General features: G+C 40.5%; 6 protein-coding genes across 7 annotated transcripts; 4 read left to right on the plus strand and 2 right to left on the minus strand.

The window, feature by feature from the left end:
* The first annotated feature begins 6,304 nt into the window (after positions 1 to 6,304).
* On the plus strand, positions 6,305 to 16,831 carry myo1ha (myosin IHa). Its single transcript, XM_004544538.4, has 31 exons — positions 6,305 to 6,848; positions 6,929 to 7,044; positions 7,521 to 7,719; positions 7,823 to 7,903; positions 8,248 to 8,427; positions 8,532 to 8,630; positions 8,704 to 8,817; positions 8,899 to 8,970; positions 9,069 to 9,188; positions 9,267 to 9,334; positions 9,471 to 9,576; positions 9,697 to 9,777; positions 9,860 to 9,951; positions 10,495 to 10,589; positions 10,694 to 10,740; positions 11,915 to 11,995; positions 12,106 to 12,211; positions 12,300 to 12,417; positions 12,530 to 12,643; positions 12,729 to 12,805; positions 12,886 to 12,954; positions 13,041 to 13,125; positions 13,220 to 13,382; positions 14,579 to 14,662; positions 14,741 to 14,834; positions 14,915 to 14,970; positions 15,044 to 15,179; positions 15,275 to 15,345; positions 15,591 to 15,688; positions 15,781 to 15,880; positions 16,438 to 16,831. The coding sequence occupies exons 1-31, from the start codon at positions 6,657 to 6,659 to the stop codon at positions 16,462 to 16,464; spliced, it is 3,141 nt and encodes a 1,046-aa protein (XP_004544595.2). The 5' UTR covers positions 6,305 to 6,656; the 3' UTR covers positions 16,465 to 16,831.
* On the minus strand, positions 16,830 to 22,006 carry kctd10 (potassium channel tetramerization domain containing 10). The gene is made up of 7 exons (XM_004544536.5): positions 21,908 to 22,006; positions 20,198 to 20,411; positions 19,936 to 20,105; positions 18,635 to 18,721; positions 18,482 to 18,534; positions 18,158 to 18,353; positions 16,830 to 18,054 (listed from the first exon to the last, which is right to left on the minus strand). The coding sequence occupies exons 1-7, from the start codon at positions 21,908 to 21,910 to the stop codon at positions 17,836 to 17,838; spliced, it is 942 nt and encodes a 313-aa protein (XP_004544593.1). The 5' UTR covers positions 21,911 to 22,006; the 3' UTR covers positions 16,830 to 17,835.
* A 278-nt stretch (positions 22,007 to 22,284) lies between these two features.
* Positions 22,285 to 38,270, plus strand: ube3b (ubiquitin protein ligase E3B). Its single transcript, XM_004544539.2, has 27 exons — positions 22,285 to 22,809; positions 22,963 to 23,131; positions 23,277 to 23,394; positions 23,603 to 23,662; positions 23,754 to 23,858; positions 23,957 to 24,053; positions 24,140 to 24,225; positions 24,339 to 24,421; positions 24,555 to 24,660; positions 24,755 to 24,875; positions 24,989 to 25,166; positions 31,931 to 32,097; positions 32,214 to 32,381; positions 32,471 to 32,642; positions 32,734 to 32,852; positions 32,936 to 33,050; positions 33,163 to 33,262; positions 33,339 to 33,458; positions 33,545 to 33,721; positions 33,830 to 33,940; positions 34,048 to 34,185; positions 34,293 to 34,358; positions 34,443 to 34,501; positions 34,639 to 34,821; positions 34,933 to 35,044; positions 35,144 to 35,236; positions 35,991 to 38,270. Exons 2-27 carry the CDS (start codon positions 22,971 to 22,973, stop codon positions 36,180 to 36,182), a joined length of 3,207 nt encoding a protein of 1,068 aa, XP_004544596.1. The 5' UTR covers positions 22,285 to 22,809; positions 22,963 to 22,970; the 3' UTR covers positions 36,183 to 38,270.
* A 256-nt stretch (positions 38,271 to 38,526) lies between these two features.
* aldh3b4 (aldehyde dehydrogenase 3 family, member B4) lies at positions 38,527 to 42,401 on the plus strand. 2 transcript variants are annotated; one of them, XM_004544541.5, is made up of 10 exons: positions 38,527 to 38,859; positions 39,328 to 39,523; positions 39,640 to 39,750; positions 40,008 to 40,128; positions 40,214 to 40,299; positions 40,789 to 40,870; positions 40,961 to 41,350; positions 41,443 to 41,609; positions 41,707 to 41,806; positions 41,904 to 42,401. In XM_004544541.5, exons 1-10 carry the CDS (start codon positions 38,807 to 38,809, stop codon positions 42,101 to 42,103), a joined length of 1,506 nt encoding a protein of 501 aa, XP_004544598.1. In that variant the 5' UTR covers positions 38,527 to 38,806; the 3' UTR covers positions 42,104 to 42,401. The 2 variants fall into 2 exon arrangements, with proteins under 2 accessions (XP_004544598.1, XP_076746948.1); XM_076890833.1 differs by lacking the exon at positions 38,527 to 38,859 and adding an exon at positions 39,057 to 39,221.
* On the minus strand, positions 42,287 to 44,388 carry mmab (metabolism of cobalamin associated B). The gene is made up of 9 exons (XM_004544540.2): positions 44,212 to 44,388; positions 43,563 to 43,621; positions 43,378 to 43,471; positions 43,230 to 43,287; positions 43,060 to 43,132; positions 42,886 to 42,983; positions 42,741 to 42,805; positions 42,604 to 42,663; positions 42,287 to 42,523 (listed from the first exon to the last, which is right to left on the minus strand). The coding sequence occupies exons 1-9, from the start codon at positions 44,322 to 44,324 to the stop codon at positions 42,439 to 42,441; spliced, it is 705 nt and encodes a 234-aa protein (XP_004544597.2). The 5' UTR covers positions 44,325 to 44,388; the 3' UTR covers positions 42,287 to 42,438.
* A 142-nt stretch (positions 44,389 to 44,530) lies between these two features.
* On the plus strand, positions 44,531 to 56,957 carry mvk (mevalonate kinase). Its single transcript, XM_004544542.3, has 10 exons — positions 44,531 to 44,919; positions 45,174 to 45,315; positions 45,816 to 45,960; positions 47,582 to 47,737; positions 48,168 to 48,271; positions 48,416 to 48,461; positions 48,595 to 48,685; positions 49,093 to 49,212; positions 51,053 to 51,206; positions 52,116 to 56,957. The coding sequence occupies exons 1-10, from the start codon at positions 44,842 to 44,844 to the stop codon at positions 52,265 to 52,267; spliced, it is 1,188 nt and encodes a 395-aa protein (XP_004544599.1). The 5' UTR covers positions 44,531 to 44,841; the 3' UTR covers positions 52,268 to 56,957.
* Positions 56,958 to 68,904: the final 11,947 nt, after the last annotated feature.

Here is a 68,904-nt window from a genome sequence, read left to right on the forward strand (position 1 = left end):
ACAATATATATGAAAGTATTAAAATTATGACCTATGAAAACATTGAAGTAAAAGTGACTAAACACTTTTTCGGCTTTGTGGACACTTTTTCTGATGTTTTTTTTTTTTAAAATACTCACTAATGATAGTTTAGTGAGTGAAGTATTTTCAATGCGAGATACTATGAGTTTTTGGTTAGACTCTATAATACGGCTTGTGGCTAAGGCTGTAATTCCACTATAATGAAATGGAGTTCAATGTATTTTATTTGAAATTATGACGTAATTATATTTACTTTCAAATAGTTAAAGGTAGGTACACTAAAATAAGGGGGTAACAAGTCAGGTTACAGGAAACAAAGACATAATTTTACTGTAAGTAAATTTAAATAGTGCGTAATTTCTCTGTTATTTAACACTAGAACACTATAGGCCATGTTATAGAGTGGCTTAACCTTGACCATCTTCTAGGTGTTTTACAGGAAAGGAGACACTAATTAAACTGTAATTTTAAGTACAATGTAACAAAAAAAGACAATTGAATAACAGAAAATTCATAATGAATATTAAATAAAAATGTTTTAAAATAAATGCTCTTCATAATAAAGCTTTTCTGCTATATTTTCAGGAAATTACACAGATTTAAAATTACTGACAGTATAATTTGTGTCTCCTTTCCTGTGAAATACCTGCAAGTTAGGCAAGGTTAAGCCACTTTATGACATGCACCCCCAAAATATAGCATACCAGCACCAAATTACAGAGAAATTCTGCAGTAGTTAAAATGACTTACAGTGTCAGTCTAAACCTGACTTGTTACCTGCCTGTAATAGTTTACTTGCCTGTAAGTACTTGTATATAAACATATTTCTGTTGTAATTTCTAATAAAATATAATCAAATTCCATTTAATTACAGGGGTTTAACATCCTCATATTATAAAGTGTTACCAAGTTTTTAATATCAACCATCTGTTTCTTTTGGCGTGAACAGAGGAAAGGTAAAGTTGCAGTGGTTTGACAGAGTAATGGTGAATACTGGTCAATCACAGATTCCCCTGCAGCTGAGATCACACCATCTTCTTCTCTTCTACTCAGCAGGTGACCTCTCTGGACAGACTGCTGAATCCCCCGCCCGAGTCCCGCTGTCCTCGAGGATCACCTTTTTTTATTGACCTCTAGTGACCTGTGTCACCCCCAAAGCCTCTGGTCTGAGTTGAGGTCAAGCCTTTTTCATTTCCTAAAGGGCTAAAGATTGAGCAAAAGCCCTCTTGTTTTTCATAGCTGATTGAGTGCAAAAGAGCTTCATTTCCAAAAGAGCTTTTATTTAGTTTTTATGTTGCACAGCCAGTACATGATGTAACCACTGTGGATAACAGTTAGACACCCATAAGTCAAGTTTTATGAATTGCAATCAGCCCTTGTGGTGACCTTTCTAAGTGGAAACATGTAATGTGTCAAGTGTAATGCAATTAGATATCTACAGGTGCATAAAAAACGAGGAAAGAATAAGAAGTCACAATTATAATAGATAGATAATAGAGAGTTATAATGATGCTATCTATTCTGCTTGGTTTTTAAGAGAGACAAAAAACAGTAATTTGAGAAAATGCAATGCAGGGTATGAAATAACCTCACTGACCCAGAATTTTGGGACTAAAGTAATGACGGGGCCCAGTGTTCGTTACGGTGCTCTGAAAAATTAGAATAATGGACTATGGAAGAATGAGGAATCCAAAGAAAAGGATGGGGGAAGAAAGAAGGTATTTGGGGAAAGAGGAATAGGAAGACAGAGAGAGAAAGAAAAAAGAGAGGAGAACAGTGAAATGGACAGAAAATAAGAAGAAGAAGAGGAGAGAGAGAGGGGGGCAGCAGTGGTGTTATCATCAGCTCTCATTCTCAGCATGGAATCTATAATGGGAAAATCAACCTCTCTGACTCCTGTGTAATTGGATTTGCCACATCTCGTGCTGAATCAGAGCCCAGTGGGTAGCACAAAGCTTGTTAAGATTGGACAAGCATTGCTGGGCTGAGGAAAGGTGGGGCGACGGCAGAGGTAACCTTGACAACTTTTCTGTGGTGGAGAGTGAATAATTCAATATGCTGAACACTCAACTGGTCACACATTACAGCCGACTGACTGAAAGCTTTCCAAACATTAATCAGTTCATAAATGTGGTGAAACCTGAGCTTTTATCACATTTAGGTCGTCGCAGCAGAGAAAATGGACACCTGTGTTTCCTTGGAAGGGGCATGTTTTTCTAACACTGGTTACTAGGTTACAGAGATAAACCCGGTATAATTCACACCTGCTCTGGCCACATATGCAACCACTACTTTAAGGCATGACAATTCTATTTCATTTACTTAGTATTCACAGTGAATTAGAATTTCCTTTAAGTGTGGCTATCCATTACTTTCTCCCTATCCACTGTCACCAGGTGATAATTGAAAAACTTAATCCAGTTTCTTTTGTACAATTGTGCCATTTATATTTATAGTCAGGTGAGTAGCTGCAGTGTTCTTGAGATAGCAAATGTGGTCAGATGCAGAGTTAGTCTAGTTTTGTAATATATAATTTGCCCTTATAGCCTTCATTTTATTTCATTTCAACTTTTTGCTTTCAATTCATTTTAGTTTCAATACAATAAACATTACAATAAAAACAGATATTTTTGAAAGCAGACATTCAAGTGTCAATAAATATGTCTATCAAAGCCATATAAAATAAATTTAGATAAAAGATTTTTTTTTTTTTTCCAAACTGACGTACACTACAACTAAGGATATTTCCTCCATGTTTTAAATGTGTTAATAATTAGTTTTTTAAGTTTAAACAATCATTTCAGTTCAAAGGTCTTTTCTTTTCTTTTTTATTGATTTTATTTAACCAAAGTGTTTTTCCACATCTAGTTTAAGTTTAGATTTGATTTTAGTTAACCGTAATAACCTTGGTTGGATGGTAATATTTTATTACAGACAAGTAATGTTGTGTTTTGGTAGTCTCCAAAACAACTGGATGAAGTGTAATTTGACTTTTATGCCACCCGGTGACCTTTGGGTTTAAACAAATGACTACCAATTGAAGTTCTCACAGGTCAGCTCATTGTTGCCCTACCGTTGTTTGTGTTGTCACTCATTTCCTGTCAGTTCAAGTCTTTCAGCTCTCCAACACAGGCAAAACAATGCAGTCATTTGAATTCTATCGTCTTTAATTAAAGGTGCTGATAATTGTTTTCACTGAGGCATAAAGTGTGTTAATTGCATTTGGGCACCAGCCTAGTAGAATTTTACAAAAGCACAATTAACACCAGCAGCTCAGGCGGTAGCTCAGTAGCAGTGGTGCTCCCCTGAGTAACATTGTTATAATGAACACTAAAGAAGTGGTGATTAGTCTGTAAACGTTCCCACCTAATCAAAGATCAGTAACCAGACCTGGAATGTGCCAGTTAGAAGAATGGGGCCTTTTTTACTGTTGGTGGTGATGTAATGGAGTTTAGATGGAGTAGTTTGGATCTTGGATCTTGTTTCTGTATTGTTATGTTACACTCAGTAGAGCAGTAGATACCCAGGTAAACGCTGAATAAGATCTCTCTGTCCCTCCACCTACCACAACATGAATGATTAACTACTCGGCCCACAGAGCCCTTTGCCTGAGCCTGGTTCAGCATGATGTGGAGAAACATATATGTGCACATACAGCATCACCAGCATAGTACTACCACAGCATGCTGCACCAGTGAGCAACTAGCTAAGGGTGTTTTTTCCTATTTACATTATAGAGTCCTGACCTTTGGTAACTAACTTTCAAGAAGCCAGTCTTTCGCTGATTACTTCAATGCAAGCAGACACAGGAGGATACACTATTTTTGTCTCACTTCAGTAGGAGGGGGGGCCTTGTTTGACTTTGGATCCTCACTGAGTTTCTGCACCTGGCTGCAGCAATAATACAGCTTCAGAATGCAGGTTTGGCTTTTCTCTTATGCTGTAACCATTGCTGTGTGTTCTCTTCATCACAAGGAGTTTTAAAGTAACCCTGTGTGTTGTGAGTGGTGTTGAGGCCTGGCCTTTATTTCTCACAGTCACCTAAAAGCTAAGATAATCAATTCAGTGAGTTTGGAGGTAACAAGATATATTCTTCTTAGCAAAAAGGTGTAAAATATCAGTTTTCATTTCTTTTCATGAGCAAAGGGATTCATGTTAAGAGGGGTTGGTAGACAGATTTGGTAGCTTGATATTCAGCATGCAGGTCTAAAAGCGGTCTTACTCATCTCATCTAAGTCTTGCTAAATGATGGTTTGGGAGAAAAAGAGCCATTGTGAGATAAAACTGTGCTAAGCTAACAGGACGTATTATTGTGATTTAGTGGAGCTATTCTTTACTGGATGTGAAAGTTTCAACTGCAACCCTCTTTAAAGGGGAGATAACTTTTCCCTGTAAGTTCATAAATTGTCCTAGCAGCTGCTCCCTTCCTCATCTCACCGATGAGGTCACTGTCTCAGGCACCACTGACACTCTAGACCAAGATGAGGAACCATCTCTTAATTAAAATACAATTGGTTGCGCTCTGAGGTAGCAAAGCAATTCACCTGATCTGACAGCGAGTTTAGGGATTCATTACATAATCCTTCTTTCCACTGTGCGTCAGATTGTGCCATCTATTGTTTAATTACAAGTATCTAGTTCTGTTTCTAAACTGTTCCCCCCCCCCTCTCTCTCCATATATATGTGGAAAAACAGAGTTACAAATAACACAAGGATGAGGGGAATGCTTTCAATAATTAGGCGCTTCTTTCAGCTCAGACTCTAAGGATTTAGCCTTTCTTGCATAGTGTCATTAGGAACGCTCCCGCTTGCTGCAGACAGCTTTCTTAAAAAGAAATACCTGCAGAACACCAAAGGAAGCCTGAATGGAAACCAGCAGACCTTTAGATTTAGTCCAAAAATCTAAAACATTAGCATTATTATCATGGCTGAATGCAATAATCCTTCTCTTGACAGGAGCTTATCTGTTCATGTTATTACTTGTAATACTGTATGGCAGATCTCTAAGTCACGCTGTCCCAGCACATTGTCTGCTTGTGCTGCCCTGAGAGAAGTTTGTTCCCATGAAAGAAGGGGGTGTCAAAGATACCCCACAGCAGCACCACTACCATCACAGTGCCAGATTGATTCTGACGTCCAAAAAAGAGTTCCTTCAATGATATTGTTCACCTGTCTCATTGGCTTAAAGTGGGTGGGTGGGAGGTGGGTGAGGGGGGCCGGGTGAGGGTTATTGGTGGGGACACGGGGTGAGGGGTATTGTTGCCGAGAGGGGTGAGAGCACTGGGGGTCGGGGGCTGACAGGTGGGAAAAAAAAACAACAACAAAAAAACCTCCACTCTCATCTGACTAGCCTCCTCTATCCTTCTTTGAGGCCCCATATGAGCAAAGTAATGAAGTCCAAATTACAGCACAAGATTGCTAAGAACAAGCCTCTATTGTTTGGCCTCGGGGCACACTAAAGCACACTAAATGAGTGTCACAGCAAGCAGCGGGGCACAGACCGTTAGTGCACTATTTAGTCTGTCCCGTTGTCTCAAGACAGCCCCGTTTCAGAGGTTCTCAGATCAGACAAATACTGCTCCCCTCCTCCCACACTCCTTTCGCCTTCGCCCTTCCTCTGTACAGCGAACCCCTCCCCAACTCCTCACCCCAAAGTAGGCCAAATCTCCTCTATTGTGTTTCGACTGCCTAGTGTGAAATTCACTGTGACGTTAAATGTTTTCTAATGAATAATTACTGAATGGTTATGCAGGGGGAATATGTGTAATGGATTGTAGACTGCATTTTAAAGACGTCTTTTTTGTCTCTGCTCCGTGGTATTTACAGGACAAAAACACTTGGCCTTTCTCAGAAGAAACGAGGGCCATAGGCGGAGGATAGAGGCAGGGGAGGAGAGTGGGTTGGTGGGGAAGAGAAGGAGGACTTTGTGTCAATTAGATCCAATGGATTATCTTTTTTAATGTTTTACAGAGAGAGCTGAGAATCAAAGGACTTCTGCTTCCAAAGGAGAGAGAGAGACAGAGAAAAAAAAACACAAAACCAACAAAAGCTGTGAAAACCTTTGGTCCGAGTGTTGGTGCTGCGAATGCAAAACAGATTGGTGGAATTTTTTTCCCACTACGCTTCTTAAATGTGCCGCTGTTTCGGGCTCCCCAAGTCCATTTGCACAGTGTGTTGTGTTTAGTTGGTGCGTCAGCTCAAGTGAACCATGGGCTGCCAGCCAAGGTCCCTGTGCGCCGTGTAGCGATCATTATCTTCTGTCTGTTCATCTGCACAATCACAGACCTTAGCTTCAAAGACACACAGGACCTCTGGACCTCTTGCTTCAATAGAACTAAAGGACACCATGTTTGTTCTTTTTATGGCACTTTTTTTTGTGTTGTCCTCCCGCTTGGAGCCATTAATCCAAACATTCAAACATCCAGCTGCAGTTGTCAAAACACATGACTGAAAATTCTGATATAATGTTGTATATGCACAACATGAAAATGTTACTTTTGCTCTAAACTTTGCTCATCTCATTAATATGGGGGAAAATAATAAATAAAGTAAAACTGTCCCTGTGAAGCACAGAATATGCGGCTGTGTTGCAAATTTGTTTTAGACATATACATTTTTGGAAGTAAACACTAGAAATGTCACTTTTCTTAGTGCATTCAGCTGCTATGTTGTTGCTACAACTTGTTGCACAGGGTCAGCTAGACATGGAGGGTGCCCTGACTGCCAGGGACCGTGTGGGAATCCAGGATTTTGTACTGCTGGATGAAACCACGGAAGCTGCCTTTCTGAGCAACCTCAAGAAACGCTTCAGCAAGGATCTCATCTATGTGAGTACAATTTAAACCTTACGTTCACACGTGGCATTTTCTTTGCAAAAAATTTGATGATTTTTAACTCATTCTTTTAGACTTACATTGGAACGTTGTTAGTCTCTGTCAATCCATATAAAGAGCTGGACATCTACAACAAGAAGCAGATGGATATCTACATGGGTGTCAACTTTTTTGAGCTGCCGCCCCACATGTGAGTTTGTATACACACGCTTTTTTTGGTGCACCTGTTTACACCAGTAAGTCTAAACTTCATCCTACTCCTTTTCCAGCATAAACATTGTGTAGACATGGAGATAATCACGAAAACTTGTTTTTAATTTTTCTTTTCTCTTGTTATTCTAGTTATATTTGCATATTCAAAATAAAATCAACAGCATCACTCAGTTCCTGCAAAATTGTCGGCAGCACGTCCATGATGGGAAACTCACGTTCCACCACATCTTAAATGTGCTGTATGGGATTGAGACCTGGTGACTGTGGAGGTCATTTATTGCAGTGTTTAATAAATCAGCGTGAGATGATTTGAACTATGTGACATGGTGTGTTATCCTGCTGAAAGCACCCATAAGGAAATGAGCCCACTCCTGTGTTCTTTCAACTGAAATAACTCCGAGTGCGGTTCAAAGTTTACTACTGAAATACTGTAACTGCTCTGCAACCCAACAGTTATGCCTTGGCGGATAATGCGTACCACACCATGCTGACAGAGTTCAACAATCACTTCATCCTCATCTCTGGTGAGAGCGGAGCAGGAAAAACAGAGGCCTCCAAGAAGATTTTGCAGTATTATGCCGTCAGCTGTCCAAGCACCACTCTGCTAAACACAGTCAGAGACAAAATGCTCATGTCCAACCCCGTCCTGGAGGTTTGATGGTTACTACATGCTGTAGAAGTGCATTGACATATAGTGAAGAGGGACAGATCATCAATTACTGTGAATGATTTGACTTTTTTTTTTTCCCCCACAGGCTTTTGGAAATGCCAAAACACTAAAAAATGACAACTCAAGCCGATTTGGGAAATATATGGACATCCAGTTTGACAGCCAGGTAAGGATCAGATGCTGTATTCACAGAATAGGAAAAAAACTTAGCTTACTGTTGTTTGGTTCCTAGAGTGTAGTTGGTTGTGGTGTGATTATTTTTGCTATAAAAGACAAAAAAAGTTGTAGCATGAGTACAAACAACATTACATGAAGCCTGAAAAACATCAAGTTGGTTCCAGATTTATTTAATTTATGTAAAAAAACGACGACTGCTTAACAAAAGTCAACTTTACTGAAACAGAAGGAGATTCTTTATCCTAACCAGTTTTCAATCTGGCCACTGGACCATAGGCTGTGTTTTTTCTGCAAGTTGTAGAGCTGCTGTCTTTAGGATCATGATGCCCATAGGGGGATGCTGTTGGAGGCCATATCCTGAACTACCTGCTGGAGAAATCAAGGGTTGTGCATCAGAATCACGGGGAGAGAAACTTTCACATCTTTTATCAGCTGGTAGAGGGAGGATCAGATGACTTGCTGCATCAGCTGGGCTTGGAGAGAGGTTGCCAGCATTATAACTATCTAACACAGGTACGCATAAGTCAGTGGGCTTTGTTGTTAACATAGAATCTGATAAGAAAGTAGAACACTTTCAGAAACAGTGTTTTTTTTTCTATGTTCATTGTTTCTGACAGGGGCAGTGTCCCATTGTGCCCTCCATTAATGACAAAAACGACTGGAAAACAGTAAAAAACGCACTTCAAATCATCAGCTTTGATGAGACTGCCACCAATGTGAGTTGGATGCTGTTGCAGATGGCTTCATTCACAGCAGTCAGTCTTGCTTATAAATTATAATTTTGTGCAGCACTTGTTTGAGGTCATTGCAAGCGTTCTCCACCTGGGGAATGTGCGGTTTGACTCTGATAGTAAAGGTCACGCCCTCCTGAACAACAACACAGAGCTGCACTGGGTCTCAAATGTAAGAAAGTAGAAAATATAAATTCTTTAGCTATTCATTAAGCATATCAATAAGCTTTTTAATGTTTAGTTTTCTTCACAGCTGCTAGGAGTGGATGCACACAGACTTCAAGAGGGCCTAACATTCAGGAAGATTGAAGCCAAAAAAGATCAGGTTCACATTTGCTAAAACCTTCTTTAGTTTTAACAATAACAGACTTGTGTTTCTGTTTAAACTATAAACTCAGGTATGATGCTTTGTTACTCTAAAAGGTCCTCAGCCCTTTCACAACTGATCACGCCATCTATGCCAGAGATGCCTTAGCCAAAGCTATCTATGGGCAGACCTTCACCTGGCTGGTCAACAGGATCAACGAGTCAATGGAGAACGAAGTGACTATAAGGATGTATTTCAAATGACAAATCTCACCTGCCAGGATGTGTTTTTATACGTTTTTTCTCTTTCACTAGGACCCTTCACGAAAGACTGTTATAGGGCTTTTGGACATATATGGATTTGAGGTTTTCTACGTAAACAGGTAGGTGTAATCTTTCTGTGTTTTTTTCTTTTTAATTTCAGCTGCTTTTGCAAGCTGATAGCTGTTTTATTTACCTTATAATCTTTATGAAACCTGCAAACTTACCTTTCACCTCTTCCTTGATCCTTTCCCTCAGTTTTGAGCAGTTCTGTATAAACTATTGCAACGAGAAGCTGCAGCAGCTTTTCATTGAGCTGACACTAAAATCGGAGCAGGAAGAATATGAAGCAGAGGGCATTGAGGTAAACCCCCCTCTCCCCAGCAAACAAACAAGCAAACAGACGGACGTGCAGAAAACATATAAGCGGCTGCTTTTTTTCACGTGCTTATAACTGTGTATTTCTCATCTCTTTTTCCACCAGTGGGAGCCAGTTCAGTTCTTCAACAATAAGATCATCTGTGATCTAATCGAGGAAAAACACACAGGAATTATATCATTACTGGTGTGTATGTTCACACTGGGATGGCCATTTATAACTGTTTTAAAAATACTGCTCAAGATTATTCACAATGATTATTTTGCAGGATGAGGAGTGTCTAAGGCCAGGAGATGCCACAGATCTGACCTTCCTGGAGAGACTGGAAGAAAAGATGGGGAATCACCCCCACTTTGTCACGTGAGTAATGACCTAAAATACACACACACACACACACACACACACACACACACACACACACACACACACACACACAGTACACGAAATGAACAACATAAATAGAATTGACATTGACACTGTATGCAGCACCAGTGCTTATTTCTCTGACTCCAAGAGATCTTGAATGCTCCTGCTCTGATCCTGACTGACTCTAAGAGAAACGAACAGTCTTACGCACTGAATCAGCCCCATGCATCCCACTTATATCTATAAACAGGAGTGCTGGTTATTCCAAAGTCACAATAAAGGTTGTTTTTTGTTTTGATAATGTTGATTTGTGACTTCAAAAATAACAACATTTAGCGTAATTAAATACACTGTCTATCTACTGTACAATTCAAAGCCTTTCCTCGGCTCTAAAGTCTGACTCCTTTCATTGGTGTTCTGTTGACTGGTGGCCTGTGAGGGAGTCGACAGTGAGCCGATAGAGACGGAGGATTAGGATTCGACTATAAAGCCTCTCACTCTTCATCCCTCTGTCTCTCTCCACCTCTTTGACTCCAGGCACAAACTAGCTGACAAAATGACACGTAAGACTCTGGAGAGGGGAGATTTCCGTCTCTTGCATTATGCCGGGGAGGTCACCTACTGTGTTGTGGGTAAAGAAAACCACAGTCTCATCCCCTGTGACTCAACCATTTAAACCTTTTTGCTTTGAACTGACATCCCTAAGACACTGATATTTTTTTTTATGCTAATCTAGGTTTCCTGGACAAAAACAACGACCTACTATATAGAAACATAAAAGATGTAAGTCTACAGCTGATATTATGTCAGATAAAGACGTGTTTTAGACTTTACTGTAAATAGCAAAAGATGGGGGTATTTTCTCAGTATTTGATTAATTATGGTTAAAGTAACTGCCTAAACCTGTGTGTTAATTAGGGCTGCCACAAATGATTATTTTGATAGTCGACTAGTCACCGATTATTTTTGCGATTAGTCGACTAATCAGATCATCATCCATTGGACGTAAAACGTACAGCTTATTGCACCAGCAGCATCTGCTCTAATATAACTATCATTAGCTTACAGCTTTAAGTGTTTAAGGTCTGTGCTAACTAAAAATAAAGACAAGATGATAGTTTATTAAATTTTAATGAAATTTGCAGATTGTTTCGGTGAAGTTTAATAAACTCCTTGCTATCTAAAATATAACAGGACACCAGAGTATATTCTCGAGCATCTCACACTTCTGATAATCAGCTGTCTGCTTGATGTTTATTTAGCTGTGTAAAAACTATACCTTTAATCTCAGCCAAACCGATTTACTCAGGAACAAATAAAATACTAAAAAAAAGCCAAACAATAACATTGTTAAGTTATCTAAGTGACTTATATATCATGTTTAACCTGAGTAGCGGGTTTGAAAACAATTTGCCAGGAGTCCGGTGTTCTCACGGCTCTAGTGACCTAGCCCCCGGCTCGCTATCGAGCTAGTGGGTAACAGACGTCTCCGAAAACGTCGGAGCGCTTTTGAAAATATGTGGTGTCCTGATAAACTGAGCAGATATTTGAGGTTTACACAGCTACATTCTCGCCTGAAAATATGTTAAACGTTTATTTTGTGACCCAGAAAGAATAATAAGAGTAATATTAAAACTAACTAGCTGCCGCCATTGTTGGAAACTGAGCTGGGCTGCGCTATGAATTCTGGGACACAGCTTCTTCTTCTTCGGGGTTTAACGGCAGCTGGCATCCTTGTACATGCAGTGCTGCCATCTTCTGTTTCAGTCCGTTATTACACTCTTAAATCCTGCTACTTATTCCTGCGTCTTTTGGGATCTTACAAAGCTTCAAACGACGCGTCGACTATTAAATTAGTCGTCGACGATTTTGATAGTCGACGTAATCGTGACTAGTCGACTAATCGTGGCAGCCCTAGTGTTAATGTGTGCTTGTGTGTCGCTCCACCTTCTCAAAGCTTATGTGTCAGTCTAAAAATGACATAGTCAAAGAGTGCTTCTCATCCATGGATCCAGACAGCAGGAGAAGACCAGAAACAGTACGTTTGCCCATGTTTGACCCTCCATATCCTTCATCCATAACATCTAACTTAACTGCTGAGGGGAGTCAGGCGGAAAGGACATTGTGACCCTTGTGTTGTGTTTGCAGGTGGTGACTCAGTTTAAGAGCAGTCTGCAGAAGCTGACAGAGATCCTTGTGGCTAAAGAGGCCTGGTACATACGCTGCCTGAAATCTAACGAGTCCAAGCAGTCAGGTACCTTAACTAACAAAAGGTAGATGTTAATGACACAGAAATGTTTGAATAAGACCAAATCAATCGTGTATTTATCGTTACATCACAGGTCAGTTTGATGAAGCACTGATCAGGCATCAGGTGAAGTACCTGGGTCTGATGGAGCACCTCAGAGTCAGACGAGCTGGTTTTGCTTACAGACGTAAATACGACGTTTTTTTGAAGAGGTATAAAGGACCGTAGAGTTTCTCAATTTCAGGGAAATTTATGTTTTAAATGTAAGCTCTAGGTGAACTGAGGGGCTTCTTTCGAGCACAGTTTGTTTGGCTCATCTTACAGATATAAACCATTGTGCCCAGCCACCTGGCCACACTGGAGAGGAGTAGCCGCCGATGGAGTGGAAGTGCTGGTTCAACATCTGGGCTACCTGCCAGATGAGTACAAAATGGGACGGTGAGGAAGTCTTTCTCGTTACCTCAACAAATCCAGCTTATGCGAGGAATCACAAAAGTACAAGTTGCTGATTTGTTTATTGCAGGACCAAAATTTTCATCCGTCACCCCAGGACACTGTTCGCCACAGAGGATGCTTATGAGAAATGCAAACATGAACTGGGTGAGTGTCAACTGCCTTAGACCTACAGTCATCCCGTCTCACAATCAAGCTGATTTATATTTTTTGCTCTGGATTTGCAGCAACACGCATCCAGGCAAAATACAAAGGCTACAGGGCAAAGGGAGAATACAGAAAACAGAAAGAAGCTGGTAAATGTCACAACATCCAGAATGATAGAAACAGTTTTTGTTAGCAATAAAAAATATTAGATAATGTCTATTTTTAATCTCCTCAGCCACTAAGATTGAATCTTGTTGGAGAGGAACACAGGCTAGGAAGGAGAAGGAGAAGAGAGCCTGGGCGGTAAAAGTCATCAAGAAGTAAGTAAAACACGTAAATATCAAAAATAAAAAAAGCCCCCATCAGTGTCTCTGTTACATTTGAACTGATCCTGTTCTTTGCCACACATTTCAGATTTATCAAAGGCTACATGACCAGAGGGCAGGCAAAAAACACAGATAACTCAGAGTACCTGGCCTTCGTGAGGCAAAATTACCTGAACAGACTTAGAGACAACCTGCCAAAGACCGTTTTGGATAAAACCCCCTGGCTAACTCCACCAGCTGTGCTCACAGAGGTGCTATAAGTCATATAACAATGAAACAGAGAAACAAAATCAAGCAACTGTTTCTAATACTAATGCATTCATAACTGTGGTCCTTTTTAATTTTTCACACTGTATTTGAATCAAGTAAACATTGAGTTACATAACAAAAAATGTCACAAGTATTTTATAGAATGAGATATGTGTGTCTTATATGTTCCTATAATTTTCTGTATTTATTTCCATGTGAGAATGCACTCAGTGGCCACTTTATTAGATACATCTTGCTTGCCCTGTTGCCTTTGAAACTGCCTTCATCATGGCACAGATTCAAAAATTTCTCTGAGATTTTGGTCCAGTCTGAGATGATCTTTCAGGAGATTGGTACATGTTGGTCATAAAGGGATGGGCATGATCAGCAACAACAATAAGATGATTAGCTCTGTCTGACGGACCCAAAGTTGCCCACACCATGACGCCACCACCAGCCCGAACTGTTGATACGAGGCAAAATGGATCCACGCTTTCATGTTGTTTATGCAAATTTCTTTATGTGAAAGTAGCGTCAGAAATTTAGGTTAATCAGAACATGCAGCTTTTTGTCAGTTTTTATTGTCTAATGTTTAACACCGATGAATACTGCCACCTCAGCTTTCTGTTCTTAGCTGACTGGGTGGCACCCACTGCGGACTTCTGCTGCTTTAACCCAACTGCTTTAAGATTTGATATGTTGTGCATATCTTGATTGTAACAAGTGGTTATTTGGGTTACTGTTGCCTTCCTATCCGCTCGAAGCAGTCTGGTCATTTTCCTCTGACCTCTAGTATCAATGAGACATTTTCACCCAGAGAACTGCCACCCACTGGATATTTTCTCTTTTTCTGGTCATTCTCTGTAAACCCTATGGATGTTATTAACAAAATCCCAGTAGATCATCAGTTTCTGAAATGCTCATACGCCAGGTTACACTGAAACACACTTAAATCATCTTCCTCCCTCACTGTCATGCTCAGTTTGAACTTCAGCAGATAGTCTTCACCGTGTCTGCATGACTAAATGCATTGAGTTGTATAAGGTGCACTTAATAAAGTGGCCAGTGAGTGTATGCTCTTTTTTATTTCCACATAGCAATATATAGTAATAACGACTAATCAACTTAAATGCAAAACTGACTGAATACAGCTTTTATCTTGACTTTGTGGTGAAGAACTGATTTCGTTCTTCATTAGACATCAGAGATGCTGCGTAAGCTTCACTACCGTCTTATGGTGCGGAAATATGTGCGAGGAATCACACCGCAGAAGAAAGCACAGGTAAGCCACATTAAAGGGCAGTCTTGTTCTCTTTGTAGTCATCACAGTTAAATTTTCCATTCCTTTTTGCCCCTTCAGTTCGAAATGAAGCTGATCACCAGCTCCGTCTTCAAGGGGAAAAAGGACAGTTATCCACAGAGTGTTGCCCATCCATTTGCGGACACCAGAATCAGTAAATATCAGACACCCTCACACAATGCCTGTTCATTTTAGAACCATCATTCATATGTCATTTAACATCTCACTTAATAGGCGAGGAAGACATAAACACAAGGGTCATCCAGATGATTCGCAACGAGCGTATAAAGGTAATAAAATGTCTGTATACTTCTATGGGCAGTTCACACCAAAGATGCACTGATATATGCTGTGTTTCTGCAGTACTGCGTTCCAGTAATTAAGTATGACAGGAATGGCTTCAAACCGAGGCAGCGACAGCTCATCCTCACCCAGACAGCTGTCTATGTGGTAGAGGAAGCCAAGATCAAGCAGAGAGTGCTGTACACCTCTCTCAAAGGTCAGACCAGTGTGCTAATATATATTTTATTAGCCATCAGATATCTTCATTCTCAAATGTGGGGCTACATGCTTCTATTATTTGACTCACTGCAGAGATTTCTGTCAGTAACTTGACTGACAGCACCATTGTATTCCACATAACACGTGAAGAACCTAAACAAAAGGTATGCAAATGTATGGATCAAGCTTGCCTTTTTTTTGTTTTGTTTTTGCTAATGGTGAGACCAATGAAGTTTATTTGTAGCTTAAATGACATGATTAGATATGGTGGAACAAGTTAAAACATAGAATGGCTTTTGCTCTGCTGATAATGCAGAGTAACTAAAATGAAGGAGGAACATGCGTGTAGTGAAAATTTTGAAAGATTTTCAGGTGGATGATTCTAACACAACTTGTCTGGCTGTTTCAGGGGGATCTGGTAGTACAGTGCGACCATTTATTTGAGCTTTTGACCAAACTCTGTGTCATTGTTAACAAACAAAATGCCATCAAGGTGGTTCAGGGCAGGTGAGCCTGAGTTTTGAAATTTAGAGATCTAATGTGAAATGCACATTGAGCTAAACTGCTTGTGTATGCATTGTGTTTGCATTAATTCACAGCATCAACTTTGAAATCCAGGCTGGAAAAGGAGGAGCAGTGGACTTTAGCACTGGGCCTGAGCCTATGGTATACAAGGCCAAGAATGGTCACCTGATGGTGGTGAGTTGGGCCTTATCTCTTTTATCTCATGTTTCTCTGCAGATTGGCTACCTTTTTTTTTTCAGATTATATTTGAACATTTATTATTTGTTTTAAAATCCTTAAATGCTCAGTCCTAGCTTGCCAAAATCCTGCACTTTTGTGTCACAGCCAGATCAGTTTGCTCATGTGTCAAAAAACTCTTAATGGTTCCTAAATCCATATTTACAAAAGGTGCTTGTACCATGTATTTTCTAAGGTTTGGAACAGACTCGCCTTAAGTGTTAGATTGTCCCATTTTAGTCCATGTTTATCCCCTAACATGACTTTTAATCAAGCTTAGGTTTAGACTCATTTATATTGTCGCTGTTTTATACTGTCCTTTTTCTTATTTCATCCACTTTTGTGTTTCCTACAAGTTATACAGCACCTTAGTTAGTATTTGCTGCTTTCGATTGTATCTCTATACATAAACTTGACATGGAAACTCAACGACCAGATGTGCCATTTTAAGTCTTCAATTAAGGGCTACAATGAAGTTACAAATGCTGACACAGCATCATTGTTTGCTACTGCAGGTTGCCACTCGGGCAAGGACACGGTAACGTGTGAGGCTGAGGAGGAGACACATAAGACGCCTCTGCATATTTCATCAAGAGACCACTAAGGAGATGATCACCATGTCTGCAGAAAACACATCTGCCCAGAAAGAGATGAACCTGAGGAATCTTGGATGAGGTTGTTTGCTGGACAGAATTTCACACTAGTCATAATTAAAATTTCTTCACTTCATTATTAAGAAAAGAAAGAAGATGTTATCATTTCACAATTGTTTGTGTCTGAAGAACACTTAAAATGACAAAACTCTTAAGGTACCAAAAACTGATGCAATTCTAATTTTGAACAATGAAGCCATATGTATAATAAATTTGTACGTTCACTGATGTTGTAAATTAAAAGCAGCACAAAAGAATGTCTGTAGAAATTTATTTGTGATAAAGTGTGTATAAATATAAAACATACATTTATGTTTACTTCTGTACAGCAGACCTACAAGTACTGTGATTGTTAAACATATAACAACTTAAACTAGTGTGCAAACGGTACATTCTGTGATGAATGCGATGATGAAAGACAGGTCTAATTTCTATCCCTGTTATAAGCTTGTAGACAGGGTTCCCTTCCTGCTAGAGTGATATCGAGTTACAGTCATTCACATCAACCTCAGCATCCATCATTCAATCAGCCCAGTGCATTTAACACCTCAGGTCACAGCTCAAGTTCCCTCCACTGAAAATAATGGTTTGTTTAGTGAAGGGAACTGCGTCAATGTTAGAACTAAATGCGGCAGAAGTATTACAGGAAATTTTGCTTCATCCACCTGTAATTTTTATTGTCTAATGATAAAAAGAAAATATTCAGGTTTTGGAATTATAGACAGGCTACATTATAGCCATGGTTAATATCATCTAAGAGTAAAACAGTGCCACCGTGTGACTTCATTAAGTACAACACCCGGTTCATCCACTTGAGACTTTAAAATGTACCTTTTGGAACCACGGCAAAGAAAAACTAAACTATCTACATTACTAGCTGCTTCCATGATATAACTCGTCTTCTGCATGTAATTTAATTAGGACCTCTTCCTTCCTGCACTCAGTGATGAATAAAAACATCCATGTTTATGAGCGTCTACACAGTAGCAGAAAGCAGTGATACAAATTATCATGACCAACAAAAAGAGACAAAAAAAACCAAAAAAAACACAAGATGACAAAGAGGAAAACTGGAGAAGAGGACTGCACACAATCACTTCACCACTACACACCGCTGTATGACACTCGTGTCATAATAATCCTCTGGGGAATGCTGGTAAAATATGAGGGAAGTAAATGAAGGAGGCGCTGGGTGTTGTAAGGCACAAGCATAGTGCAAATACTGTCTGGGATCCCAGATTGACTGGTTCAAGTTGAGAATCACTGGTGGTGGTGTGTACGGTCATCAGGTCGTTTGATATGAATCCTACGGACGCGCTCAATTCGTTCTCGCTCCTCATCCTCATCCAGGTGGTTAGATCGCCATGCAGGACCCCCTGTGGCCTCTAACAGAGCATTGTCTGGACCTCTGCCATCATGAGACTCATACAAAAGGATGTTGAGGGTCTCCTCGTAGATTCGAGCCTCTGGGAATTCAACCTAGGAAAAAAGTAAAGTGTTACTCAAGAGACAGGTTTATTTAGCCAAAATAACATAGCTCTATGCTTATGAAACTGCAAAGTACTCTGCAAAGAATATTTACCTTTGTCTGCTTCTTTTCAGTGGCATAAACAATAGAAGTGCAACACACTTCAGCAATTTTACGCCCCTGCCCATAAAAAGACCAGCAACAGATCTCATCCCCAATCACGTCTTTGATGAAGAGCACTCGCCCATTGAACCGCAATGACAGTTTGTCAAAAAGCTCAATATTCTTTAGCATGTTGTCATCAGAATTGCTGTGGAGGAAAGAAAGTTAAAAGAGAGGTCACTTATTATGATAACTGACTTGAGTGTATGTAACGACTTGATTTTTTTTATTTATTTTTTTATATCTAGACAAACTTGACCCCATGATCGGGCTCACCTGGTATATGAATACTTGTTGTTGCTTCTGTTATACAGCAGTTTGACTGTTGGCTGTGAAGACAACCAAGTTTTTAAAAAAAAGAAAAATCTAAATGAAAAATGTCTTGATTCTAAATGAGTTGCTGCACATTATATTACAGACATAGCATACCTTATTTGAGGTAGCAATCAGCCTCTGCTCCTCTTTGGATGACGTCATCAGAGGCACTTTACAAAGGGGTTCATATGTTTCCTTGTTCTGCAAAAAAGACATTTTTCCACTGAGAACATTACACAAACACACAAAACTGCTGCATACTGTTAATTTCACAGGATCCCATTCTGTTGGTACAGACTTACATGTGGAAAAAAAAAAAAGAAGAGAGAAACATAAAAAGGATGAAAACTTTTATTAAATGTATTAATTTTTTTCGCATGGAGCTGGACTCTCTAAAGGTGGTGTTAGAGAGGTAGATGTTGTTCAAGATAAGAACAATGCTGGACAATGCCTCCCACCCACTGCATGACGTGCTGGCCAGTCACAGGAACACGTTCAGTGAGAGACTGAAATTACCCAAATGCACCACTGAATGAAACAGGAAATCATTCCTGCCTGTGACTCTTTCTATACAATTCCTCCATGAAAAGTACAGTACAAACTGCAATAGTTCCACACTCTTATTATAACATCCTCTACAGAGAAAATTACACTTAATATTATAAGAAGGGAACCTCACTGCCAACTATAAATTTTTAATCTTGTGTGATATACTGTAATATTTATAATTAGAACTATGTGTATTTATTAGAGCTATTTTGTTATATTTTATAACTTTGTAATATATAGTATTATTTAATTTAGTTTAATTAGTTACTGTTATTACTGTCTTGGAGCCACTGTGACCACATAATTTCCTCTGGGGATTAATAAAGTATTCTGATTATGATAAGTTACCAAAGATAACCAATAAATTATTTGAAAAAATTAATTGCTGCAAAAGGTCTATATTTTTTAAATCAACCACAAGTGTTACTAATCCTACGAAATGAGCCTCTGCACCTTTAATAATATCATTAGTGATGCCTGTGGACACCTGTTAAAAAGCTATTGTCAAAAAGCATTTTAATAAATATTTCTGCTGCTGTTTCCAGATAAAAACGAAAACAGATTTTGACTTGTAATTTTTGTTTGGTTAATTGGGTTTTTGTTTATAACACTTAATTTCATTCTTTAAAATACACAGACTAATGCTAGTCACATTTATGACTGCATTAAAAAGCAAAAAAAGACAACAGAACATTCATGGGAAAAGGGAGCTAATGAAGATTATGGTGGGAACATAGCATGTTTAACAAAAAGAGAATGTAGATTCCAAAATGTAAATTTTGTAATTTTAAATGTATCAGTAACTTTGCTGAAACTTAGTTACTTAACATTTACTCCAAAGGTAAGCAACTTTGTAATGATTGTACCTGCAAGGCAGCTGTGCATTCATCGGCAAGGCCTTGGACAAGATAATACTTGGCCTCAGCGAGGAGCTCCTCGGTTTCCCGTCGACTGTCTGGGAGTGGGACTGCGCCATCTCTAAGGTAGTTAAGGATTGTTCCAAAATGTTTCCCACACCGATCAATCAGGATCCAACCTATGGGTATCAAATGCCAAAACATCAGTAACAGTTTAACTGCAATGATGGAATAATTGCTGCATATGATCAAGGTTTTACTAACAGCTCACCTTCACTATCTGTGAGGACCTCCATTCTCCCACTGAACATTGCTTTGAGCATTGTGTCCTGTTTAGTTAGTGTCTGCATTGTAGTGTAGTACAGTGCGCCACCCACATTCAACTTCACATATTTTGAGCTGGGGCTGGAGCTTTTGAAGGACGTAGTCCGGGTTGTAGCTGCCGGCACTGGCGAGCTCACCACGCTCTCTCCTGACATCTCTTCCTAGAACAATACAAAATACAACAAAGTCACACATGGATATCAGTGGATTAGACAATGAACTGTTACATTTTAATTATTGAATGTTCATTGTTTCTTTATTTTTTTTCTAAAGGTGGTGACAGTAACACCGAACAGCACCTTTAAATGGCTAAGACAAATGAGTAATATCAGACTACATATACAATTGGAAAGATCAGTTTAATGGTAGTATTGTCCTAACATGTCTTGACAGTATGAAACTATAGATTGCTTCTGATTTAAGAATCAGGATGACAAAGAAAAGCAAAATTATATTTAGAGTGCCCCATTTATTGTTCTGGCAATGCACTCTGATATCTGAGAGCTAACAACTCTCAAAACCTGGAGAAAAGTAGTAGCCTTCTTAAGGGAGTAATGTAGGAAAATGCATAAACATAAACACATCAAAAATCTGTATCAGTGAAGTGCTTACTTCCTTTTGCTCATCTGCTAAGCTCCGTGTTCATAATCTAGATGTTATATTTGATTATTCTCTGGACTTTCATTTGCATGTCTAATCTATTTTATGGTCTTGTTTCTTTCATTTAAAGTAACATTTCGAAATCATCTCTACAGCTAAACAGGAGAAATTTTTTCATCCATTTGATTCATCATGCCTATACTGTAATGCCCTGCTTACCATCTTATATAAATCAACTCTGTCACACCTCCAAACAATAGAAGATACTGCAGCCAGACCTCTTAACACATCCAAGTAAGCAAGCTCACATTACTCTCACATTACCACTTTTATAGTTTCTCCATTGGCACCCAGTTGACTTCGAAACTCGTTTTAAAAGTCTCAGTTGCATACAGAGCACTAAATGGAGAAGTTCGAGACTATTTATCTCAGCTTCTTACTAAAGATCCTGTAGGCTTAAAATGTATTAGTTGTCCCTCGTACAAGACTGGAGACAATAGGGTGGTTGCGGGAACTGAGCCTTGTAGCAACCACTCCAGCTAGCATTATCTGACTTTCTTTTAGAAAGCGATTTTCTGGGGCTTACTTTTGAGAATTTTAATTATTACTACAGTTTTTACTACGTGTTTTTGTTCATTGTGGCTTTGTCTCGTTATTTACTTTTTAATTTTCTACGTAGTTTAAAGGGAATGAGGGTGTGTGACATCATTTGACAGAAGCCCATGCACTGTCTTTTAATTTCTCAGCTATGAACACGCACTTTTGTTATATATCTAATATGCATTTAACTACATTAATATAAAGCGTCATTACATTTATACGGACTTTCGTAGTTGTTTCCAGTGAAACACTGGGCCGTATCCTTTAATCCAGCGAGTACAAATTTCATTTTAGCCAGCCCGGCTAATGAGCTAGTTAGCATTAAATAAAGTTATGGACATTGTTTTAAACGAACCAAAACACGATATACTACAACACGAACCATAAAATAGCATTCTTTATATTATATCGACAGCATGTCTATTAAATTAAAAAACAGAAAAACGACCATATTTACCATAGAACCCACAGCAAACTTCGTAATTGTAGCTTGCTAACGTCAGTCAGCTAACACCCACTTCCTTCCGGTGCGCTGCTGCGCAGTTATTAAAATGACGTCAACCGTCCGGAGTTGTGTTTAAAGGGGCAGGTGACATTTTTATGTTAAAGTGCAAAAGTGTCCCGGCAGTGATAAATGATAAATAAATAAAAACGCAGTAGTTTCCCTCAGCTCGCGTTACATCCCATCCGTTATACCCTAATATTGTTACTCGCATATTTGAAAAAAAAAAATGTTTTAATTACATTAAAATATTTCCGTTTTTTAAGGGGTAACAGGGATAATAGTCCCCCCTCCACCCACCCAACATACTGGGTTGTAGCTTTATTCAACGCCAGAAATACAAAGTCGCTGTTGTTACAATACCACCCAAGATAGCTTGCCACATAGCAGACATTTTATTAATACCGACTCTCGAATCGTGAGTTATAATTGGAGACAAACGCTACCCGGACTCATTTAATGCGACACAGGGGATTAATGGCTGCAGTCAATGTACTGATCTCCTCTCATTGTTTACATTTCGAAACGGTGTGTTCGCGGCGTTTGCGAGACTGTCATTGACATGAGATAAAATCTAAGCCCGCTGTGATGAGAAATATCTCGAAATTGATGTGAATAAATTCACCCGGATCAGTATTAATCCAGCAAGTAGCTAACTAGCCCTATGTGCTAACCAGCACTGCTCGATTTTTACTGTTTCGCTCCGGAGATGGCAAGTTAGCCTCCTTTTTAAATAAATAATTAAATAAATTTGCTCTTCTCCTGCATGGATCTCATGGACACCCAAATGACCGAGGAGCTATAGCGGAAGGTGAGCCCAAAGGACAGACAAAATCCTCTGAACTTAACTGTCGCAGGTAAGTTTACTGAAAACAACATAGATGTTGTCTTATCACAGACTTCTTAAAGAGCGGATGTTTTCGCTGGTACCACTGCCAAAATGCAATCAATAACTGCACATGCATAGTTTTTGTACAGCGGCCAAGCGATTTTGAATAATTTCTTCCCAGGGTGCACGATGTTTAGTGTACCTCAAAGCTCCAAGTCCGAGTTCCTGGACAAAGCCAGGCAGGCCAGAGAGGAGAGAAAGGGGCAGAAGGAGAAGGAGAGAGCAGCAATTATCATTCAAGCTCTGGTCAGAAGATTTATATGTCGCTGCAGGCTCCAGAAGCAAATAAGGTGATCGCTGGTTTCTTGTTGCAGATTTCTTAGAAAACTGTGATTTAAAGAGCTTGGTTCACTGCTTTTACCATAGATGCAATGAGTGAATATTATATTCATTGCGTGTGTGTGTGTGTGTGTGTTTCCCCTCTTCTCTAAACAGGAAAGAGATTGATGACTACTTTCAAGCTTCTGAAACTGGGACATCTAAAAGAAATGCACTTTCAATTTTCAAAATTGCTCGCAAATTACTATTCATATATTGCCAAGAGGATAAGATGGTGAGTTACCAGCTATACAAGTATTTAAATCAATACGTTAATAATAACCATTGTCATATAGCTGGTAAAAATAAGTTGAGATTCATATCTGCACTTACCATTATTGACACTTTTGACAGACCCTTGAGGGTTCTGTAAACTTAGCAGTAGTAGTTTATACACATGTCATTTGCTCTGCAATTCAAGTGGCTCTTATTTTGTTTTTCAGAGGTTTGAGAAGCTCTGTCGTGCTATCATAGCCAGCATGGAGGTTGAAAATGAACCTAAGGTAAACATGCATGCGTTTAAAGTCTCTTCATGCTGAAAACTTTTTCAATCATATTCTCATCTTAATGGCTTTTTGGCTGTTTGGCCCTCAGGTGTGGTATGTTTCCTTGGCTCTGTCCAAAGACCTCACTATTCCCTGGCTCAAACAGATAAAAGATGTGCTTTGGACTTGCTGTCAACTGCTGAAAAATTTAAAGGTTAGTCTTAATTTAAAGCTCGAAAATAGGTTTTGATATTCATTTTATCACTATAAATGTGCAATAATAAAAATAACTGCGTGTTTTGTGATTTCCAGCCTGACATACTTCAGGACAACAAACTGGTGACACTGTACCTCACCATGCTAGTAACCTTCACAGACACATCAACCTGGCGGATAGTCAGGGGAAAGGGTAAGCCTGAAGTCAAGCTTTGGAAAATGTTTCATGGTCTTGCTTTTTGCAAGGAAGAAAAATATAATTTCCTCTAAATATTTTAGGTGAGGCTCTCAGGCCTGCTTTGACAAGGATTTGTGAAAATATTATGGGCCATCTCAATCAAAAGGGATTTTACTCAATACTGCAGGTTCAGTATTACGACTCATTTGCTCATTTTTATGAAGATATGCGTTGAAATAGTGTGACATTGCCTTTCTTCTGAAATGCAAGGCTCACTGTATGTCAGCTTTTCTTCTTTAGATCTTGCTGACCAATGGCTTGGCTCGTTCTAAACCGTCTCTGTCCAAAGGCACTCTGACAGCCATTTTCACTTTGTCATTAAGGTAAGCTAATATTTCACCTTTAATTAAGTAGAGGAGACATGTTAATTGCTGTTGTGTTATGTCTGTTTGTTCTGTTTATAAATTAAATTTTTGTTTTCAGGCTACGTTTGTAACTAAATCAAGTATTTTTCAGGCCCGTCATTGCTGCTCACTTTTCTGAGAATCTGCTGAGATCATTCCTCATCCACATCATGTCAGTCCCAGCCATCATAACCCACCTCAGTGGGCTTACTCCAGAGGTAAAAGCATTGTGATGTGTGTTTTTCATTGCATAGTGAGACAATGTAATAAAATGTAAGGAAGTATTTATTAATATTTTCTTTGCCTTGACAGTGCATGGCATCTATCCAGACGCATGACCTGCTGCGGAAATTCATTCTGTTTCTCAGTAGAGAAGAACAGTGTTCGGATATCTGTGTGTGTCTTGAGGGCAGCCACACACTGTGTCTACTAGGTATAGTATTTTGGTTCAAAGAATTGTGCACATTCAGTCAGTTGCATCTTGTGTACAAATTAATAAACAACTAAGTAATATCTATTTAAATGTCTCCTTCTCATTTTTGATAGGAAACCTAATTCACTTAGGCTACCTTAATGAGAAAGTGCTTGAAGAGGAGGCCAACCACTTTGTGAAGGACCTGACTGACATGCTGTCCTACTGCCAGAGATATGTATCCCAGAAGAAGTCCAACCTAACTCACTGGCACCAAGTGCTGGGCTGGTTCTCGCAAACTGTGGACTATGGGTAAGTTAAATTCTTCATGTTTGTTTAAATCATATGAATAAGTTCATATTCACTTGGAATAGTGATCCCCAAAGCTTCAATTCAAAATTTAGACAGTATATTAAGCTAACATATATGGCTGGCTCATTTCACATACCTAAGGAGGTATGGAGATGTCTAGAAGAAAGGGCACTGGACTTTTTAACCTGATTGTTTAAGACAATCTTGGAGAGTGAAAGGACACCTGAGTGAAGTGCAATGGAGAACCGATTTTCAAGGACAAAAGTGCAAAGTTGTAGCAACAACAGAGGGATAGAGTTGATGATCCTATCTCTCTGACAGATCTTTTATGGTGAGTATGGATACATGCTCCTCTAAGATCCATAAAATGACATGTGGTGTGCCTCAAGGGTCGGTTCTAGGCCCTGTACTTTTTAATTTGTATATGTTGCCTCTCGGCAGTGTCATCAGGAGGCATGGAGTGAACTTCCACAGTTACGCTGATGACACGCAGCTGTACATCTCCGTGTCTCCTGATGACACCAGACCAATGGATGCCCTTTTTAACTGTATCTTGGATATAAGATCTTGGATGGCAGAAAACTTTTTACAGCTTAACCAGGACAAAACTGAAGTTTTAATTGTCGGTCCTGAGGCTCAGAGAGAGAAACTCTTGTCTAAATTAGGTCAAGGTCAAGGTCAGATTTATTTATATAGCACATTTCCAACAGCCGATGCTGCACAAAGTGCTTAACAATAACAATAAAATTAAAAACTACAGTGTAATACAATAATAACAATAGAAACAATAAAATAGAAGAATTGAAACAATACTAACTAATTCAGATAAATCCAAAATGCTTGGGTCATAATGTGTTAAAAGCCAGAGCGTAAAAGTGTGTCTTTAGTAAAGATTTAAATTGCTCAAGAGTTTGAGCAGATCTAATATTAAAGGGGAGACTATTCCAAAGTCTGGGACCTGCCACAGAGAAGGATCTATCACCACGAGATTTGAGGTTAGTCCGTGGAATGGACAACAATAGTTTTGAACTAGATCTCGTGGGTTTTCCTGGAGCATAGGCAGAGAGGAGCTCTGACAAGTAGGGGGGGGCTCAGGCGTTGAGTGACTTAAAAACAAAAAGTAAGAGTTTAAATTGGATCCTGTAGGGGACAGGGAGCCAGTGTAAAGAGGCTAAAATTGGGGTTATATGCTCTCTCCGTTTGGTACCGGTTAGCAGGCGAGCAGCAGCATTTTGAACCATCTGAAGGCGATGGATGGTGGCATGATCTAGGCCATAATACAATGAATTGCAGTAGTCCAATCTGCAAGTAAGAAAAAGGTGGATGATGCGCTCGAAGACGTCAGCCGGAAGGTATGGCTTTATCCTGGCTAGCTGTCTTAGCTGAAAAAAACAGGACTGAACTACTGCACTCACCTGCTTATTCAATTTAAAAGAACCATCAATGTAAACTCCGAGGTTTTTTACATGTGTTTTACAATACGAGGAGAGGGTACCCAACGTGCTGTCGATATGATTGAAATTGCCAAAAATGACAACCTCAGTTTTGTTTTCGTTTAGCTGTAAAAAATTTAATGATAACCACTGTTTAACGTCGTCAAGGCAGCGTAATAAGAGCTGCGGTTGATCTGATCCTGATTTTAAAGGTAGATAAATCTGTAGATCATCCGCAAAGCAATGAAATGAAATGCTGTACCGCGAGAAGATGGAGCCCAATGGCAGCAAATAGAGTGCGAAGAGGGCGGGACCCAAAATAGAGCCTTGAGGAACGCCGTATTTAAGAGGAGCTAATTTGGAGTTGTGGGGGCCCATATTGACATAAAAGAACCTTTCTGTCAAGTAGGAGCGAAACCACTGAAGGGCAGATCCTTTTAGGCCAGCATGCGATTCTAGCCGTGATAACAGGATGTCGTGGTCAACCGTGTCAAAAGCTGCTGACAAGTCCAACAGTAAAAGGGCAGCAGGGCTGCCAGAATCCATAGTTAAGAGAATATCGTTAAAAATCCTTAAAAGTGCTGTCTCAGTGCTATGTAATGATTTAAAACCAGATTGAAATTTTTCTGAGATCATATTAGAATCGAGGTGTGCCTGCAACTGTAGATAGACCACTTTCTCCAAAACTTTAGATAGAAAAGGAAGCTTTGAGATGGGCCTGTAATTAGACAGAACAGTTGGGTCCAGGTTTTGTTTTTTAAGAAGAGGCTGAACTACAGCTTGTTTGAAGCATAGTGGGACGCAGCCTGTAGTAAGGGACGTATTAATCAATTTCAGAATAAAAGGGCCAACAATATTAAAAGTGTTTTTGAGCAGACTCGGGGGAAGAGAATCAGAGGGGCAGTGTGATGATCTTAGGCCACTAACTATCGCGGTCAGGTCCTTAAGGGAGATGGGATCAAACTGCTCTAAGACAGCTGAACACACAGGTGGAGGGCTTTGAACTGAGACAACAGACAATGAAACAAGGGCCCTAATCGATAAGATCTTGTTATTGAAAAATGCTAAAAAATCATCGCACATACTTGGTGAAGAAGTAACTCCAGGATTATCACATAAACTAAAAAAGCGATTAAGAATGTTAAAAAGTACCTGAGGCCTATGACCGTTTGCTGATACTAAGTTTGAGACAAATTGTGTTTTTGCAGTTTTTACAGCTTCTTGATAAGCAGAGAGACAAGTCCTTAAAATCTGTAAGGAAACATACAATCTGTCCTTTTTCCATCTCCTTTCAGCGCGTCTGTAGTCGCGTCTGAGGGAGCGGGTGTAATTAGAGGCATTTTCACTATGTCCTTCGCTACAAGTGAAAAACCTGGGTGTTATTTTTGACTCTGAGCTTGGTTTTATCCCACATGTTAAACATGTAACCAAAATTGGATTTTATCATCTAAAAAATATAGCCAGAGTCCGCCCTATTCTCTCTCGGGCCAACACGGAGATGCTGATGCATGCTTTTATTACCAGTCGCATTGATTACTGTAATGCCCTGCTCTCTGGTCTTCCTAAGAAGAATATTTCAACTTTACAACTCTTGCAAAACTCGGCAGCTCGTGTGCTGACGAAGACCAGAGGGCGGGCCCACATTACACCGGTTTTAGAATCGCTGCACTGGCTCCCCGTGTGTTTCAGGATCGATTTTAAAGTTCTTTTATTGGTTTTTAAATGTCTTAATGGTCTTGGGCCTTCTTATCTCTCAGATCTGCTTTTACTAGGGGTGCAACGATACACAAAATTCACGGTTCGGTTCGGTTCGATACTTTGGTGTCACGGTTCGATATTTTTTCGATACAAAAAAATGTTCATGCATTTTTAATTTGTCATTTATTAAAATTATAAATATATATTTTAACTCAAAAGTACAGTTTTTAAATTTAACCCTAACCCTTGTGCGTGTTTTTTATTTTGACAGCGAATGCGCACCTGCGGACCACTTATGTGCAGCCCTGGTTATTTAGCTCATCATATCGCAGCCACAGAAATTCTTTTGTCCATGAAACCATAAAGCTGCACTTTCTTTTTGCCTTATAGTCTGATTTGTCATAACTTCTCCGTTTTGTGGTAAGCTTTTCTTTGGCTGTCACTTCTTCACCCTGACCTGTCTTATTTGGCTCAGCAGAACTGAAATGCTTTTACACACTCACTCACATAAGCTCAGCGATTCTCTGCGCGATCAACCTCTCACATGTGTAAGCTGCGGGAGATTTCACTTGTCATGTTTGCATAGTAAGCTAACGATTAATAAGACGATGTCAGAGGAATTGGTGCACAAATTATCATCACTCACAGATCAGTGCTGTAGCTCTCTATACACAGTTCGCACGATTGCAAAGTGAAAGCAAAAAAACAAGCGCAAATTCAAACGCGATTTCAATATGTCACATATTGACAGTGGCTCACCGATGCCAATGACATAATTACCCAGCTACATTTCTGAAAGAATGCAAAAGCATTGACATATATTTTTCCTACAATAGCCCGACGGGGAGGGAAGAGAAAGATTTTGGTAGCCCGACTGAAAAAATCGCTAGCTCCAGGACGTCGGGCTAGCGATATTGCAAGCCCTGTATCTGATTGAGGAATCACTCATCTTTGGAAAAGAGAGTTTATTACAGAGAAATGGCTCTTTCCAAAATAAAAGCTATACTATCCGCTTCTTCTGGGCTATATTCTCAGCAGCATAAGGAGAATCATGTGCTAACAGCTGTCTAAATGACTCGGCTAAAGTTAGTAGCATGCTTGCTTTGTTTTGTCTGCTTCCACTTGTCTTTGCACTAGGATGATGTCGGCGTAAATGTGCAGTCATATTCGTTGTGTTCCCACTAGTGCTTTCAGGTTAATCTCGTTGAAATGACCTTAACGCCACAACACGGCAAATCTCCGTTAACGAGCTACCGCCGATCGCTCCGTGCATGGGGCTAGACGGCCAACACGTTAACGAGCTAACTGCGCTAACACACTAGTTCACACCAATGTAATTGAGCATTGCATGGCACATCCAACATACTGTTTTACTTTAGTCCATGACTCGCTTACCTTCAGGGTCATACGTCACATGAAAACCAAAATAATTCCAAACGCCAGATCTGAATGAGGTTCAATTTGCCTGTTGCAAGGAGAGCTTAACTTCTGTCTCACTAGCTTGCCCTGCGCTCTTCCTTCTGACTATGCTGTCTGTGTTGAGCGCTCAGTGGATCTGCGCTCGACAGTGCAGCCTAGGCGGAGTAGTCGAACACAGATTCACTGAGCGCTCAACACAGACAGCATCGTCAGAAGGAAAATTGATAAAATAAATTACAAATGTTGTATTGTTCGATACAGATGCGTACCGAACCGAAAGCACTGTATCGAACGGTTCAATATCGATACGAATATCGTTGCACCCCTAGCTTTTACCATACGAACCCTCGCGGACCCTGAGGTCCTCTGGTACTGGCCTTTTGATTGTCCCTAAAGTCAGGACACATACTCACGGAGAGGCAGCTTTCAGTAGTATGGTCCTTGTCTGTGGAACAGCCTGCCGGAGGAGCTCAGGGCCGCAGAGAACGTACATGTTTTTAAGAACAGGCTCAAGACCCACCTTTTTAATTTAGCTTTTACTTAGCGTTTATTTATTTTTTATGCTTATTTATTCTATCCTGTCATTCTATTATTAATTTAGGATTTACCTAATATTTTTTGATTTTATTCTTATTCATTTTTTAATCTTCTTACTCTATTTATATTTATATTTATATTGTATCCTGTTCTTATTTATTTTATCATTTTACCCTGTATATATCGTATTGCGTCATATCTCCAGTGTTTCCTCGGAGGGCGCTCTCTGCACCGGGGCTGTTATTGACCGTGGCTGCTGGGTCTCTGGGGTCCTCTCAGCCTGGTTGGGGGGCTCCTTGGCCTCCCTCCTGCTGTGTGCCCAGCCCGGAGGCTGCGGTCTGTGACCGGCTCCCGGTGCAGACGGCTCTCTGTTATAATGTTTCCTCACTTGGCTCATGCGAGCCCAGCCCAATTTTTACTCTTTAAGTGTGCGCGTGTGTGTATGTGTGTGTGGGTGGGGGTGGGGGGATATATGTGTATTGAGAGTGTGGGGAGTGAGTTGGAGGGTGGGGTGGGCTGCTTTTAACTATGTAAAGCACTTTGTGCTACATTTTTTCTGTATGAAAAGTGCTTTATAAATAAAGATTGATTGATTGATTGATGAGCCGTGGCATGAATATGTGGGGAAAAGATGTTGAAGCTAGTTTAAGAAGAGCCATGATGATCAACGAGCAGCAGTATGGCTTCATGCTGAGAAAGAGCACTTTCCCTTTATGTGATTAATACATTATGTATATAGTCCGTGAAGAAAATAAACATGAAACAATCTATCATACACATGCAATGTTTGCTTTGAAAGTGTTGATGGTGAAGTATAGAGAAGATCAGAAGGAGTTGTGCTTTGTTTTTGTGGATCTGGGGAAATCATATAATAGGGTACCAAGAGAGGAAATGTAGTACTGCACGAAGAAATCAGAATAGGCAGAGAGGTATATGAGGGTGGTGCAGTGGTAGGAGTTACAGATCGGTTCAAAGTAGGAGTGGGATTACTTCTGGCACAGGAATCCCAGAATCTGAGCCTTTTCTGGTTTGCGGTGGTGATGGATGGACTGACAGATGATCTCTGGCAAGAGTCTGCATGATGTTTGAAGATGGCATTGTGATCTGTAGTGAGTGCAAGGAGACAGGTGGTAAGATGAAGCTACAAGAAGTAGAGATAGTGAAGCTAAATTTAAATACGTGGGTTCAACCATCCAACGAGAGAACAGGTGAAGCTGGAGGTGACAGAGTTGAAGATATTAAATTTTAATTGGGAGTGACCAGGATAGAGAAGATTAGAGGGACAAGTCAGGTAGAGCAGTTTGAAGAAAGGCATGACTGAGGTGGTTTGGAAGTGTGCAGAAGAGGGATATAGATATACAGGACAAAGGACGGTAAAGATGGAGCTGCCAGGTAGGAGGAAAAGAGGAACATCGCAAAGAAGATTCATGGATGTCATGAAGGAGGACGAGTTGAGGGTTGGTGTGACAGAGGAGGATACTCGAGATAGGGTGAGATGGAGGTAGATGATCTTCTTTGTCGACCCTTGAAGCGAGCAACCAAAAGAAGAAGAAAATATGTCTACATGTTTGTATTCTTGCATACTTTCACTTTTCTTTTGCTAAAAAAATGATGAAAGAAATGGTGTACTTAACTATTTTTCTCCCACCTGCCTTATTTGTCTTCTGTTCTCTGCAGTCTTAATGAGTCAATGCCCTTGGTAACAAAACAGCTTCAGCACCTGTGGGGCGTACCTGTTATTAGAACTCTTTTCAGTGACGTCCTTTCTAAAAAGCTGGAGAGTCAGGAGCCCACTCCCCCACCACCACAACCTAGCACTTCACAAAATAACCTACCAGTTAAAAGTAAGTTCCTAAGTTCTGTTGTGATATTTTTAAGTAAGCACAATGTTTATTTTTTAATAAATGTTTTGAATACTTTTTGAACTCCTGTGTCTCTGTTTTTTTTTCTTTTTTTTAAGACCTTTTCAAACGAGCATTTCAGAAGTCAGCCTCCGTGCGTAACATCCTGAAACCAGTCGGGGGGAAGCGGGTCGACTCAGCTGAAGTTCAGAAAGTGTGCAGCATCTGTGTGCTCTACCAGACCGCACTGTCTACACTGACGCAAATACGCCTCCAGATACTCACTGGTCAGTCCAAAGAACTGGTATTTTATCTAAACTTGAAAGTACGAAGGATACAATACTCAGTCTCTGCTCATTCTGGGTTTTTTTTAAAGGTCTTACACATCTTGATGACCTTTTGCCCAAACTTTGGGCTTTCATCTGTGAGCTGGGTCCTCAGGGAGGCCTCAAACTCTTCATGGAGTGTCTGAACAATGACACCGAAGAGTCAAAACAGCTCCTTGCTATGCTCATGCTCTTCTGTGACTGCTCGCGGCACCTTATCACGTAATTTCACAGATTATTTATTTACTTTCATTAGCCATGCTTTCTAAAAGGTGGTTGCAGCATTTTATGACACACCTTCAATGTGTTACAGAATTCTGGATGACATTGAAGTATATGAAGAACAAACGTCCTTCAAGATAGAGGAACTCGTTACTATCTCCTCTTTTCTGAACACATTTGTGTACAAGATGATATGGGATGGCATCTTAGGTGAGTGCGGTGTCACAATGGCACCTGTTACGCAGGTCATGCTTTCTTATTGAAACGTCTGTTGTGTATTTTGTGTTTAATAGAAAATGCAAAGGGAGAGAAACTGGAGTTGTTCCACAGTGTTCATGGCTGGCTGATGGTGCTTTATGAGCGAGACTGCAGGCGGAGGTTCACCCCTGACGACCACTGGCTGCGCAAGTAAATACAAACAGCATGACTAGCCTTGTGTTTCAGAATGACATGTTTACGTGATATATATATACATTTTTTTTATAAGCACATCTTTACATGTTGCTGCTGTTGCATTCAGGGATCTAAAGCCTAGCGTGTTGTTCCAAGAGTTGGAGAAAGGCAAGAAGAGAGCGCAGCTTTTACTCCAGTACATCCCACACGTTATCCCACATAAAAATGTGAGTAAATGTAATTCTTTCATTTATAGCAGTGATAGGGGGGTCAGTTGTGTAATTGTTTTTTCTCTCAATTTAGAGGGTGCTGCTGTTCAGGAACATTGTTACGAAGGAGAAAGAAAGCTTAGGACTGGTGGAAACGAGCTCTGCTTCGCCGCATGTCACCCATATTACCATTCGGCGCTCGCGGATGTTAGAGGTATGGCTTCAGCCAGTCAAATAGATTTACTTGGATGAAAGCAAATATATTGTTCCTTAATAAAACCAGGATTTCTCTGTCTTAAGGATGGATATGACCAACTGCGCCGGTTACCAGTGAATTCCATAAAAGGCGTAATTCGGGTGAAGTTTGTGAACGACCTGGGTGTGGATGAGGCTGGAATCGACCAGGATGGTGTCTTCAAGGAGTTTTTAGAGGAGATCATTAAGAAAGTCTTTAATCCTGCTCTCAACCTCTTTAAGGTAACTCAAACAAATAGTTGACATTCTTCAAACATGAAGACTTAAGTAGCGAAATTTCAGTGTGTTTTCTTTTTTTCCTAAATATGTTGTGATGATTGTTTGTTGTAGACCACAAGTGGAAACGAGAGGCTGTATCCTTCGCCCACCTCTTACATCCATGAGAACCATTTGCAGCTGTTTGAGTTTGTGGGGAAGATGCTCGGGAAAGCTATATATGAGGTACGTGTCATGTCTAAAATATACCATGTCTGTAAGATCTTTGAATACATTTCAAACAAAATGTTTGGTTGAGCTTCAGTGTTTCACTGTCACTTCTGCCTATTCAGGGCATTGTTGTGGACGTCCCTTTTGCCTCGTTCTTCCTTAGCCAAGTCTTGGGTCACCACCACAGCACTTTCTACAGCTCCATTGATGAGCTTCCCTCACTGGATTCAGAGTTTTACAAGAACCTCACTTCCATTAAGGTAACTACACACACTTCTGACTTAGTCTTTTTTGCAATTTGCAGCTCACGTTGTTGTATTTCAGTGTCTGATATCCAGGGCATATTTCACTTCTGATTTGTTTTCAGCGCTATGATGGAGATGTAGGGGATCTGGGGCTGACATTATCCTATGATGAGGATGTTATGGGGCAGGTAAGGATGGGATATGTTTATACATTTTAATTTATAAATATACAAAATACATTAGTTAAGAGTTAACTGTATGTTTCATTGTAGCTTGTCTGTCATGAGTTGATACCTGGGGGAAAAACCATGCCAGTTACCAATGAAAACAAGTATGTGCATTTAAATTCGGTAAAACAATAAAAGGATATGGAAGCACTTCATGTCTGAAATGTTGTTTTGTTGACTTTTTGTATTCTGTAGAATTCGCCAGTTATCTCGATGATGTTATCTTTGTCATGTCCTGCAGAATCAGCTACATCCACCTCATGGCCCACTTCCGCATGCACACACAAATTAAGGAGCAGACGGCTGCTTTCATCCGAGGCTTCCGCAGCATCATTAATCCGGAGTGGTTGCACATGTTTTCCACCCCTGAGGTTCAGCGTCTCATTTCAGGAGATAACGCGGAGATTGATCTAGATGACCTAAAGTATGTACCATTTTACCTTTTTGTCTTTTTTTTCGAATACGGAGGATGTCTTTTGCTTGTAGTACATGCTTTCTGTTTGTGCAAACAGTTAAATATGTTCATCATTCTCAGGAAACACACGGTCTACTATGGAGGTTTTCACAGCAGCCATCGTGTCATCATCTGGCTGTGGGACATCCTGTCCAGTGATTTCAGTGCTGAGGAGAGGGCTATGTTCCTCAAAGTAAGGTGTCATTTGTTGAGCCAGATATTTTTTTTTATCGGTGCCACAATAGTTTAACCATTTATTGTCTTTTTTTTTTTTTTAAATGTGTTTTCACAGTTTGTTACCAGCTGCTCAAGGCCACCTCTCCTAGGTTTTGCCTACCTCAAACCGCCTTTCTCCATCCGTTGTGTGGAAGTTTCAGATGATCAGGTAAGAAAAAAAGAGTTAGGAATATATATTTTTAGACACTAACACAGTATATAATACCACAGTTATATAACAAAAAGCAGTGCAAACTTTAAAGAAGGTATTCACATTTCATTTTAGATAAAAGGCTAAAGGCAATAGAAAGACAGGAAGGAAAAAGTAATGTAGAATCCCTGAAATGGCTTGTTATGTTAAGCAAACATCGTATATAAACAATAGTGGAGGTAGTGGGGTGGTATTATACGACAGAAGAAAGAAAGAGCTGGATGAGCTCTGATGTGCACAATTAAAATCTAGAGAGGGCTACAATTTCTATTCAGATTCAGCCTGGAGAGCCAAAGTTAAGCAGACAGTTGCCTGAATCATTTACATTAATTAGATTATGTTCTTAGTGGGATCGCTGTATTTCATTTGCTGAAGACAAAATTTAAGCTAACAAACACAAACTTCCCAGACAAATCATCACAAAGGAGGAAAGACATTGTTTGGTGATCTTAGCGAGTTTCAGCCTTGAAAGGTTCTCCATAAGCTGTTAAACATCAACATTTTATTTATGATTGTGTTTATTTGTCCTGATATATTTGATTGGAACTCCTGAAAATAAAGGACTGTGCACAAAGATGGCTGTCAAGCCTTCTGCTGTTGATTAAGTTAAACCTAAAGGTCTATACCAATATTATGTGCTGTTAGGTTAATTCCTGTGTATGATTGTGTCCTTGTGTTCTGATGAATTTGACATTTTCGCCAATGTGTGTAGGACACTGGGGACACCCTCGGCAGTGTCCTCCGGGGCTTCTTCACCATCCGAAAGAGGGAGCCTGGTGGGCGACTTCCGACTTCATCTACATGTTTCAACCTGCTCAAGCTCCCCAACTACAGCAAGAAAAGCATCCTACGTGACAAGCTGCGCTACGCTATCAGTATGAACACAGGCTTTGAGCTCTCCTAACTCTGTTGCATCAGGACAATCTGCACAGGAGGGCTGTATTATACAGTCTGATACCAAGCAAGAGGCTCAGCTTACCTGCGTTGGAGCCTTTAACATCAAAGGGGCATCACTCAAACAAAACAGGACTCTTGAAGGACCCTTTACTTCTTTTTTTTGTCTCTTTTATAATCTGGATGAGCTCTAAGGGAGTGAGCTCCAGTTAAGCTGTCTCCCATCAAAAGGGGAATGCTGTTTCTGCAGAACAATCCAATTTCTAACATCTTCCTCTCTCTTTTTACCCCTCCAGAAACTGAGTATACATGTTTCTCAGGCTTAACAGAATAATGAGTCTAACACTCCCACTTTAAGCGAACTGGAAAGCAATACAGAAGCAATGCAAGCCATTACACACATTGTCGTCTCACTTGTGTAAAACTAAGCGATGCATTGTTACTTGTAAGCTTGGATTCCATTATCCCGACACCCTACAGCTTATATTGAATGAGTCTTAATGTGTCTTTCCTGAACATGATGCTTATCGTATAAGTGGAAGACAAATCAATGTTTTGTGTTCAGTCTCCTTGAAGGAGTGGTGGCTCATAACGCTGATCCTGTCCGTTACGTTATGTCCCGTTTTTAAGGAAAATCGTTTTTGAGCTCTGTCCCTTTTCTCCCCACTAAAAGACACTGGGTCCACCTGAGAGAGACGTTGGCCTTCTGGTTTTCATGTTCCCAGTAGATCTTAAAAACCAACAATCTGCCTCAGTTCCAGTGACGCAGCAAATAATCCCCTAAAAGGTTTGATCTTACTCTTCGATAAAAGAAAAAGAAAAGAAAGAAAGATGTCGTTTCTGTAGCATCAGTTACTTTTGACCAAAAGAACTGGAAATGTTTTGTCACTATTTGTGTTTGCAGCTGTTCCATGTTGCACAACTTCCACCTTAAAAACACGAAGAAAAGCAAAGCAAACCAGTCTTCTTACTCTGTGTATCTAATGCTAGGGAAAAAAATAAATCTCACTACACCTTGGATTAATGCCGAGTGCCTCACGAATCGTCGTCACCTGTTGCTCACACGCTTGACTGTGTTTCAACCGTAACCAATAACCACGATTTGGAAACAAGCCATAGAAATGTGGGGGCTATGGTCCTGGATATATTCTCTGCTTATAGGAGCAACACAGAGCGGAACCACTGTAATACCACAACAACCGCGGAGGGCTTCACTACAATGCTCTCTGATCTCTGTGGACTTTTGAAGCCATGCAGAAAAGAATGATGTCATGGACTGGTTCGTCAACCAAATGCGACCGCTTGACTTGATGATGTTCCCTTGGAAACGTTGCACACAATTTTGCTGTTTGCGGCAGTTGGGAGGGAGGGGGAAAGGGACATGAGAGTGAATGTGACTTTATAAGCTTAAATTTTTTTACCTTACACAGGGTTCATTTACAGCAGAAGGTCCAGGCACAGACTTTTGGTTATTTGGAGAAAAAAAAAAAGGACTGCATCATTAAAAGCGATAGAAGAAGAAGAAGAAGAAGAAGAAGAAGAAGAAGAAGGAAAAAAGTCTAACCTAACAAAGTTCTTTATTATGCAAAAAAAAAGTTTTGTCATGAATGAAAATTGAGATTTTTGTTAATATGTAACCATGTTTCTAAGAAGTTATATGATGGCCACTAACTCGTGAAAAAAAAAAGTGATTTATAATGAAAATGCAACCATTACATATATACACATAAGACTGGTTGTAATAAATTTATCTAATAATCTAATAATGTTGTTAAATGATGTTAAAATCAAACCTGACAAATCAGTTAAGGGGATCCTTAAAGTATTTGGGCAAGAACTGAAAGCACTGCAAATGGATTTATATGACACACTACTGCAACTGCTCACGAGTGTGTGTGTGCGTGTGTGTGTGTGTGTGTGTGCGTGGTAGTGTGCAAGAGTGGTGAAAGATACCTCACATGCTTGTCTGTCTCCCGATGAGGTGGCTCATCTGTTTAAATGATGTCAAGAGAAGACTTTGAGTGTACCAGTGATTGCTGATGCTGACTCTTTTAGTACAACAAATAAATAAATAAAAAGAAATTATCCCGGAAATGTTCTCAACCGCTCAGTTTTTTTTTTGTTCCCCCTTTCTCTTTTTAAAAGTGAATGTCTATGAATCTCGCTGCACTATAGTAAGGCGCATTATTGATTTAAAAAAATATCCCATGTAAGATTTGTCCATTTGTAAGATACCTCCTCATGTAATGTTAAATCGTGTACACGAGTGTGATATAAATCATTTGATCACAATTTGTGGGTTTTTTTTTCATTCGTTAATTAGTTGATTACAAACACCTGTAGATCCTGTTTAGAAAAAGCAAACAAGAGTGGAGACAGGCCTCTGTAAAAGGCTGGTAATTCACAGCATGCATGAGACATTAACATCAGGCTGTGGGATTGGTACATTTTCTGGTTCCCTTGAATACCGTGGATGGGGGATTATCGTATAAATACGCGCGTCTGAAGCAAACTCTCCGTTGTGCTCTCTGATTGCACCGTGTGACCCTTAGTGAGAGGTGGACGGCGCTGCTGGGAAAGCTGCTGGTCGTTTTTACTCCGGCTGCTGCCTGAGATTGAAGCTTCTCAATAACCATGAGCCGTCCTCCGAGTCCGACTCCAGCACGATGGTTTAAGGCGCTGCGCAGGTAAAAAAAAAAAAAAAAAAAAAAAAAAAAAGGTGAAAAGACCTTTGTTTTGGCCTACTTGCGAGAAATTGAGACTTATTATTGCAAATGACCTTAGATTAGATACAGCTGTTCTGGGTGGCTCAGCTTAAGCGTCCAGCTTTGTTAGTTTTATGTGCATCACCTGACTGTCTGCACTGCAGTTATTCGGATTTTCAATATATGCCGGTGGGAGGCTCTTGCTGAGCGGGTGCACAAGCTTAATTTCACACTGGTTCATTCGGAAAGGCCAGCGGTAGAGATTTATTGACTGACACAGACATGAGTCGAAAAGTAAAGGCGTGCTCTGCTTGTCAGAGACATGGGCGGCTAACATGCAGAAGGTGTGTGTGTGTGTGTGTGTGTGTGTGTGTGTGTGTGTGTGTGTGTGTGTGTGTGTGTGTGTGTGCGCGTGCGCCTTGTGAAGTTAAAACTAGCGTACTGTTACAGGACCAGGCTCGGGGACCCCTGTCTGAAGACGTATCCTCTGGAAAGCGTGGATCTCCTGAGGAGGGCTAGAGTCGCCTTTCAAGCTGGACGTACCCTGAAGGAGAACTTCAGACTGGCTCAGCTGGAGGCTGTGGTGCAGATGCTGGAGGAACACGAGTGTGACTTTGTGGATGCACTTGGAAGGGACCTCCATAAGGTCAGGGCTGAAGCGGTCTCCCTGCAGGGTTGTTGTTGTTTTTAATAGTGAGAACTGATGGTAGAGTCAAATGTTTTTTCTTTGACTTCATATTCGTTTACTCTGTTTTTAACCAGCCTCGGTTTGAAACGGTTGTGTCTGAACTGATCCTGGTCAAGAATGAGGCTCTATATGCTATTAACAACTTAAAGAAGTGGATGCAGCCACAGAAAGTGGAAAGGAACCTGGTAAGACTGTTGTTTAAATCATCTTGATAATGTTACTGGGATTAATCATGACCTTTTTCGAGAGAACATTCCACGTACTGCTACAAAGAAATGTATTGTGCTGAGCCCTGCAAAGCAGATTAAAACAGAAGTTGCATTGCCCCTTTCTAAAGGAATAAAATGAGCTCATGTGTATTTTCTCTTTGTGTCATGATGAACCTTACCAGCTTTTTACTTGTGCTGTTTCACTTGTAATGTAATTTGTTCGGTCTGTGTAGTCCACCACGCTGGACGACTGTCTGGTGATCAGTGAACCGCTGGGAGTGGTGCTTATCATTGGGACCTGGTGTAGTCCTGTACAAATGTGCCTTGTGCCACTGGTCGGGGCCATTGCAGCAGGTGCAGCCAGTATTATTTCATCATTTAGTTCTCCTGTACTCAGGCTAACTGACAGCAACTGATGTTTTATTTTCCATTTGTGCAGGAAACTGTGCAATCATCAGCCCCTCTGAGTCTACTGTGCACACAACAGAGCTTCTCCATCGTCTAATTCCCTCCTACTTGGATAATGTGAGTAAGCTAGCATAAAGGGACTGATTTTTCCCTGCAAGAACTTGCAGTAAAATATCAAAGGCAATACTTCCCCCCCCCCCCCCCCTTTTTTGTTCTGAAGCTGATTAGACTGCACACTATGAATTTTTTACTTCACTCTCTTTAACATAAGAATAACTGACTTTGGTTGCTACAGTGAGAGTGAAACACTTCATAGTTTTAGCTTCCAGAATAATTTGACTCCTTTGTAAGAATCTGTTTGAGCAGGTACCCTTTTATTGACCTGTAATCAAATGAGCTTTCATTTGGTGAGATTACACTTTGAGATACTTAAATCTGGCATTTCAGAATTGAGCACTTTGTCATCCATGACTGAATATCTGACTCACCAGTGATATTGCTTTTTTATTTTTTTGTGTGCTTTTAGTTTAGTTTAATTATAAGAGATGCTTGTTTGAAGAGGGGGAACAAAAGGAATTCTCATACAAAACTCTTGTTTTCCTCAAGGAATGCTTCCATGCGATTCTTGCAGGCTTGAGTGACTTGCCTGAAGTGATTGAGCTCAAATTTGATCATGTTTTCTTTACAGGTAATTTTTATTAGTCATCCTTTAATTTTTTTTAAAAAAAGAAGTGTTCTTTGAATTGTTCACTGTTTAAGCTTGGCTGTCACTCTGCAGGAAACAAAGAGGACGGAAGCAAAATTGCTCTGGCTGCCGCCCGCACACTCACACCCGTCACCTTGATTCTGGGAGGGAAGAACCCATGTTACGTGGACCAGCACTGTGACATTTTCACCACTGTGCAGCGCATTGCTTGGGCACGTTTTCATAATGCTGGACAGAGTTTGGTGGCTCCTGACTACATTTTATGCCACACAGATGTCAAAGCTCGGCTGGTGCAGGCCCTCAAGTGCTGCCTGATGGAGTTTTATGGCTCTAATCCCCAAGAGTCACGTAGCTTTGGCCGGATAGTCAATCTAGAGATCTTTAACCGTACTAGAGGGATCTTATGGAGATCTGGCAAGGTGGCTGTGGGTGGGCATGTGATAGAAGCAGAGAAATATATTGGTATGAAAAGCTGAATTCCTTGACACATATTGCACTTAATAGATTGCTTTAACATGGCTGTAATTTTATTTTATATTTTTTTAAATCTGAAGCCCCAACAGTTTTGACAGATGTGGCTGAATCAGACCCCGTCATGCAAAAGGAGATCTTTGGTCCAGTTCTTCCTATTTTGACTGTAAACAATGTGGATGAGGCTATTAGTTTTATCAATAAGCAAGAAAAGCCCCTCTGTGTGTATGCATATTCCACCAACGGCAAGGTAGGTCTACGAGGCAAATTGAACAGGGGGGGAAACTGAAGCCAGAATTCATTGTAGGATTTATTCTGATCATGTGGTGGCTTTTCTGACACTGCAGGTAATTTCAAGATTCATGAGTGAGACCTGCAGTGGAAGCTTCTGCTCTAATGATTGCATCCTGCAGAGTGTGATGGTGGCTCTACCTTTTGGTGGAGTAGGTAAGTCTAAGCTGCAGTAGTAGTATGGATGGTGGGACAGTCTGTAAGTGATCTGCCAGTCTGACCAACTAACCCCCCCTCCCCCCCCTCTTTGAAGGTGCCAGTGGAATGGGTTCTTTCCATGGCCGCTACAGCTTTGATACATTTTCTCACAAGAAATCCTGTCTGCTACGAAGCGCACGGTTTGAATGTGTGACCTACCTGCGCTATCCACCCTTCGAGGACCGCAATCTGTCTCTAATGACATGGGCCAGCAGCCTTTCCCAGAAAAGCCAGGGCTGGTGCCAGATTATGTGACTGTGTGGGAGGGTAATGACAGCCATGCTGGAATTAAACAAACTGCCACTTTTGTTATGAGCAGGCCATGGAAGACAGAAGCGCATTATTATAGAATCAACAAGAATGGATTTCTATGGACAAAATTGTTAACTGTATATTAACTTGTCTAAATGTATGTTTGAAACTTATAGGACACAAATATTTTGGATGTACACTGTTTATTGTGACCTGTGATTTTTACATGTGGGGAAAATGCATTAAAATAAAAATATATGTATTGTATTTATAGTTTGAATAAAGTATATGCATCTCAAAAGGTAATGCTTTTTATTTTAATCTTCACGTGAGACTGGTCATTCTGGCCTCTTGTAGATTTTCTCTTCACTGCCCTCTTTCATAGATGCATATCTGGCGACTGTGAACAGGTAGTCACTTAACCTGAGTGGGAGGGAAAGGATATTTGTCAGCTACGTAGTAGAAATATTTATTTTTTTAATAAAAAAAGGTACAACACTGACCTGTTCAAGAACTTGGCAACATCTGGATCTGCCTCACCTGATCGCACAATTGGAGCAACGCTATGGGGAGGGGAACAAACAACTACAGATTACTTTGTCATTCAGGACGACCTTACATAGATCATACTAAAACTAACCTGCGCTCTGCTCGCCGACAGACTGTCCGAGCTAAGTGCAAAGCTGCGCTGCTCTTCCCACCAGACTGTGGGGGGGGGGGGGGAAACAGTATATATTAGTGCAACAGGGACACGCAAACATTTGTTAAAAACGTGCGCAGCTTACTGGTAAAATGAAGCTGGTTAAAGGAGGGAGTTCTTCTGTAAACTGATCAATCCAGGTCTCCAAGTCCACAATTGGCTGTGCAATAAATTTTGTTCTCTCTTGCAAAAACAGAATAGTGTGATCACATGTGACACAATAAATAAAAACAGACTTGATTAGCCAAAGCTATCATACTTATATGGCTTTCTCTTGCAGATGATCGAGGGGTAGCAATGTTGGAGCCCACATCTTGTAAAACGCACTGGATCTGTGGTGACAAAAGCAAAATGATGACAAACCTTCTCTCTGAATTTATGGTGTAGGAACTGAAAGAAGTTAAGAAATGCAGTATGACAAAATCAAACCTTGTCCAATTGATGAGTGAATGTATGACGTTTATCAAGGCAAAACTCTCTTGCCAGCCTGTAAAAGTTAAGAATGTAACTTTAGACAAGGCATGTCATAAAAAAAATGCTGAAATGACATGCCATATTTGAATTGTAGAAATGTTACCCTATAGCTGATGACAGCTCGTCTGTATTCCCCAAGGCTTCAAAAATGTGATCTTCTTTTGGCCTTCTTTCTCCTGTAAATGTGCTTGAGAAACCTAAGAAGGAATCAAGACAAAGTTTTTTAAAATATTGCTTATTCCAAAAGTACAGTGCGGTAGTGTTGTCTGAGTTACAATGATAAATAACCTTTGTCTCCTGTTTTGGTGTATATTTTGGGCACCCTGTTGTCCTCACCAGTGGCATAACTGTTTTGAAAAAGAAGGATATTAAAGGAAAGGTGTTTAAGTATTTTTATATATTCACCAAACACTATATTAGGTACATCTTGCTTTAATCGGTTTGGTCCCCTCTCCTGTCTTCAGAACCTTAATTCTATGTGGCATAGATACAACAAGGTGCTGGAAACACTCCTCAGAGATTTTGATCTATATTAACATCACACAATGATGCAGATTTGTCAGCTGCCACCACAACCACATCTTAAAGGTGCTCTACTGGATTGAAATCTGGTGACTGCAGAGTGCATTTAAGTACAGTGAACTCATTGTTATGTTCAACAAACTAGTTTGAGATTATTTGAGTGGTATGGCACATCAACTTATCCTGCTGGAAGAGGATTGGTACACTTTGGTCATAAAGGGATGTCATTGTCAACAACAATACAGTACCTAACAAAGTGACCATTGAGTTTAATTCTGTTGTATTTTTAGGAACGATCTGTATGGCAGATGCCAACCAGCAGTTGCTAGTTACACAGACAGTTACACGAACAACACGAACAGAAGCACAACACTGTGCACACAAACGCTGACACAGGACTGTACAGTATAGCTACCTTCTGACTGAAAACAGGGTAAACAACGGTCTCTTTGCCCGATACTCGCTAATGAACCTGCATGTCCCTGGAACGCCGCGAAGGAGAGAATGTCTGAAAACAAACGATGTCATTTTTAGCTACAACACAGTATCGACAGCAGCAAGGGTAAACGACAGAATTGCCCTTTTTGTCCATCCGTGGTGTCCGTAGTTCATAGGCGTTTCCATTTCATCGCATGATTGGCCAACTCACCCGGTGGTGGCAGAGTTCTGAATGCTGATTGGCCAGACGAAAATATGCTCGACCAGCTGAAGGGGAGTTGATTGGACACAGGAAATCCTCGCTCGTCCCTCGTCCCGTGTGTCAGGTCACGGTTTAACACTCTCAGATACTCGTGAAGAGAATGTAGTGTTGCTCCATGATTTTTTTAAATCACCAAATTAATTTGTAAAGTTATTAACAGTCATTAATGTTCGCGTAAAGGACGGTGCTGTGGAACTAAGCTGTCTACGGCTTCTTGCCTGTTCAGCGGATTAACATTAGCTAAGCTAGCTTTTATTAATGCTGTCAGTGAAAAGTTGAACTGAAGCAATTGAGTTACGTAGATTTGGGCATATTTTGTGCTCTATTCTGGAAGCTTTTACAGAAATGCAAGTGACGGACCTTTACGTGTCAGCTCCTGGAAAGGCGATCCTACACGGAGAGCATGCAGTCGTTCACGGAAAGGTAAGCTCTGAAGTGATACCATAATGACATTTAATGCACCAGTCAGCATCTTAGCAAAAATATGACTAATTAAGATTTATCAAACAACCGGTCCAATTGCAAAAGTGTCATTTTATATTTTAATATTTACCCCGTTATCATAAAGCTACAGCATGTCTTTGATGAAAAGGTTAATAACCAAAAATAAAAAAAGAGGAGATTTTATTTATTTATCTCTTTAACATTTTGCTTGTTCTAATGTTGCTTCATGGCAGGTGGCTCTTGCTGTGAGCTTAAACTTGAGGACATATTTGCGATTGAAAGCCGATACTTTTGGCAAGGTTTGCATCAACCTGCCCAATATCGACACATTCCTCAGCTGGGACCTTTCACAACTGAAGCAGCTTGTTACTTATGGTAAGGTGCATCAGAGGTGCTCCTGCAAATTCTGTTTTTATGATATTGCGCGCAGTTCAAGCATCCTACAGTGAAATTTTAGTACTGATACCAATTTTGGCCTAATGTTGGTGGTACAGCAGTATATCCACTGTAACACCAGTCTGTGTCTAAATGGGAGACAAAGGTGTTTAGTGTGGAAAAAGTAGGAAAAAAGTGCAACTCATTTACTGTATTTCCCATAATTATTTGAGAATCATTGACAGTACTATAAACTCACCACCATCCAAAGTGATTACATTTACGAGCTTCTGGGTGAGAAATATTTATTGAGTTTTTTTGCAGCTGTAAATTTCCATTTACTGTCTTTTTATAATGTCAGCCTTTGGATGTGCCAACTAATGACAGTCTTAATTAACAGGTTTTTAAGTAATTTGCTAGATTAAACTATATGCTTTGGTTTTGTACAGTTACAGATCAAAGTGCATTGGTGTGATATACCTTTTAATTGATGTTATTAGGTAAGAGGGATGAGGTGCAATGCCTGGATGCTGAACTTGTGAGGAGACTGCGGGAATTTATTGGCGTAAGCAATGGAAGCTTGGATACTTGCAGCATGGCCAACTTATCCTTCCTTTACCTCTACCTGTCGCTGTTTGGATCAGGGTGAGAGAGAGGACTTCTTCTCATCATTTGCACATCTGTAGCCATTTTTGTCACAGAGGCATCAACAAATTGCAGGTGTATATATGAAAATGTTCTCTCTATGCACATAGGAAAGTAATAACTCGTGCCTTTTTAAAAACCTGTAGTCAATCACTCACTGAACTCTTTAAAAAAATATCGGTACTTCATTCTGAGACAGAGCGTTACAGTGTAAAATTTAACATTATTTTAGAAGGAACATTTTGTGCTGAGTAACAGGAAATCTGTTATCATGACTCTTGTGTACTTTTCTAGGAGTAGTGGGGGTTAAAGGTCATTTGTCTAAAGCAGTCAAAGTCTTTGATGTTTAGTAAGTACAGGATAGTAATTATGTTATATTTCTGTTATAACATCTGAAAAAAGATGAAGTTTCATTTCTATATTAACTCACAGGTTACACAAGTGTTAAAGGCAAACTCTCAAAAGTAAACACTCAAAAGAGAAGTCCAGTAAAAATGATGAAAGACTGCAGCTGTAAACTCATTGCCCAGAGGTGGTGCAACTGAAAATGGCTGCAGCTATTACTTTCCCCACCTACTGGTGATTCAGACAGTGTGCAGACAAATAATGACAAATGACAAAATGACTCTGTCTTGTTTAAACTCTACAGTCTTTCTGTGTGTGTGCGTGCGTGCGTGTGTGTGTGTTTGTGAGTGTGTGCATGAGAGTGCGTCAGGGAGGGCTATTTATTGTGTGTACCATTGTATTCTGTGGCGTATAATAGTGGGGTTTCTTGCATTTCAGATTTTATTGTTTGCTCAGTGATAACTCTGTTTATATTTAGATGTCCCTATTAAAATGATATACACATTACAGTAGATTGTATTAGTTTTGGTTTTGTGCCCACTTGCAATAAATGTAGTTTTAAGTTCAATTTCCAAACATCTAAGTTACCAGTGAAGTAGATTAGGTTCAGGGAAAAGTTTCTCTTCTTTAAAATGAAGATGTTAAAGGTATTGGTTGGATGTTAGTATTAACTGCTTCGGCAGCTGTTAACAGAAAAGATGCTGAGGAGCATTAAGCTGCAGATTGTTGGGAGGTTTAATCGGCGTTGACAAGGCGGTGGCATGTCTGAGAGAGGTGATGGGTTGTGACAGGATCCCCGCTAATGAGCGTCTGGCACTGAGCCAGTCTGTGCCCTAGTGCCTGTATGCATTTTCCTCTAAAGAGAAAGAAGAGCTGGACATTTAGTTTACAGTATTCACCTCTGCCCAAAAGCAGCGTCCCTGACAGGCATTGACAGAAGTGTCAAGTTTCTGTTGAATGTAGTAGTGTACATGTGTGCTGTAAGAGTCACATGACTGTACAGAAGGCAATATCCCATATTATGTACTTTACTTAATGAAGTATTCTCTATATATTAAAAATGACTGATAGCTGATTGTAAATGAGAAGTAATCAGTAGGATTTTTAAATCTACAGTGATGCTCACAGGTTGTGTTCATTCTAATTTTGGGGATACAGTTGCAAATTTCTATTATCTGCAACTATTTTTTTACCGTTTCAGTGCATATGCAGTCAAAAGTCATACATATACACAATTTAAATTCTATAAAAGCAGTTTCTGTATTTGTTTTCTCAGTGAGCTGCCCAGTTTGACGCTGACTGTGTGGTCAGAGCTGCCTACTGGAGCAGGACTCGGGTCAAGTGCCGCCTACTCTGTGTGTTTAGCTGCAGCTCTGCTTTGCGCAAGTGGAGCCATCCCCCCTCCTCTCAAAGAGTGGGAACACACTGCCAGGTAATGTTCAGGCCTCCATCTCCATCACGAGCTCTGTATGCGGTAGCTGTCAGCTGCCGTTTTGTATAGGCGTCACGGCAGGGCTGCAAAAATGGGACAGCAAGCGTAAAATTTTAAATTACACATCACACAATGGAAATGGTGTCACACAGGCTTTTGGTTTGAAGTTGAAGGTGAGGCCTTAAATTCTAACATTCAACTTGTTAAAAAGAAAAATTAATGGATGGGTTTGGTCAGCACCACAACACAACTTGTATTGCAGTTCACAATACAAAAGATATTGCATTTTACACCAGTACTTTTAACATTTTCTGGCTAAATTTCCAGATTTTATAACAACTGCCTCTTTTTTTTTTTAAAAACTGTCTCGTATATAATCGTTTTAGGATTTTGACACTTCTTCCTTTTATTTTGGTATGACTGGTGTCAGGTGGTGTCAGGAGGAACTGGAGCTAATCAACAGTTGGGCTTTCCAAGGGGAGATGATCATCCACGGTAATCCTTCAGGAGTGGACAATGCTGTAGGAACGTGGGGTGAGGCATTAAAATGTGTAGCTTGTTACACCTTCCTTCATTTTTGTACCGCACTCTTTCATGTACTCATCAGAGTTTTGCACCATCATTGTTCATTGTTATCTGATTATTGTGATTTTAATGATTCATCTTTGGTTTACGTAGGCGGCATGCTCAGATTCTTGGCTGGAAAGATAATACCGCTGAGCAGGTACTAAAGAAGGATTAGATTTTGTTTAAAGGGTCAATTAACAAACTCATTGTCTGGACAAAATTAATACGTCAGTAAAGCACCAGAATAATACGTCTGAATGAACCCTCTGATCTGTCTGTTTTACTTCCAGGGTGCCGTTATTAAGAATCCTCCTCACTAACACCAAAGTACCACGAAGCACCAAGGTACTTGTTGCCGGGGTGAAGGACAAAATTAACAAGGTACTAAATGGTTTCTTCCTCCCCCGTGTGTTACTTGCCGACACTGTAATTAATATAATAGGCGGTGCTTTTGCTTGGCAGATACTCCTGCGTGTGGTGTTGAGTGCCTTCATAAAATATTAAAATTAAACTCTTAGCCGGCACCCCTGTGCGCTGTTGCCTTGGTGACACCAGCAGGTGTGCAGATTTCTGTCTGAGACAGAGAATTCGGCCTGAATGGTGTTGTGACAGTGTTGTGATCAAGCTAGAGCACAAGTCAAACCTGCCATCCCAGAATCTGTATTTGTATGCAGCTTATCCATCAGAAAACAGCCATTAAAAAAAATATGTGTGTACAGATGTTATTGTATTGCACGAGTGATGTTGGAAAAGTTCATCTCTTTGGGTTTTGTGTTCCCCTCCTGTAGTTTCCATCCATCATGGTACCTGTTCTTGACTCGGTTGATGCCATTTCCTGCACTTGTGAAAAGGTCCTCTCAGAGATGACCTGCGAGCCCATCACAGGAGAGCATTACAATATTCTAGAGGTACAAATATTAGTTGATTTTGTGAAGCAGTTTGCGTTATAAACATGTCATTAAATGTCAGTGTTACTTCTTTTTGAAAGTCTGCTGCAGCTAAAATAAATAATGTAATAGATGTATTGTGGAGTACTGTACAAGTCTTGAGCCACCCCTCATTTCTTTATATTTGGTTTCCACTTTATTTATTTATTTATTTATTTATTTATTTAAGCGGTCTCCAGCAATCTAAGGAGCTTGGACTTCTTTAAGTTTCTTGAAGACGTTTCACCTCTCATTCGGGAAGCTTCTTCAGTTCTGAGAGCAACTGGTGGAGAGTACCAGATTTTTAAGCCCTATTGGGAGCATCACTAAGAGGGTCATGGACCCCCTTGTGATCCTCTGCCTTATCACACGAGCCAAGGTGTGAAACATCTTCAAGAAACTTAAAGAAGTTCAGATGCTTTTCTTTCCAAGCTCCTTAGAGTATGATGACCTGGATGACTGACAAACTTCACAGACATACGGACTCCAGCAATATTTCTCCAGGCTTTCTGAAGTTCTTGAAATAAGTTTTTCTTTGGACATTGGCTGCTTTTTCAGTCATTTCAGTTCAGTCCCTGTACCTGATCATTTTCCCAGAAGTGTTTTTTGTTTGTTAAGCTACTTAACACTAACCTATGAATCATTTAAACATAAAAAGGCACCTAACTCAAGGGATAAACTAGTTTTGTCTACACATAATAGACAACTTAGCAAAGAAACAATTATAAATTATATCTTTAGGCACTTTGTTACTGGCAACTTCTCACAAAACATGTATTCCGATTTCTTTAGTTGAATTAGTACTGCAGACATAAAATAGTATTTTTGTACCAACAAAGTGTTTTCAAAAGAACTATTAGCTGAAAACTTGTCATATCTTGGGGCAGTGTGTGTGTCCTTAAAAATTTGAGGAAAGTTGGAGGGCAAAAGAAGGAAAAAAAAAAAGATCCACCATGCAATACCATCTGGAAAGCATCTGATTGGTAACAGCATCACAATGATCCCAAACACACTGCCAGTGCAGTAAAAGCATACCTGGATAGAAAAACACATCAGTAGAGCATTATCAGTCATGGATTGGCCTCCTCAGTGCCCGGACCGCCACGTTATTGAAGCAGTGTGGGAGCATTTTGGCAGGGAACAGAACAAAAGGCAGCCAACATCCAAAGAAGAGCTTTGAATGTCCTTCAAGAAGCCCCAAGAACTTTTTCTGAAGACTACTTATAGAAAAGACAAGAAAGCTTGCCTTAGAGAGTTTAGGCTGTGTTGAAGAATAAAGGTGGTTATACCAAGCATTGACTTTCAAGCTTGTTAGAATCATTCACTTTGTTTTGGTCTTAAATATTGTATTTTCATGTATGTTTGCACATTTCAGTAAATCTCTCCACCTATTTCTCAAAATGTTAAGAATGAGGGGCGACACGAGACTTTTGCACAGTACTGTATAATGTATAGTACCTAAGAAATATACTGTATACTTGAGACAAAGCTGACTTTGATCTTTGAGGTGATCAGAGAAGGGGTGCTAGTTGTGCAAAGTTATCACTTTGTTTTCCAAAATAACTTCCTGGCTAAAGTCAAGACCATGTTAGACCACATTAGCAGGTTAGCCGAATAGTATTTACACTCCGGCATGATACAGTTGCTAGCTACGCAAGTGTAGGCTAGCTGTCTAACCTAGTTAGACAAAAGTTAGTGCACATTAGCTAGTGTTGTTAACTGTTGTAGCATAGTGCTGTTTTGAAAATGTCTAAACCACACAGCTGATTTTCTCCCTGTAGCATGTATGAATTAACCAACAGCTGTGTGATACCCTTTAAAGGAACTCATTGATATCAACCAGCACCATCTGAATGTGATGGGGGTGGGGCACCCTGCCCTGGACAGACTTTGCCAGGTCACACTGGCCAAAGGGCTCCACAGCAAGCTAACAGGTGCAGGGGGAGGAGGCTGTGGCATCACGCTTCTGAGACCAGGTGCTTTTTATTGTGCATTTTTAAATGATTATGTGAAGAGTAATTTATTTTAAAGGAATGTACTTTATCTGCTGTTATAAGTACCTTTGCAGTTTAGATGACTTGCATAATTCAAATTAATCATTCATTTTTTCCACATCCTTCAGCTGATTGGTCTTCAGTCTTGTAATGAATTAATTTTGATGAGGAATGTTTGAAGAGCTAAACTGTCAGGCTCCTGCTGACAGCAAGTTTGTTTTTGTTTTTTTTCCCCTCAAATTCTCCCTCACTCTCATATTAACGATTTGAGTGGCAGAAAATGATGAGCAGGCTGTGCAAGAAAACGTCTTTGGTATGCAAGTATTACTGTGCAATTGGTTCTAAGAAAACTTTGTATCATCCTCTCTTTGACAAAGCAAACAAGCAGGGAACCTGCAAGTTCAGCCTTTGTTTATGCCTGCAGCCTGTAACATACCGAATTTTAACAAGTCTTAACCACACCAAATAGATTTCCAAAGGCTTTTTTATTTGTTTTCTTAGCAAATGTTTCTGACTGAGGGAATTTCCAAGTGTTTCATATCTGTCTAGTCTACATGCTCTCAGAGGGTTTTATAGCGCAGCTCTTTAAGTTAAGGAAGCGAGGATTAAGTTATTTTATCTTTGTGTTTTAAAGCTGCTCTTGAATGCGAAGCTTTACATTTTCATCTGAGTCTGTGTGGTTACTGTGAGTATTACTATGCAGCTGCATCCTTACTGTTGAGATGATGTCAAGCCCTGTTTTGGACCATTTCCTTTGCAAAAAGCAGCAGATGTTTGGTACAGTCTCACAGAGCACACAAGTCTGCCTCAGCTTATTAACTGAAGTGACTTACTTTTATCCCTGTCTTGACCTTGTCTTATATTACCTGTTATAACTGGCTTGTTTTATAGAAACCAACTCCCTGATGGCCCAGAGTACAGTGCAGGAGTTGAAAGACTGTGGCTTTGACTGCTGGGAAACAAGCATTGGTGGGCCAGGTGTCCAGCAGCATTCGGCCATTTCTGTTAAGGAGGAAATTCTGGAGATTTTAAATTACTACTAAGATTCACCCGTGGCAGTGTCTGCGAAGGAGGACAGATGTAATAGTGGGCTTTTTATTATCTCAAGACCTGCGGTATACTGAACTAATAAAGGAGGCCGAATGGACCAAGGAGCATTTCAATCTGGGCAGGGTGGGGTGGGATGGGGCGGGATGGGGCGGTCTAATCTCTCTTAAATCTGTGACGATTGAACTATGTTGTGTTTTGGGTAACACTTCTTATTCAGTGAAAATGTACTCACGGTTTACGAGCCTGTGCACTGACATCTAAGTCCAGTAGGTGGCATCAGAGTTGCACAAATGCTTCTTTATGGAAGGAGAGTTGCAGAAGACGGCACTCATAAAATTGACTGACATGGAAGTGAAACACTGGCAGGATTAAGTTATATTTTCTTCCAAATGCTTAAAGCAGTAGGGGTCAGTATATTTTAGTACATTAAAAGATCACCAATCCTGAAATAATACTCCTCTAATACAATGTTGTGATGACGATGAGACATTATTTAACAAGAACAAAGTCAAACTCAACAGATTTCACTCTCATGAAATATTTAAAAATGATGCAAATCATTTAAAAACCTCTGAATCCCATCATGCACTGCTGCATTGCTCTGAAATTTTGGTGTGCTAAAATGTATTCTAATTATGCTAAAACCAAAGAATTTGATGTGATTTCAGTTGTTTCCTTGTTGAGAGCGTCTATAATTTCTCCAGCACTTTGGTAAAATGTCACTATTTTATGGTCTGTTAGTTTTTGCAGTGAAAGGCTAACCGGCTGTGTTGTTTTGCTAATACAGAATGGGGAAAGAGGGAAAGCAGGAGTGTGTGACTTTCTCTGGAGCCTCTGGATTAGCGCTACTATAATGTGAATCAATGACGAGTGTCCTTCTGAGTCACGCGTTTGTGCTGACATGCAAACACACACACACACACACACACACACACACACACACACACACACACACACACACACACACACAAAAACCAGCTTTCCCAAATTCTTCTCCACCTAATCGCTCCCTTGAAAGCATTACAGAGTTTTCTGCAAATGTCGCAGATGGAGAAGACGGATCTGTTTAGAATTTCACTGATTTGGGGAAAAGGTCATTGGGGGATTCAGTTGAGTTTGAATATCTATTTCATTTTCTGCTTTTTTTTGTAAATGTCACAAAGATTGAGTAGTACAAATCTGGCACCGTGCGTGAATATACGGCATTTGTCACCCTCCCTCCTTTTTCTGCCTGGCGCCCCCTCTGTCCTCTTGAATTGTGTCATCTTTGTCAGGGCAGCCCCCCGTCAGCGTGCCGCACAGTTGCCCCTAACCCCTGCTGGAATTTAATTACCACTGCGCTTTTCAATTGAAATGGCATTGACGAGGAGGGGAGGGGGAAAAGAGCGAGACAACGGAGCCAGTTTTATTTGAAGCCCCTCTCTTTCTTTTCTGTCTCATTCTCTTTCGCTCCTTTTAGCCCTGCGAGGCACAGATGGTATTTTTTTTATATCAGTGTCAGCGCCTGCTTCTTTCTGCTCTGATGAATAGAATCTAAGGAGCAGGCCTAAGATGATTTCAGATAACAGAGGGAGTGAGGAAGGGGGTCAAGGATAGAGGGAGAATGTCAAAATTAGAGAGATACAGTGGAAAAAACGTGCGCTGTCCCCGCAGCGAGGAGCGAGATGTACAAACCATTTAACATTTAACATTTTGAGGGGTTTTAGGGAGTTTTGTCTGTGTGGATCAATGTGATACAATCTGGGATGAATAATTCATTCTGTCCAAGCAGGAGGAATAAAATGCTAAATGTGAATTTGCTGAGTGGTCATGCACACTGTGGCACATTCCCTCTGGTCCCCGGTCAACTGGTGAAATGCTTGTCAGGAGCCATTAAGTTTGAATACAGAATTAGACCTGACTGACAAGATATCATGTTGATGTCTACTGGTTTCGCCAATGGGGATCTAGTGTATGACTTCCCACAGCGAACGTCTGCATTTGCATCTATAGGCTTTTGGATCACAGTTTGTTATTGGGTTGTTATTATGGGAAACGTCTTGTACTGATTGAATTATATGTCTTCATATCTTTAAAAGAGGATGTGGAATTGGCACACAGCAGGAAATATCTGCGCAACCCTCCTCTGCCCAGCATTCAAATGAACACAATGACAGAGGCAGAATCAACATCATGATGATCCTCTCTGTCACGATGAGCTGCATGACCCTCCTGGGGGTGTTTGCCCTTTTACTAAGTCGAGGTCGGTGGCCGGTGTTCTCAGCAGGGGTCCGATTAAGGCAGCATGGTGCGGGAGGGCCGTCGAAGATCTCGAAGGATTCAGGTTTACATTCACCAATATGTCAAGAAGTGCTTTTAGTTCTTACTCTTTGATTAAATGATTAACTTTTTCAAAAAGCATGATGAACAACTAAGACAGTTTTTTCATTATTGATAAAGTAACCCAGTGCATAATTAAAAACACTTTGTTGCTACAGTGTTAATCGGTCTGCTATGCCTTAGTGTGAGTGTGCTCACTTTGAGTCTGGTCTGCTTGTGCTTTGTGACAGTTTTAGCATTTAATCATCATCCAGTGGTTGTGACTTGAGTAGACAAACCAGAGTTACTCATTTTTTTTAGGATTTGCAAATACTTCTGTCCTGTGAACGCTCGGTGGTGGAGGAAGTTTTGGTTTGTTTATTAAAATTATCTTCAGGGGTCTGAAGGATGGAAATTATTCTACTCAACCAAACAAAAAACAAATAAATGTGAGGCTAAAATTATTTTTTTTAATCCATACATGATTTAAGTGTAGTTTGGTTGCCTTCTCCTTCAAGGTTATCTCCTTGTGTAACACTGCTAGCTTTCTTATGTTTAGAGGACTCCCTGGAAATCCCATTGTGCCTTTTTGACTTCATCATGGGCTTCAAACTTGTGCAAAGAGCAAACATCCTTCTCATACCCAAGCTTCATGCCAAGGATAATCAGTGGTGACGAGAGCTTGTGGCTCTCAGCTATGACCCAGAGACCAAATAGCGGTTTTCAGAGGAACTGTCCAGTTTGCTAGCCTGAAGGTGGTATATCGGGTCAGGAGCATGCTTGTAATTTTCTTCAACCTTAACAGGGTTGTGCACCTTGAATTCATCACCCAGGGCCATACTGTCATCACTGAGTCCTACTGTAATGTCCCGAGGCTTCTGAGGGAGAACATTGAGCACAAAAGACCTAAACTGTGTTGTATGCCATCATGTGCCAGTCAGGCATTTATGGCCAAACCACCTTGCTTACTCGCCAGATTTGTCCTCCATCACAAAATAAAATTGGACACACAAGTGGTCAAGAAGCAGCGCAAATGGAGAAGGAGCAGTGCAACATTTTATAAAAATGTTATTGGTGGCATAACATTTTTATATCAGGTAGGTTTTTTTGTGTTTTTTGTTTTTATTTTGGTGCTACAGCTAAAACTTTTTAATCACACCCCATCTGCACACCAGTGCTTTATGTTAGCATGCTAACACGGTCATGCTAATTCTAATGTTTACAATATTCACCATCATAGTTTAGCATGCTAAAAAATGGTAGTCAGTGTTAATCGCAGCTAAAATTTCACTGAATGGAAAGTTAAAGTAAGTATCTGCTCTAAGGTATTGAAATTCAATATTTTTAACTGACACTAAAACTCTGGAAACCTTTAATATCTGTTAAAAATTTAAATTATTTATAGTTTTAACCTCCTGGACCTGGTGTCCACATATGTGGATATCACATTTTGGGTTGTCTAGACGAAAATACAAAATTTTGCTCTACAAGAGCTTGATATCCACTTACAAGGACATTATATTGCCACTGTTCTATCAAAATTTAAAACGAATGTCCTCATATGTGGATCTTATTTTTCTCAGAAATAAAAATCAGGTAAAAAAACAAAATGAAACAAAACTGGTAATTCTTTGTTTTTACATTCATCCAGCCCAAATGGCAAAGAGAAATTTAAAAATGCATGAAAAAGTTTGGGTCTTAGGAAGTTAAATTATACTACAGTCTGGAAGCCTTAATTTTGCTGCAACATTTGGATGGTAGCGTCAGAATTTGGGGTAAACAACATGAAAGCATGTGTCCATGATTTCATGGGATGTTGTCTTGGCACACCGTGTCCCCTTATTATCAGTAGTGCATCATTTAAACATCACAAACTACCTGCATGTTGTTGCTCTCTTAATGACCACAGTGTACCCATCTTCTGATGACTGCTTCCACCAGGATAACTCACTATGACGCAAAGCTCAGATCATCTCAAACTTTTTTTTTTTAACATGACAGTGAGTTCACTGTGCTCAAATGACCTCTACAGTCACCAGATCTCAATCCAATAGTGCACCTTTGGGATGTGGTGGATGTGGCAACCACTAAATTTGCAGCAACTCTGTGATGCTTTCATGCCTAATTATCAGTTCTGAAAGCAACAGGGGGTCCAACCTGGTGTTATTAAGGTGTAACTAATCGGCCGTCTGAGGAGTAAATATTGCATTATGTTGAGATTTTAGCCTGTAATGGAAGAACTGTAGAGAGGAGGAACACTAAGTTAGCATATAGGCCTGTTTTGAAACAGAGTCAATATAAAGCTAAAGCTATGCATGTCACTGTAAATCCTACATGTGTTTGTGCAAATGAATCACATTAAAACAGTTTTTATAATAAAACAAATAGCAGTGTTTTCATCCACAGATTTCATTTTTGGGCATTTGGAATCCATAGTTACAAAATACTATTTTTAAAAAACATGGTGATATAATATATGTATATATCATGTGTATACACACACAGACACACATATATTCCCCAACCTCCAGACTTGTAATCCCCTTTTAAACTGGCCTTAACACAGACAGTAATATTTCAAAAGAGGTTTCCACCTGGAGGATCTGTTTGGTCTAGAACGAGGCTTCTTTCATGCCTATGAAATGGCTCCACAGCTACAGACCAGCTTGAGCTGTTTTACTGTGAACATCTGAAGCACATGACGCAAAGCAGCTCCAGTCCACGTCTCAGTTTCCATCATGGAATTGTATCATGTTGTAGTATTGATCCTGTAATTGATCCTGTGAAGTCGAGGGCACCTGTACATACTCTGTCATCCCTCAGTGCCAGGAGCGCTCTTGTTTAATTGCAGGCTAAGGCGCTGGTTTTTCATGTTGCCTTTGAAAAGCCTCATTGATTTTTATACCACCCTTCATCCTTGCTGTGCTCCGTTTTAAGAGCAAATCCCTGGTGTCGAAGTTGCCGTGAATGTAAAAGTATGAAATCTGTCAGCGCTTTTCACAAGGCTTCCAGGTGTTATCCAGACACGTTAACACTCGTGTTTAAAAAAAGAGTTGGCTTTCTTTCTTTTTTCTTTTTCTTTTTTTTACAATTTTAAACAGAAGAAGGAAGAATAGAAGCTGTGTTACATGCTACTCTGGCTCATATGGGGCCAGATGAATGTGAGCTTGTGAGACTTGTAAGGTCAAGGTTTGTAACTTTGCGCTTGTTTCTGTTGCTTGAATTAAAAGAAAAAAGTCACACCCAAGTGAAGATATGTTGAATTAGCTTAATTATTTTTACTTCTTTGATGAGAGTGCATGTAGGGCTGTTGCACCAGAAAAGCATTCTACTTTAAGAGTTCATTGCATTAATTCATGAAATAATCTGAATCCAATAATCCAAACAGGAATGGGTTTTTTGTCAGGCTTTTAACTGCGGCTTAGATACTGGCACAGAAATATATTCAGTACATGAGGGTCTATATAGAACAAAAACATCCTAAATGAAATTTGATTTGCATTAATTTGAGAAGCAGCTTATCTAACATTCATACTTTGAACTTGCTTTGAATTCGAAATAGGTTCTCATCATTTCCCTGGGATTGCAGCCAATTTATTGGATTCGGGGTTTTTTTTCCTCAGAGGCTCAGGGAGGCGGATGATCTCAAAATGTTATCACATGACACCATGTGATTGATGGACCATTAAAACGTCAGCCAGATGTACTTAAAACCACAGCTTTTAGGTTGATAAATCATGGCACAAATGGATACATAAAGCTGTTAGAAACAAATATTCCCATCTAGAGCTATCTGCAGTCAGATGGTAATGGATGTTCTATCTGATGGTTTGTCTGTCTCTCTGTATGTTTCTTTCTTCGCATTTTCCCTCTCGCCATGTATCTCTGGACTGCTGCAGTCATGTAATTACAATGGGCCAGGTAGGAGTGTTCATATTTCATCTGCTGCATTCACGATAACATCTAATAATCCGAAAGCGTTGCAAAATTGGTATCTCGTTGCTCATGCATTATGAATGAGTCACTGATTGCTTTTTTGCATAGATTAGCAATCATTTCACAGAAATCTTTCTTATAAAAATGTGCCAGGAGGGTTCTATCGCTTTTTCTGAAGAGTTGAGTTGCCACATCCCGCTCCTTTTTTAAGATCAGGTGATACCACTTCTCCCCCTTGCCCCACTGCTTCTTCTCTTGCTCTCTGATTTATTTCTCTATGCATATCATCATGGGGGGGATAAGTGTAATTTTCAGCCCACTTTGCAACTGATTGCTCACTTAGTGAATATATTCAGCATCTGCAGTGTCATTGTGTTTGGAGCCAAGTGGCTAAGTACCAATGAGATTCTTTGGCATCAAAGTAAACATTTGCAGACTCTAAGAAGTAAGAAGCAACTCTTCAGAGCTCAGATTGTGTGCCCTAAAAATGGATTTCTGTGACTTTTGGTTGTACTCACTTGTGACCACAAACTGGCATCGCACATTTTGGGTTGTAAGGTCTAGTGGTTAGGAAAATAGGCTGAGAACCACATCCCAGTGCAAAGTCCCAGGTAAGGTTTACATAGTACTTTTGTTTCCTGTCAGGCAAATAACCTGTTCCACAGTCACAATGATCTGCGTCATCCAGTGAAATGTCAAGTCATATTTATTTCACAGAGCACTTAAAGAGAGTGTTAGAACCAAGATGAAAAATGTCACACTTCTTAAAAAAAACTGCATGAAATTATTTCAATACATAAATGCAGTTTGAATTAAAACTGAATTTGTTCTTGTTGCAAACTGAATTACGACAAGAGTGCCAACAGTGTGAGTCTGTGGTGAGGTGTACCATGTATGGATGCCTGAGCTCATAACCTCTGGCCTTTGCCCCCTTCCCCCAGATGGGCAGACTCTCAGCCAAGGCCCTGTGGACATTGGTGCCCTCTGCTTGACAGCCCGTCACTGTGCTATAGTGGTGATTTTTTTTCTGCAGGAGATGGTGTCTGATTGGGAGCAGTGTGTGAATAGCCCTGTCACACTCGATAAGCCAGCAAGACGACCTGTGACGGGGACATATGGCATGTTTGACAGGGAGAGAGGGTGCGAATCGCACTGAATGATAAAATGGTGTTTTTCCCCCTTCGGCAATGTCATGCTTTCAGGCAAGCGTGTGGACCATCGCTCACTCAAGCGACTGACTCCAGCCTCCTTGTGACATCTCCTTCAAGGTCCTGAGTTTCTCTGCCTTGCGCCTGGCACTGCAAGCCTTTGCTGCTCGCAGCTGCTCGGTTAGCTTGTCGATGTGGGAAACATAATTGGATATCAGTTTAGTTTAGCGATGCACACTGGGAAATTCATCTTAAGAGCCTGTTCGTCAGTGCTCCTCTTAAAGCTCTCTGGCAGTGCAGCCCTTCATCTTGTCGCTTCTCAGCCTGTCACACGCCTCACACTGTTGATTAATACACACCGGTCTCATCAGACGACTCTAATTGATGGGTTCAGCCTCCTCAGGACCCTGATTTATTTAAAGGGCCATGAACACCGAAGAAAGAGAACGGAGGAAGGAGACAAGCAGGGTTGGATTTAAGTGTGTCGGGGAAATTATTGAGTTGAACTGCACGCCTCTCATCCTTACTGTCAGCCGGGTCTTGACTTCAGCTGTTGCAGCCTCAACGTCTATCCTGTCAAGTGTCACATTGTCAGTGTTTGTGGCCGTGACAGACAGCCCAGGTGTCACACTCAGGCTTCAGTGCACCATCAGGGACCTCTGCTCTGGTCCCCAGTGGCTCACAGTCAGAGAGACAGCACAGTCCAATAACCCCTCTCAAACCCAGCATGCCTTGCTCCCTGGGGAGTCCCCTGTGGAGTTTACTCTCTGTCCATTGGGCCAGAACTTAGAAATTCTGCCAATGGACACATAATCCTGCTTTCACTCTGAATGCTAATTATAACACTCCAACTGCTACAGTGCTACTTCTGCCTTTATAGTGACTTTTTCTTCTGCCTTTTTCCCTCTAAGAATTAGGGCACGTTCCTAAATTCATTGGCTGCTGCTGAACAGGGGACAGAAGGTTGGTATAAGCTGATCTTATCTTATAATGAGGATAATTTGGAAGAGAACTCTAATTGCGATTCAATCTCAGTGGGTGAACTTGTTTAAAGCCTTTACACAGATCAACATTTTATATTAACATATTGTGAACGCGGTAAGAACTGCAAAGAGCCCATAGAAAACATCACCACTGGTACTCTGCAAAACTCCAGTATCTAACAGTTTATTGACAAAATAGGATGTAAAGATTATGTAAATATGGGATTTATATTGCTTGGAGGACATAAATAGGACTCAAAATGAATGTTAATGTGACTGCGGGTCTAGTAAATGTGTAATTCTAACAAGTTCACTATATCGACTTGAGAGGTGATAATATGCCAGTGTTGTGCTCACAGCCCATTTCTATAAATATAAGTAGTTGGTAGGTTCAGGCATTAAATTTGCCACAAGGTTTATTGAAAAGTACCTGATGCCAATTAGTGACATATTTTAAAAGACAAGCAACTTTTTAAAATATATATATACAGTCAAAACTTTCATTTTGTAACTTGAGCTTTGATGAAAACCTGATTTCTGTCTTTAGGTATGCTGTGCTCTTGAATGGGAGCCTTTAGTTATTTGTTTTTCCAGCACATGCCGCAGATTGACTTGGGATTTAGAGAATTTGAAGGCCAATCAACATTTTTTAAAATCCCCAGAACAACTTCTGAACATTTTTATTTTATTTTTTTAACAGTTTGGCAGGATGCATTATTCTGCTGAAAGAGGACACTGCCTTCAGATTTGTTCTCCACCCAGTGTTTAGGTAGGCAGTATGTCAAAATAATATGCATATAAATGCAGGGACTCAAGGTTTCTGAGTCAAACATTGCCAAGAGCTTGCCTTCTTTCCATAGTTTCTCCTGCTGCCATCTCCCTGAGCTAAATGACCCACATACACACATGGCTATAAAGAAAAAAAAGGTGATTCATCAGACCAAGCCAACTTCTTCTATTACTCTGTGGTTTAGTTCTGATGCTAACTTGCCCATCATTTCCACTTTATGTGGCAGATAGTTGTCGTCATGGGCACTATTGTGGTTTGGAGATATGTAGCCCCATACTCAGTAGCTTAGTTCACTGTGTGCTCTGACACTTTCCCATCTTAGCCTGTGTTTTTCTCCACAGTTCTAAAACATTTGATAGGTAACTTCTGGATATTGGGAAGACGTGACCTGCTGTTTTAGAGGTAATAACTCTGACATTGTCAAAGTTGCTCAAACCCTTTTGCTTCCCCACTTTAATTGATCTTTTTCTGCTTTCAGTTTATTGGCTTCAGGAACAAACTGTTTACTTGCTTACAAGGTAATCAATGTTATTTACTTCATGTTTCAGTGATTTTTATATTGGTTTCAATCAGAAGGTAAATGGCCCAGTTTATAAGGTAGTTTAAATTATTGCTTCCTCGGTGTGCTGCTGCAATAAAATGCTGCTTGCCCAGACTGGATCTTTGACCTTTTGTATAGAATTTTATGAATCATTTCATTCTGTTAAACATTTTGTGTGAAATTATGTTATAATTAATGCTTAAATTCTTCATTCTTCTTCTTCTTCTTCTTCTTCTTTTTATTGTTTTTGTGAGGTCACAGCGTCCACCAGTCACCGAAAAACAATACATTCATTATCCTATTCTTCACCATGTTTTTCTCTCAGGTATGTTGTTACTGCATTGGCAGTGTGTTTGGGATCTTTGTCATGTTGAAAAATAAAGCTACTGCCAATCAGATGCTTTTCAGATTATATTGCATAGTGGATCAAAATCTGTCTGTACTTTTCTTCATTCATAATTCCTTAAATTATGACAAGATCAACACCGCTGACTGAAATGCAGCTCCAAACGTGACAGAGCCTCCACTGTGTTTTATAGACGACTGCAGACACTCACTGTTACACCTCTCTCCTGTTTGAAATGCTTCAGCCTCTGTTTCCCTAACAGTAAATGGATCAACTGCAGGGTCAGCTTCATTAATGACATGACTTTTAGACACTGTTCACCTGGTGTAGATAGTTTTTTTTCTTCTTCTATTGTCCAGCCGAAATATGCCAAGCTCTTTGTTAACCTCATTTTACGTGCAAAAATATTATTTTATGTCTGTCAAACTGTGTTATCTTTGGCAGTTTTCATTGATTCAACTAAAGAAATGGAAACAAATTATATATTTTGAAATAGCCTGCTTGTAACAAAATATCTAAAGATACAATTCAAACTTAGTTCTTTGTTAAATTGTAACAAACACCAATTTTTCTCTTGAGTTAGGTGCCTTTTTAAAAATATATAATTTGAGGATTCACAGGTCAGATTTGGTGGCTTTACAAAAAACCCTTTCTGCAAAAATTGTCAGTTAGAAGGACTGGAGTGAAAATATGTGAAACAAACCTGGAGACCACAATTACCAGAAAGTCTGCCCCCTTGAAAGCAGAACATAAAGGAATGGTGGCCTTTGCGATTTACCGTATAAGAGAAAGCAGTCATGATTTTGGCCACGGATATCACTAGCTGTTGTTGCATCTTAATTTGAACTTTTTATTATTCAGTTAATTATTGCAATAATAATTTATTTTGTTTGCTACTTTGTTTTTTCAAATTAAATCAACATTTCTTTTATTTTAAGTAAGTAGTGAAACTCTGAAGTGAAACCACTCTGGCTCCCATTCCACATTTCACATGTTTATTGGTGTTGTATAAATCAGTCACAGTTTTGTTTCTTGCATAGCCATAAATTTTCTTGACAATTTTCCATTTCTCAGAATTGCTGTCCATGCCTGTGTTAACCCTGTGTGACAGTTTCTGTTCCACTGGACACAGTTTCAAGCTGAGCAGAGATAAGCCAGGACCTTCACTCATTGACCCTGCATCTAATTTTTTTGTTCTGGATTCCATCAATAAGGCTTGAGTGACAAGCTATCCTCTCGTTCAGCCACTATGCCGAATGCTAAATCGGACTTGGCCTTGCAGCAAGAGATGACCTCAGTGATATGATAGTCCTGCTGCACTGCCATCAGGAGACAAGAGGGGGTCTTTATCATACGCTTCACATTAGTAGTGTGCCATCTCTGTGTGGTGATTGTTTGTTAATCAGCAGTTAGGGCCCTTGGTAGTAAGAGAAACTTTTGTCAAGAAGCCATTTTAAGGATTTGGTCATAGATTTTTGTGCATTTCCCAAGAAGATTATAGGGATAGCTGGCACTACAACAATATTCATAAATATGCATCAGGCTTTGTGGAACACTAGAAACACAAAAGTGGCAATTTTGCATGATTGCATTCACTTACAGGAGGATAATATTGTGGGGGAAGCAATTTAAAGAAATGCGAAATAAATCAACTCTTAACATAGCCAACCAAATCTGGGACTGCTGTGAAAGGGAGGATTTCTCAAGGATAAGAAACCAACAAACAAGACACTTTTGATGCAGCAAATAAAGCAGTTTAACTCAACAAGGATGGTTATCAATGTGGAAGATGTTTCTTTTAGTCAGCATGATTAGCTTTACTTAGATGTTTTTGAATAATTTAATAATTTGAAAATTATTACTAGCGTGTTAGGGAATTTGCAGATTCCCATTTTGAGTGGAATTTCCCCCCCAGCTTTTATGCAAGAAACTATAAATGTAGATTGTTTTGAGTGCTAGATGTCTACAGGAGAGTGTAATATAGTCACAAAACTGAGCACATGTACATATGGAGTCAAAACGATGAGTACTGGGAAAAAGGGCCCCAGAAATGGGCCCTCTGCTTTACGGCCCTGCCCAAATCTATTGTAAAATGCTATGGTGTTTGTATTTGAAGTATTTTTCTCTGGTGTATAAACATGTAACATTTTCAAAGATGGGTGTGGTATTCATTGGCACTGCAGTTCATGTCATCCTATCACAAGATAGTCTCGTGTAGTTGTTGTCTTTCTCATTAGATGTGTAATGGAAAGTAAAAAACAGAGAGAGAAAAGAAAGAAAGAAAGAAATCGCTACCATTGAGGATGAACAGTGAAGTATTTAGACCTCATCTGTAGTCATGAGGGCATCAGCACTGATGAGCGTGGTCAGGGTCACAGCACTTAACTCTCCAAAGGAGGACCAGTGCTTGTAATCACATAATAAGGTATGATCTCTCATTCAAGTGGAGTTGACATTCAGCAAATGCAAATTATTCCACAGACTGTGGCTCTGAGAGTTCTGGTCTTTGTATGCTTGTTATAAGGTACATTCGCATTATGCAAAGCATGCCAAATGTGGGCTGTTATGCTTAAGCTGGAAGAATAATTGATAATCTATTGACTATTATTTTTAGCACAGCATGTGGACTGTTATGCTGCAGTAAATGTTCAATTTGCTTGTGTTCTGCAGCTAAGAAATTGAACCCTGGGGGATCATGCAGGAGCTGTAGCCCCTCTGTGTGCTGCCTCTCCCCCTCCGTAATTAAGAACAACATTTTGTGTTAGATTATAGGGAGACCCATCGTGCCATTGAACTGGGCTGCCTGATTAATAAAAGGCAGCTAATTTCAGTGGAGAAAGTCAGCACTCCAAAATGGCTCCTAATTACACATTAGGAGTGTGAAAGGCTCCTGCCGCTTCGGCCTCAATCCTCCACCCAACCCCGCAACCCCTCCCCAGCCGCAATGCATGTGCCTGCCTACCAGCACATTAACGCTGCTCCCAGGAGTGGCTAATTCCAGCCAACCCGTCGGCACAATCAGTGGCAGATGTCAGGAATCGAAGATGATGAATTATGAATATCCCGGAGATGTGGATAGGATACCAGCGTTAGGGGAGGGGAGGTAGGAGGGATCCTTTTTTTTTTCTGTGCCATTTTGGGCAGTCAAATAAGCAGGCAGATTCAGGAGGAGTGTGCAGTGGTTAGAGCGATTGATTTCTATTTGTCATTATAAATGAGGTCCGATTGAAATTGGATGTTTTAGTGAAGTCGTCAAGGACTTTATGAGTTGGAGGGGCTGTCTGGCAGTGTAGGGACTGTGCCTGACTGTGATAGCAGTAATGACTTCCTCTTCTCCCTCCCCTGGGTGGTCAGCTCAAGGGCTCAGGCAGCTGGGAATGATGTCCCAGAGAGGGCAACATGAACCTCTCAGCGCACAGCATTTGCATGGCTACATGATTACAGCTGAAATGGAGGAGGTGTGGTGAGGGTAGGGCTGGGGGCAGAAGGTGGTGACAGTAACAGCTGCAGAGAAGAGGACAGGAAATGGAGAGCAGTTGTTTTTGTTGCAACTGAGCCACATCCACAGAGGCATGATGGGAATGTTTTGATGAAAGGGAACTGATATCCTGTCACCAGCGCGTAATAAAACCATGCTCGCTTGCTTGTAATTACATTACCATAAAAATTGAGTTGAGTTGAGCTTAACTTTAATACATTTTTCCCCAATACCAGATCAAATGTGTTGTTTTTAAGCAGCAGGCGGTTTAAACTATGCTGACCTTTAAATATAGCCCTTTCATATGAATAGAGGAGACACAGTGGACACTATCTGCTGCATCCAGGGACCCTGGGACAGGCTGATGGAATCAACTTCCTTGTCAAAACAGATGTCAAACTGATGCCGTGGTTTATTACTGACTGACCAGCCGACTGATGAGCTGGCTGCGGATATATGAGCGTGCACCTGGACGTCTGTGGGGGGTGAGGTTCGAGCCTGGGGCAGGCTGCCAGGCCAGACTTCACCTTGCTACCTCCAATGAGGCCACAGTACATTTCCTCAGCCTTCCTGCCATTCATCACCACAGCATGATGGGCAAATTCATCTGAGCAGGAAAGAGGAGCTAATCCTCGATGTCTCAGACAGTGATTGACTTGCTCCTCCACAGGACTACAGCAGGACCAATGAAATTTAGTCTAAAACTGCTGTGGGGGTTCACAGGAAATTGGCCTTGCCAATCATAGGCAGCAACCCAGTGTTGTATCACTAGGCTCAAATTTAATGTCAATTTCAGCAGCATCTGTTCATTTACACTCCCCTATTTTCATAATGAATCCGTATCCATCGGTGACTTTCATTGCAAAGTTGTTGCTTTCTCAACACGAGTTAGAGATTAGTGCGAAAAATGTTTTGAATCCATAATTCCGGACACCAGAGGTAAACAGCAACCTTATGTCCAAAGCAGAGGATCAAGTATATATTATTTTAGATCTCTCCAATGCTCTGTGTGGCTGTATTGATGTAATTTCAACCCATTTTCCTGATGAGTGCCTCAGTTCTGACGCCCACACAGCTTCTCATAATCGCAGCGGTCAGCATATAAGTGGGCTCTCCACTAGCAACTCAGCAATATTGAAAAGTGAAAATCTATTCATCAACATGTTTTTCCGTTAACTACATCTGAATGCAGAGTGGAATCCCCAATAGGGTTGAGTCATTACTTTCAGTAAAATAACTCCATTAAATAAGAGTGAACACAAAGCTGTCCCCCACACGCTGCCTCTTCTTTTCCCCGAGCTGCGGTCCCTCCTGCTGTCTCTCAGAGCTCTGTGTTCAGAAACACTAATGCTGTCTACCAGTTCAGTTCTACATAGATTTGTGAGGAGACCAGGGGTGATCATTTCTTCCTCTCTTTTTTTTCTCTCCCTCCCCTCAGGTGACACTCTGAAATATATTTTGTGTGCCCTTTCACTTCAGACGAGCTCAGTGTGGAGGAAGCCCAGAGGAGACTAATGAGAGAGTGCAGGGGTATGGCTCCGTCTGCCTCCATGCCTCATTTTTCTTGATTTCAGCCGCTCCAGTGTCGGCACGGGCTCCTGCTGGTCAGGTGATGGCGATGCCAGCTGGTGCATCCAGCTCGGACGGACAGCGATTCATTTCCCCCAGCTGGTGATTTATGGCACGGCAAAGCAGAGAGAAGCTGGTGCGCATGGCACCAGGCCGCCTGAGTTAGTGCACTGTCCGGCCCCGTCATGCTTTACCACACAGCGGGCTGGACTGCCTAATTTACGCTGGCAGACAGTCACATATATCACACCCCGTCTGGCCAATGAAGATTGGTGGTGTTTGAAAGGGTCTGTATACACAGTCGATTTTACCCGCGTTTTATTCCCTGCCCAACATTGCACCACGGAATATTGTTTTTCTTTTTCTCTCCTTCTTTGTCCATTTGCTCTTTTATGCTTCATTTCTGTGCCTCTTTTTTCTTCTCTCATTTCTATCTTTCTCTGTCGCCCCCTCTCTCAGTGTGTGGACTTAATGTGAAGTGACTGTGTTGGAGGGAGGCCCTCTCTCACTGTACCGGCTCCTGAGGACTGTGCCCTTCTGTTCAGGGAAGCTGGGGGAGGTCACAGTAGGTAGCTCCCCCGAGCCATGGCGTATTAATGCCTGGGCTGACCTCGGTGATAAGAAGGAAGCTTTGGGCGCATGTTTGATTCATGAGTCCATCCTCAGTGGGCCCTGGGGGGCTTTTGCCACTGCTGTCCTTTTACTGGCAGGATGGAGGGTTGCTGCGGGGGAGATCAGTCCTGTCTGTCACAGAGAGGTTGGGGTACGATAAAGGCATTGGGTTGGGAGTGGGCCAGAGCACACCGATCGGCCCCAGTGTTGGACACATGCGATGACTTAATGGTGGGTGGTGATGTGACAGCCAAGTGTTGAGGGATATTAGAACGGATATCAGCGATGGGGCCTGACATCTCGAGCACCTCACCTGCCTGGAGGAGGGTTTGTTCGGGACTGGAGCGAGAAAGTGAGCTGAAGGACACTTCTCCACTTTTCTCAGCTTTTTCGTGTCCGTATTTTACATTTTCTATCATTTCAAAATATTGGACATGTCTGAGGGCTGGCAGAAAGGAGTTAGATGGCTCAGATGGGGTGGAAGATGGGGGTTTGTGGGAGTAAGCCGACACAGTTTCAGTTCCAGCACATATCTCCAAATTACATCCTCTGGAGTTTGGTTAGGGATTACTCCTGTCTAATCCTGACAAATGCTGCAGAGTGAGACACATCTCTGACAACAGAGCAACTACACAGCCTGCGATGACCATGGTGATCGGTTTAAATAAGCACAGGGTACAGGGTGTACTCTCATGCTCCCACAACATAAAAGCTGAATGCGCCGCGATACAAAAATTAGACACCTTAAATTAAAACCACAAAGTTCCACTTTTGACACATTTGAAAGACTTTCTCGTTAAGTAGTCTCGGAAACATTTACAGTAGGTTGTGCTGTGAGTATTCAGGCCATGATTGTGTGCCTTTATAAAAAATCGTTTTCTAAAAGCGCAGATTTGGGTAATTACAGTGCAGACACAGGGAGAGAGGGA

The sequence above is a fragment of the Maylandia zebra genome, linkage group LG12 (assembly GCF_041146795.1).
Source record: "Maylandia zebra isolate NMK-2024a linkage group LG12, Mzebra_GT3a, whole genome shotgun sequence".
Taxonomy (NCBI): domain Eukaryota; kingdom Metazoa; phylum Chordata; class Actinopteri; order Cichliformes; family Cichlidae; genus Maylandia; species Maylandia zebra.

What these genes read in the sequence shown, in the direction of transcription:
- myo1ha (XM_004544538.4), top strand. Translation starts at nt 6,657, where the DNA reads ATGTCACTTTTCTTAGTGCATTCAGCTGCTATGTTGTTGCTACAACTT. An exon ending in TGTCCAACCCCGTCCTGGAG is followed by an intron (nt 7,720 to 7,822) that starts GTTTGATGGTTA and finishes TTTCCCCCACAG; the next exon opens with GCTTTTGGAAATGCCAAAAC. An exon ending in ATTATAACTATCTAACACAG is followed by an intron (nt 8,428 to 8,531) that starts GTACGCATAAGT and finishes TGTTTCTGACAG; the next exon opens with GGGCAGTGTCCCATTGTGCC.
- kctd10 (XM_004544536.5), bottom strand. An exon ending in TGATTGCTACCTCAAATAAG is followed by an intron (nt 18,535 to 18,634) that starts GTATGCTATGTC and finishes TTGTCTTCACAG; the next exon opens with CCAACAGTCAAACTGCTGTA. An exon ending in AACAAGTATTCATATACCAG is followed by an intron (nt 18,354 to 18,481) that starts GTGAGCCCGATC and finishes TTTCCTCCACAG; the next exon opens with CAATTCTGATGACAACATGC.
- ube3b (XM_004544539.2), top strand. Translation starts at nt 22,971, where the DNA reads ATGTTTAGTGTACCTCAAAGCTCCAAGTCCGAGTTCCTGGACAAAGCC. An exon ending in ACGCCTCCAGATACTCACTG is followed by an intron (nt 32,382 to 32,470) that starts GTCAGTCCAAAG and finishes TTTTTTTTAAAG; the next exon opens with GTCTTACACATCTTGATGAC. An exon ending in TGGAAGTTTCAGATGATCAG is followed by an intron (nt 35,237 to 35,990) that starts GTAAGAAAAAAA and finishes CAATGTGTGTAG; the next exon opens with GACACTGGGGACACCCTCGG.
- aldh3b4 (XM_076890833.1), top strand. Translation starts at nt 39,160, where the DNA reads ATGAGTCGAAAAGTAAAGGCGTGCTCTGCTTGTCAGAGACATGGGCGG. An exon ending in AGAAAGTGGAAAGGAACCTG is followed by an intron (nt 39,751 to 40,007) that starts GTAAGACTGTTG and finishes CGGTCTGTGTAG; the next exon opens with TCCACCACGCTGGACGACTG. An exon ending in TCTACCTTTTGGTGGAGTAG is followed by an intron (nt 41,807 to 41,903) that starts GTAAGTCTAAGC and finishes CCCTCTTTGAAG; the next exon opens with GTGCCAGTGGAATGGGTTCT.
- mmab (XM_004544540.2), bottom strand. Translation starts at nt 44,324, where the DNA reads ATGACATCGTTTGTTTTCAGACATTCTCTCCTTCGCGGCGTTCCAGGG. An exon ending in TGCAAGAGAAAGCCATATAA is followed by an intron (nt 42,984 to 43,059) that starts GTATGATAGCTT and finishes TGTTTTTGCAAG; the next exon opens with AGAGAACAAAATTTATTGCA. An exon ending in TAACCAGCTTCATTTTACCA is followed by an intron (nt 42,806 to 42,885) that starts GTAAGCTGCGCA and finishes CCCCCCCCACAG; the next exon opens with TCTGGTGGGAAGAGCAGCGC.
- mvk (XM_004544542.3), top strand. Translation starts at nt 44,842, where the DNA reads ATGCAAGTGACGGACCTTTACGTGTCAGCTCCTGGAAAGGCGATCCTA. An exon ending in CTGTCGCTGTTTGGATCAGG is followed by an intron (nt 45,961 to 47,581) that starts GTGAGAGAGAGG and finishes TTGTTTTCTCAG; the next exon opens with TGAGCTGCCCAGTTTGACGC. An exon ending in CAATGCTGTAGGAACGTGGG is followed by an intron (nt 48,272 to 48,415) that starts GTGAGGCATTAA and finishes TGGTTTACGTAG; the next exon opens with GCGGCATGCTCAGATTCTTG.